Raw genomic sequence first — 60,948 nt, forward strand, 5'->3', positions numbered from 1 at the left:
TATTCCTATAACACAGGCTTCTTTCAAAGCTGCGTATTGGAGATCTACATAGCAAATGAAAGTGCACAAAAGTTAAGATTTATGGAATAATTGTATTTGCTGCACAGCCACTTTGGCTAAAATTAAGTATTTCCAGTACCTGTTCCTTTTTCATTTCCAGATAACACATGGTTTCTATGTTTCCATCTCTATTGGATTACCATTTTTTATTTTCTGTTCATTCATTTTTGAGAATGTACACCTATGGCCAAAGGTTTTGCATCACCCTATAAAATTAACACATTTTGCTTTAAAAAGTCTAATGGAATCTGCTGAATAATGTTACGTTAACATATTGAATTACATACTGCGTTTTAGTTTTACATTTACATAAGAAAAACTGACAAACATTGCAAATGTGACATTTTGAAATCTAACATGAAATACTGTACTAGTGTTATGTCTTCCGTTAGGCTTATGCAATATCATTGTGTAGTTTCTTTGATTACATCATGTTAAATAAAATATCTAAATTATGTTCATATAGTTTTTTTTTTTTTTAATTATTATTTTTCAATTCTAAAATTCTAGGAGATTCAAAACTTATGGCCATAGCTGTAGGTGCAGTGGAACCTGGGAAGCTTCATTTCATACCTGTTTTGAGTACATTCTACATTTTCTGAGGAACTGTATCATAATCTTGGTAATCTTTAATTCCTGTAGGCGTTTAAAAAGTGAACGTGCTTTCACCTAGAATACACTTATCAAGCAGTTACAAATGAATTACCAGTGAAACCAGAATCTGTTTGGGGTTTCGTTTTACCAGAGAACTTTAATTTTTCTAATTTAAAGTACCTAACAGACACAAAAATAGGTAATAGGAAGAAGTGAGTGTATAAAAAAAAACTTAAACAAGAAGAGCAATGTTATGTAAGGTTTTAACCAGCCCACATCCTGTTCTTTGAACTGCAAAGGAATTAGTACAAATATTCCCTTTGGTTTCCTTTTACTTGACCTTTTCTATAGAAGTTACTGTTTAAATAAATGACAGGAGGCAAAAAAGAATGTTTTCAACCTGTAAATTGTGTATGCTCGTGTCTGACACCTCTACTTAACTGTTGTTATGAGTACACAACCCACCCTGAAATGTGTTGCTCAGTTGCCTAAAAAACAACTATGCCAAGAAACTTCAAGAAACTAAATCAAGATAATTGTTTTGGCTGATGCTTTCTGCATAGTTTTACCGTTACCATGACTGCTTAGCGAATGATGACTTGCTCCAGTTAGTTTGCAACATTAATTTCGGCAGACCATTTCATTTGGAAATTAACTGGTATTCAGCCATTTAGGCCCACTCGAACCAAGTGGTAGAGAACCCATATAATGATAATTGGATATCCATATGCCTTAGTGAATTATGTGAAAAAAAAAGAAATTATCACTTTTTCCCTGAACCCAATTTGTTTTGCCATTCCATTTGTATTTCACATTACTTTTAGGATTTTACATTAGCATGCTTTCTAAACCTTTTCTGTTTTCAACAGTCTTGCATACTTTAGCAGTCGAGATCTTAATCTGTGGCTGTGATCCATCACATTGAGTACTCTGTAATATCAAATAAATTTAGTTTACAAAAACTAAAAATCTGACAAAATAATAGCACAGGACTGGAGAAAGGAAAATGTTTAATCAGCCTACACCATCTGCCCGGGACCCTGCATCTGAAAAAGCTTCATGAACGTACTTGTAATTGCAGTTATGTCCTCCAACTCCAAGATTGGTATTCATTTTAAACAATGACATTAAATAAAAAATACAGGCAGAGTAAGGGGAAACTTTTTTTGTTAAACTATCAGACCTATTAATATTCCCTTTCACCTCTAAATCAAAAAGAGCCATACTGTGGAGCTTATTGAGCCATATGTGGATCCCTCCGTTGGATTGTCCTGCTGTCTAGGTTTACATTATTGCTGATATGAAGGAAATAGCAGATGTAGTGTGGCATGCAGTGTGGGATGATTAAACTGGCCCAGGATCTCACCTTCTGGTCTAGCAGGAGCCACCTTCAACTGAGGTCCAATCTCCGACAGTCAGAGTTCATCCAAGGCTGGGCAATGGAGGACCATCGACCCCCCAAAAGAGAGATACAGTTGCAAAGGAGGAAAGACTTGCAGAACATTTAGTGAAAGGTGGGCTTGGTCTATATAGTATTAGTAGCTAATAGGTTTAGAGTAGCAGGTTGAGCCTCACACCTAGAATTACGACAAGCCTCCAATTACTTTTTATCACCACTACTGTGTGTAATACAAGTGTATATGCAATGCCTAAAGAAAAACACATTAGAATAGACTAAAGTTGTCAAAGAAAAAAAAAACACAGAAGCAAAATGTTTCTGTAACATCATTTATGTACACATATGGCTTCGTACAGTGACTGCAAAGATTGTTCTTGTCAATTTATAGTACAATATCACCAGGCACTTGCATGGAGAGAAGTATCCAAGTACTGCATTTTTCAGTCACCGTTAGTGAAGCAGTGAAGGTGTTGAGATGTCTGGTTTGTGCAAGACAGCCCAGAATATTACAACAAGTAATATTTACACAGCAATTGCAGCCATATTGCTGGTCTGCGGAGCATCCGGCAAAGGAAGGGCCTCTCATTTTTTCAGTTTTTTTTTTTTTTTTTTTTTTATAAACCACATTGCAAAAGTTTTTTTTTTTTTTTTTTTCACAGATTGCAAATCACATCATAGAAACTCTATTTAAATTATTTATATAAGTTAAGAAATGTAACAGTTTTATAATAACGGTCAATATAAGTAACGTTTCAATCCGTGAATAGTATTGATTAAAAAATGTATTTAAAGAAGTGTTTTTTTAATTTATTTATTCATTCATCTTTATAAAAATTGGTCCAATGATAAACCCCTCCCTCTTTCTAGGGATGCCCAGCTGACTTCTCAGCCTTTTTAAAACATTAAGCATATATATATATTTTCTTATAAACGTCAGCTAAATATAAGAATAACAGTGTCAGTTTACCAAAATGCAGAGCATTTAAATCATTATATCTATTAACTAAATATACTTCATTTCTCATATAGCTATCTGAAACAATACATCTGTTACTTAAAATATCTCAACAGCTCTATAATACAATATACTTCTTTAATAAGTACAAACCAAAAACAATAATAAAAGTACAAGACTGCATAGGTAAGATCATTTGCACATTCTCATACGAAAGCATCTTAAAACATTCAGTTTTATTAATGTAGGAAAAATGACCCATTTTTAAATGTTGGTGCTGAATCTTTTTTTGTTGCAGAAATAACTGTTAAGTGGATTTTATTTTTAATTGCACTAGCACAGTACAGTATATTCCACTTGCTTGGAGTAAACGTTTAACAGATTAGTTTAAAACAATTAAACTGTCACAAAAAGTCATCAGCCCGTGATAACTATTCAACCACAGAATTGTATTGCTATTTTAAGTTTCTTCGCCAGTAAATGCTTCAGATTTCCTTGTGGCGCCACATGAATGCACTGGATTGAGAACAAATTATTTTTGCTAACCAAAAAAAAAAACAACATGGCACCATTTGCGTTTATATCCTCATAGTTAATTAAAGAGTCAGGGATGGATATGTTCACTAAGATTACAGCTACACAAATTTGTAATCACAAAATGTCCTTTACTTTTGATAGTTATGAATAAATGTTACTGAGTTTTCTTAATTTGCTTATTCTCTTCATATACAGTATATTATACATATAAACATTATGCGTTCTTAAGTAATATAAAATGCACTATACAAGCTTCTATGAGGGGTTACTTAACACTTTTTGGTACTTAACCATGCTTGAATGAAGCTCTTTGAAAACACATGACGCAACTTTAGGTCAGTCTGCAAACTCGATATAAGAACACCTTGCAAAAACATAGGGCCTCGAATTTTATGGTGCTATATGAGCTGTAGAAGCAACTAGACATATCATTTTTGTAGATATAGTTGTTAACCCCTTTTTTCTTTAAAACTTTCTAAATAAAATCATTACAAAGACAAGCTTGTAGAAATTGCTGAGAATGCTAGAAGATGGATTACTAAAGAGGTTATTTGAACATGAAATGCAAAATGCAATGCAGTTGTACAGCTTTAAAACATACATTTATGCTATTGAGTATAATTTTAGATAACTCGTTTTTTTTTTTTCTTTTGAATTTATTTACAAAAAAACACAAAAAGCTATTGAACGGCCTGACTAAGTAGCACCTGAAATGTGCAAACCAAGTCCTCACCCCCCCCCCCCCAAAATAAAACATAATAAAGCCAGTAAAATCCAGTTAAAACAACCAAAATAATATTGCTGTGCTGATTCTGTAAACTTGCTGTACATATATATATATATATATATATATATATATATATATATATATATATATATATATATATATATATAGAAAAACAACCTTCTGTTATAGTACACCTCAATGAATTTCAAGAAAGTGGATTTAGTTTCAAAACTGGACTGGGGAGTCAGCAAATCCCCATGTACTTAGGACTCGTTGGTGTTTTCCCAAGCCTAATTTATTGGCACCCCAAACCCAGATATAGATGTGATTTTTCAATGTTATTAGCGATATAAGGTAGGCAATATGTTTGTGTATGTTGGTGTTGTATAAATAGACTAAGACATTTCTAAATTGCAGTTAATGATATTTCCAATGTTGATTCAAAGGGGGAGGGGGACGACAGGACGGGACACATTACAGAAAAAAAACTGTGGTTGCAGCTGTTCACTGGTAAAAAATAAGTTCATAAAAACATATTTTATGTTGTCATAGCTTAAATTGAGAATGCTAACTTTAATAGGCACATCAAGTGTACATATCGGCCATTTATAATGCTGAAAACAACATCATTTAAATAAACTCAGCTATAACATTGTGTAGTGAGTTTGGCACTTGGTTGCTATACAATTTCCAAAGGCAGAGGCCTTATCTGAAGCAGCACATAACCTGCACATACTGGGCAAACATCCTGTACAGGAAAAAGTTCACTGCTGCCAAGTCTGAACATTTTTTATTTATTTTTTGCCAGAGAAGCAAGAGACTCTTTGGACTGCTTTTTCCTCATTCCTGATGTAGATCCAGTCTGAGGTGTTTTAGCAGGACCTATTGAAAAACAAAAAAAAACAATGAGCAAGCAAGTCAGAAACAAACAAAAGACTCCAATCACTGAGATGAGAGCCAAGCAAGGCTTTTACATAACAGAAAAATGTAAGGGCTCCCTTTGCAAGTAAGTGCGCTAAAAAGGTTTTACTATACAGAATCAGACATGACAGGGGGCCTTTTGTCTCGCTGGTAAACTTTATTTCAGTTCCAAGTTATACAAAATATCTGTAACATTATAGTTACTCTGTTTAAACAACGTGAATGTCGATTTTCCGGCTGTACCGTACACATTTGGATTAATTTTTTTAACTTCAATGCATTTTGTTTTCTTTACCTTTTACAGTCCCTTTAGCTCTTTATAATGGGTGTTGTCATTCTGTATGGCTCTTACTGCAATTACTCAAACATTGCGTTGTTCTTTTCTTACTTTTTTTCTAGTTGCCTGCCATGAACATATAGAAGTAACAGCCATAACCATATAGTGAACAGGTGTTAAGGATAACATTTTTTTTAATTGCTGGCAATACACAGCTGTGCACTAGGAGGCGCTGGCTCTCACTTCTATAAAGACACTTTGGCTGGGTAACCTATGACTGGCAGACAACTGGAACAGAAGAGCTTGCTCCTGAACTCAGATTAAATTGCAAACACCATAAAGAAAATCTGTAATTTGAAGCCATCTTGTCAAAGAGCATTTTACAATAGCACTAAAAGACATCATTGAGAAAAAATGATTACTCATTGAAAGGATAGTAAAACCTACCGGTCAACAAATTAAGTTTCGTCTTTGTAAATTTACAGCCAGGCTACATCACAATTATGTGTGTAAAACAAACATATTTCAAAAAAAGTGAGAACAACATATAGGCGACTGGTACATTTTTTCAGGATTTAAATATTCCCACTAGTTCTGGATAAAAACATACTGCAGAACAAAAATCTCTACAAGCTGGTAGTATTAACCCTAACCAATAACACCCATGTCCTGTTAGCAGCAGAAACATCAGCAGGAGATCATTACAATCTAGCCCAAAAAAACATGTTTCATAAAAAATATTATGAAAACATACATTAGGCACTAATTAAAACAGTTCCATGACTTCATCCTTTATCCAACCATTCTCCAAGTCTACAATAACAAAAGTCACTAACTGAATCTTTATACAATGAAGGCAGAAGTTACAGATTTTGATCCAATAAAATATTTTTTAAAGATTATCCGTCAAATTAGATTGAAGAATGTGGTCATAAAATGTTAAGTAGCACTTTAAGAATCACTAACTCAAGTTAACCAACAGAATACAGTGTGACCCCATACATACCCATTTAAAAAATATAAACTCTCAGTAACAAATACAACACTGTATTCATGACTAAGGAGGTACCATTTCATAAAAAGCAGACTTTATTATTTCAAGCTAAAAGCGGGGATTATCTTGAGTTTATTTTACTGCTCAACAAATACTAAACTAAATATGAAATGATCTTCTACAGATGAAATATGGAAATTAAAAATGCAGCTGCACTTTTTAGGTCATAGTGATCTTTTTGTGGAAGTATATACTGTACACATTTGCCTTTTCCCCCACAGTGTTTTTGTGTTATTCAAGATTTTAAAATGCTTGGTATTTCTTTTATATTGTATAGTATTAACTTTTCTGCTAAATGTTGTCATGCGAGCTGCATACGGGTTTATATTCATAAAATAGCTTTCCTCTTCTACTATGACTTACCTGGCATAATTTATCCTGATACCCAGCTGTGGGTCGTTGTCTTTACACTATGTGAAAAACCTTGGTTGGGCACCATGGGGTCAAAGTTAAAGTCTAAAGAGTCTCCGTCCATCAAGGTGTCGTGAAGGACGGACTCCATGTCGCACTCAAGGCGCTCGATCGACATGCCATCCAAGTCACTAGGCAGCTTCTCCTGGTGTGCTGCGATCAGGCCCATCCTGCCGTAGCCATTGCTACTGTTGAGAACGTTGTAGGGGTGCATCATATTCATGTGCAGGGGCAGGTTGTGAGGCACTTGCATGGGAGTCTTTACCGTGGATAGGCGGCTCATCCCAACACTGTGAGCCATGGTCATGGGGTGTGATAAGGCACGGCCGTTCATGACAGACAACGGCTGGTTGTGCACCACATGTGGGTGAGTGCCGCCAGGGCTCATCATCTTGTTGTGGGGCTGCTGGGGAGCGTAGGAGGGCATTGCGGAGTTGGTAGGCATCATGACATTGGGGCCAGGCCCCCCTCTGCTGCTGGATTGGGACACCACAGCGTCTACTGAAGGCATAATGTCATTGTGAGGGTCCGAGTCGGACGTCAGTAGCTCTTTGAGGAGCCCAGTAGGGCAACCGTACTGGCCCATGGCAGCTCCATAGACCGGCTTGTTTTCTTGCAGTGATTGCATAGGCATGGGTGGCAGTGAATTCATGCCGCTCTGGCTATACAGGCATTTCCTGTAATCCTGGGGCTGTGCACCCAGGCTGGCAGTGTTGGGGGAGGAGTAAGAGGGATAGCCAGGGCTCGGCTGCATCATGGAGGAGGGAGAGGATTGGGTGGAACTGGACGACACTTGTGAGGATTTGGGAGAAAGGAGGTTCAGATTGTCCAGGAGGTCCTCCATGATGTTCTCTGGGTTGTGGTGGCTCATGGAACCGGCCATCTCCGAGAGGCTTGGCAGCGTGGAGGTCATCTTGCTGGAGGCGGTGGAGTAGACCAACGAGTGGACATCGGGGTCCCCTAAGTCATCCTGCTCGGGCATGAAGGGCGAGAGACGGCCGCTGAGTGTGCTGGCATTGGAGCTGGTGCGGGGTCTGAAAGTGGTCCAGGTGTCAAAGTCATCGTTGCTGTGGGAGTTGGGGCTCCCTGGCCACTTGGAGTACTGGGAGCCAGGGCTGTCGGCACCCCCATCCTGCCCAGCCTGGTGAGCCACCTTTTTCTTGGCTGCTCGCCCGCGGCTCTTGGCAAACTTGCTGTTGTTATCCATGGAGGCGGCCCTCCTCCGCGGAGACTTGCCACTCTTGCCCCCCTCTGGGTTTAGCATCCACCAGGAGCTCTTTCCAGTGCCCTCATTCTGGACCCGGATAAAGCGGCTGTGCAGAGACAGGTTGTGCCGGATGGAATTCTAGATAAAAGTAGAAGGAGAAGATTAAAAAACTGTGCTTGTTATTACATTTCTGTTTTTTTACAGTAAGTGTCTGGAATTCAAAGTAATATTTATTTTGAGGAATTCCATAATTGTTCACATGAACAGATGAAAATGACCTGCTATTTTTTTATTTTACACAGAAGCAGTTGAGACACAGATCTACAAATGATGTTGATATTAATCTTGTATTCGTCGGCACTCCAATGTATGTGTATGGAAAAAAAAAATACAAACAAAGCTGAGCTGCATAACAGAGTAGTAATCTTCTTTAACCATACCTCACTGTATGCTATCAGTCCATGGGTTTACTGTAGGAGCCTGAAGCACTCCTTAAGCTGCTAAATGGGAATGTGGTTTAGGGAGGTGTAAACATAGCCCAATGAGGACCTTCTCTGAAATTTGCTACGTTTCACTTTAACCGTGCTTAACCGATCATTAAAAAATAAGAAACAATACATCTTCTAAATTAAAAAGTACACTAAAAAAGAAGTAAACACACAGTACCTTCCAAAAGTAAGTACTGCATTAATTTCCAGCAGTTTTCCACTCCTCCCAAAAGCTATTACTGTACATAGAAATCTATTTTATTTTAACAGAAATGGGGAATTTAAGGTCACTCATACACATACAGCTGAAGTACTGTCTACCAGCAATGCCAACAATAAAAGCCATTTCTCCCAAACAGGAAAAGGTCTGCAAGCTTGTTAAATGAATTCCTGTTTTTCACACACACACAAACGACAAAACATTAAATGAAACAGTGATTTAGAAACCTGAAAACAAAACTGTCAAAAGGTAAAGCTTGTTAATAATGTAAAGTACAAACATGTTCACAACACACTGACTGATGAAAGCATATAGGTGATTAAACTTGGCAACAGCAGAGGAGGTGGTGTAGGGTTGGGGCTGTTGTATTAGTAATGCGGTTATCAGTTGTTTTGGGAGATGCTTTTTAATTTTCATCTGTAAGGCATACAGGGCTCATTCGACACAATGATGTTCCCTTAGTCATATTCATAAACACAGTTACTTTCCACTACAGTACTGCCAAGTAGTGCCAACAATAATAGTAGACTGTCTAGGCTTGCTGCGAGTACACAGAAATATGGGGTTGTAATGCTGGTTAGACTTCCCTAGTAAATACGTTTAAATGTTGCCTGCACTGTTTACTAACAACGCTGCATGATTTTTTAATGCAACCCCTTTCCCTCCAGAGATGCTGAGGAATGATCTTGGCAAACAATACCAAGCTTTCAGGACATAACAAGGGAGACAATGAACTTCCTGATTATTCCATTCCATTAGATTAGGCAGATGAACTCAAAAGGCTGGTTAAACAGTTGCCAGACCTGATAAGAGTCTTGGTCTTGTATTGCATGGCTAATGCTCCATCACTTAACACTGAAACTGCAAGCCAGACGAGCGATTACACAGTTACAGTAAAAGTATATGCTATGTGACACCGGCACCAATCCTACCACTGAAGCGTGCAATTAAGGATACACTCCTGTAATTTGTTACAATTGCGGAACCCGGTACTGTACAATATGTGTAGTGCTAATAAAAAAATAAAAACAAAAACTCCATACTGAAATGATGAACATAAACAGATTCTCTTTCTTTCATTTAGGGAACTATATTGTCCTAAAGGTTAAAATACAGTTTCCTACAGTATGCCTTAAACTGGAAGCTACCCTCATCATCGTGAAGTTGAACTTTTCATGTCTACGGCATACAAAGTTAACTTTGAAAAGTACAGAATCATGGAGGACCTCTATATTGAGTCTCTTTATTTCAGTTACTGTAGAACACCACATGCTGTGATATCCTGCTTTATTGAAGCATTGGGACAGGTGATTAACACACGGGGTACTGCAGCTGGGGCAGGACAATGAATAAACAGTGTTCATATAAAATTGGATCTATTCAATTGATCTAAACAGTAGCAGATATAAATCCCACCTATGCTTACAGTATTTCATTGATATATGGTGTTGGCTATTCACTTCTAACTGTAAGTGTCTTCAGTGTATTTAGATTTTTCTCAGTCCTATTATAAATAACAGGTTTAACAACAGCAGTATTAGATATTGCACGGTTTAGCTCAATTGAATAAACCCAAATGTCTCCTAATAAATTTGTTGGTTAAAGTACTGGCTCAAGAAACATTATTTTGCATATTGTGTAACAAATTACAGTAACAGTAACCTTTTTGAACACTATAGGCCATCTGTTACCAAGTCACACAGAACAAGGACCGAGAATTTTGGGGATTATTGGTGTGTCAGTAGTTTGGCTTTTTGCCACGCCTGTAGTAAGCATATTTCATCACATGATTTTTTTGGCATACTGTACATTTTTCTTTAACTCTATTCTGGTTAATGAGTATCAAATCAATTATTTACAATAAATGCGTAAAAAATAATACTTGCCAATATACTGTAAAATTAAAAAAAGAGACATGCTTTTCAATGGAATGGAAACATTTGAAGAGGTATTGTATGTTAGTTACAAAAATACATTTGCTTAATTATACATTAAGAACGGAACCAATGTTATTGCTTCCAGGCATGTATCGTTTAAAAGCAGGCAATGTTTTGTTACTTTGTAAACTGTGGCAGATGGATGGTAATTAAAGGTCTAGTGTCCGTAATACAGGCTATAAAATAATATAAAAACAGTAAAGGAGGTATTTTGGTCAAGTTAAAATTAATGTATTTTACTATTCCTTTAAAATATTGTCAGTAAAACAAAAAAAACACCATGTAAAAAAAAAAAAAAGTGAAAGTAGTAGCAAGAGCATGTCTGAGCAATATCGTTTCAATATGTTTCCATAGGAGTGTAAATCTGTGTCCCTACAGTCCATCTAAAACTGCCTTTGAGGAAATGTAAACAAACTAGACTGTAAACAGGCTGGACTTTGATTAGCTTAATCTTGGACTACCCAATGTTACCTTTGGTAAGGTACTGTAGTCCAGATCACTGTAATAGGGGTCTGTGAAACCAACCAATGCAATATTATATGTAAGTCTAAAAGTTGTCCATGATTGTACAGTGGGACCCAGCAGCTTTCAATAATATTGTTCATTTTAAGCAGGAATCTGAAGGTATTAGGACCTTCTCTTGCATATACTGTGCAAATCACTATAAAACCAAAGCCCTTCTGGTATCATTGCATAATCTTTCATTTGTTTAATTACACAAGAGAAAAAAAACTGAACAGGAAAGATGCTCTGTTGGGGTTTCCAGAGACATCCCTAAGCTATAACACTGCTCCACCCTCTGATAATGTATGAGTAAAAAACTGAGGTGTGGTTGTTTTTGTTACAACTGGGTCAACCATAAGTTACTATAATCCCGCTCACAATAACATTTCAATGACACACTTCCTGTTTAACTTGCAGCCCCGCTCACCTTCTCTGCCCTTTCATACTCATGCAGTTACACCCTGCGCTGAGATATCAAAAGCTGTGCTGAAAGAAGGTTTAATCGTTTCATCAGTTTATATTCAAAGACAAAAGACAAAACTTTGTTCCAAATTACACAACAAAAAAAACTGCCAAACAAACTGAAGACTTAACTGTGCTTTTTTAAAAAGGATATTTTTTAAACACAAATTATACACAAAGGGACCTAATCTCAAAAGTTTCACAGAAATTGATAGAAAATTAGAGTTGCATGTAGAAATGATGGAAGTACTGTAAGGAGACACAAACAGTTTCCCATTATATAGCCAGGTCTCTCAAGATAAAGACAGACAGACAGCCTTCTCTTTATATTCCCAAACAATGATGCTCCAAATAATTTATGGTAAGGAATGTCCTACTGTAGTTTCATTATTGTAGGTGGTCTCTATTTTATACAGACAGCTGGAATAAAAGGAGTTGCCCTCTTACTAGAGTGACCAGACATCCTGGTTTGACCGGGACAGTCCCCTCTCACATTAACTGCCCCTGTGTCCGGATTTGTTTCTCTAAAACTTAAAAAGTTCCAGTTTCTAATGGATAGCAAACAATCAGCAATCATATTAAAATATAGCTCCAGAATATAACTTACTATACTAAATTAAGTGTGCAAAATGATAGAAATGGAGGGTATAAAATTGCAATAAGTGCGATTATAATAGGTAGTTAAACTTGGCCACAAACTGCAAAGGCAAAGCAAAGTGGTTGTTTAAAAACAGTAATAGTGATAAAAGCACTATATTCAAATAAGAAACAAAAAAATTGTAGTTTTAAAACTATTTCAAATATGTGTGTCCCTGTTCTGAGCTTTGGAAATCTGGTGACCCTGCAGTACTTCTTACGAGTGAGGGAACAGTTCAGTCTCCATGCTAATCTGATTCTCTGCCTTTTAAATTACCTGTAACATAGCCCAGTGCCAAATGTTCAGAATTGCATGTTCAACTATAGTACTCTTTTCACAGGTGACAGCAATAAGCGGATTCAAACACAGACAAGGCTTGTGCAGTTATCCACTGCACCACCCAACCCCAAAAAAACAAACACCATAGAGTACCGTTAAAAGAGGACCAGTGTTGTCAGTTAAAAATCCCAAACCGCTCACTTTTGAACAATATTAGTAACAGCAACATTTTTGTATTTAATTATATTCTGATGTAACTATCACTGACTCTGTTATCTGCTCCGTTATTGAATGGTATTTTGCTATACTTGTACTTGCTAGAACCAAAGTCACTGTATTTTATCTTGCTCCTAATTGTATTGTACTGTGATTCTTGAAATGTATTTTTGTTTACGACTGTAAGTCGCCCTGGATAAGGGCGTCTGCTAAGAAATAAATAATAATAATAACATAAGTGAGTCACTTCCCACATGTGGTCCACTATACAGGAGTTTGATCCCTGTGTACACCACATTTCCCTTGTTCCAGCTGTGATGGTACAGTAATACCACTGTTTGGAAAGTAGTGTGACTACAGCACAAGCCGTGCCATCAGGGGAGATACTGATAAAGGGACTTGGTCTGCTTGACTTGTTGCTTAAATACCTATAATTTTGAAGTTACGGATGAAACCCAGATGTAACAACTAAAATAAATAGTGAAATTAGAGCCAGGCCTGTACTGCAGTAGATACAAAAAGAGGTGTATCCAGTTGGTCTTAAATGTTTGCCGCTCTTTTGTTGATGCACTTGTATTTAAACATCTGTGAGGTAACACATTTTCTACTTAAACAATTTCATGAACGTTTCTACAGACCCATATATTATAATATTATCATTATGTTTTTCAAAGAACAATTACTTTATCTTGCTACGTATACCCATGTTTTTTTTTTTTTTTTGCTTCCACCTTCACATTTAAAGCAGTCCTCAAATTGACACCAACCTTTACGTCATGAGACTAAACCGAGAATGGAAATGGAAAGACTTCCATTTCATAGCTGTTAGATCCAGGAACCTAATTAGCCCAGTTAACCTCTGAAATAAAATGTGGAATGGATCAAACTGCCATACTGGTCATAAAGGTATTTGAAAATAGAAACGGTATGCCACATGGCAACAGACAGATGAACTGAACTGCACACTACTGAGAACATCCAGTAAGAAGTGTCCACTCATTGGCCATTATGTAAGACAGTTTTGCAGCACAGGCTAGACCTTTAAGTGGATCCACCCATCTCACTATTGTACCACCTCTACAAAAACACACACACATTACTTTTGACTTTCCAAGCTGCTTCTGAAGGCCTTCTATGGTTGTGTAGTTTTTTACTAACAGACATAAATTCAGCTCACTTATATATAGGTGAGATAAAACCATTTTATAAGCAGTACATTTTTTGACTATTTCAATAAAGATTTAACAAAAAACAAAGAAACAGACCGATTTGTTTTGGGGAAAATTTAAATTACAATAATACAAAAACATATACAGCAGGTGTATACTACATACCCCCTCATACCTAAAAAAATATGTTACAGTACGAGAACTGCACTTGAAGAAAGCAGCCATTGGAAAAATCTTTCTGAAAAAGCTTCTACTGTAATTACAAAGCCTCAGGCTTCCTCTGGAGTGTGGGCTGAACTGCATTCCACAGGAACCCCCTACATCAGAGGGAAGCTGTCATCCTGTGAAAGGATGGGTAAAACACAGGATTTAGAGAATCTTTACAACAAATAAAGAGAAAACAGCCCATTGCACTGCACATTTAAAGTGGGTCTGGGTGCTCCTGTAATGGCAGATATTCAAAGATGTCACTTTTTGCAACCCTGTTGCCCTTTGCTGATGATGTCTTTCCCTCGGAGTTCCATGCTGACATCACCTTAGACACTGTTGCACGTGAAACATCAGCAAGTTGAGCTGTCTTGGTCACTGAAGCTCCTGCCAAACACGCCCCAACAATCACCCCTGTTTCAAAGTCACTGAGGTCTCCTCTTGCAGTCATGCTAGCCATAATTATAGGCAACCAGGCATGTCCAGCATTTTTTTTTTTAATGTGTTAAAATCCTTCCAAAAAAGGTAGGCAGTTTTCTCTTCGCCCAGCTTTCACCCACTCCCCCGATAACATAAATGCTGTTTCAGGTGTTCCATGGGATATAGATAATATTATAATTTGAAATTTGAGCTATAGAAAAAACTCAGATTTGAAAACCTGCCAAATCCTCTTGTGGAGGACCTGCCTCAGAGAAGATCTCTTTAACAGAGAAAGGGCATCCCGAACAATTCCTGTAGAGGTTGTGGGAAGTATTAGAGGCTGTGGGAGCTACTGGGAGCGCTCCAGTACATCTACAGTAAACCATCAGTGCCACCGACATCAGTTTTTACTGTACTAATTTCTGAAACTGTGACGCTACCTGGGACATCAGCATCCTCCGTTGACACTGTTGGGGCTGCATACATCTTAGACGGAATGTGTCAAGACACATGTATTCATTTATTTATATATATTTAAAAATGAAAATAATCTAATAATTTTGCGACAAAATATCTATCAGTGCGCGAACAACTACAGGTTTTATATATTTTTTTGTTTAAACATTGCATATTTCATAATTCCAGCACGGTGTTCAAAATACAAATCTCAAAATGGCATCTTGACTAATTACATACATTCACACACTCAAATCGTCCTTCATATAGTATTTTAGCTTGTTTTGCGAATTAGTTAAGTTAAATATGCAACAAATTAGTCCCCAAAGTTGTGTTTTGCAGAAAACATATTTTTTTCATTTCAATACAGTAGGTGGACTTGTGTAATTATTCACCGCTACTCCTCCAGAGTTTTTCCTGCAACTCCCATTTTAAATTTCACTTGCAGACATCTCTTTTTTCTCAGGGCAGAGCTGAGAGGGAAACAAAATCCCTGCAACTGCCCTTGTGAAATTTGCATCTATTTTGAGTATCAGGCCCTAAGTACTTAGTAGAAGAATGCCAGATAAAAAAAAACTAAAACCTTTTCGAGAATTCTAACCTACTGAGCCAACATTTAACCTACTCCAAAATCCTGTGGGAAATGGGTTTTCACTATGTACGTACAGCACCATGGTTACCACTGTGACACGCTTCCTCCTGAGTGACCCTGTAGTGCATACTGTTGAACTGTATGACAGCAACTACACACACTATCAACAGATAATTGGACATACTGAATAGAGAACTTAGTGCCACTGTACACACTAATGACAACTGCAGTACTTACAATATGGAAACATTTTGATCAATACAGTAACAGTGGAGTGTAAAGTATGTCAAGCATAATTGAAACTTGGGAAATGCTTCTCCAGTAAAATGTCAGTTCAGAAAAAAGGGGAACATATTATGTCTATATGTACAGATAGGCCTTTAATTTTACACTTATATGCAACACTTAGCAGCCAGGTTTGGAAGGCAAGTTAAGGTGGTAAACCTGAAACTCAGCAGGTATTTTCTCAGTCTTTGGAGTCCGGCTTGTATTTGCAAATGCAGAAATCAAAACTATTCCTTTGGCATACTTAATTAAACACCCCAAAGGCAAGCAAGGACTTGTCGCCGTGTGCTGGCAGGTAGACAGGCAGACAGAGCCACATGTATCAACCTTACAACTGTCCTGTCATGAAATACAGCTCTCGATATAGACCATCATACAGTAGTATTACTATAGCAACTACTAAAGTGGCGCTACCAAACTTGTTGATCTGAACTGGGTTTAATGAAAACTTTGCGTGTGGGCTCTTTTTCAGCCCAAAGTTAAATGATTTCATTGAACGCATGTCATGTTCTCATAAATGTAATCAATATTAAGATCAACTGTGACCTTTAATATAAGACAACAAATATTCTTCTTAATGTATGACACTATTTTCTTGGTAAATTAATTTAAATATAAATTTTAGTCACAGAACAGAACAGTGGCATGGGCCAAATAAAGTGGCGTTTATGACTGCTAATAGGATTGATGCTAATACAGATACTACCAGGAACTGAAACTAGGACTTTTCAGCTCAATCAAAAATGATTATGAGTCAACACTTCCCTTTGGGCAAATCTACAGTTAACCTGTTATCTGCAGTTGGTCAATTAGATCACAACAGTATCAACCGTTTAGCACATCAAACTGCTGAAACGCATCCTTAACTATATTTACACACCCTGAAACTACATTGTGAATGAAAAAAACAGAGTATGTTCAACCACAAAAGAAGATACAAGACAAAAAAGAAGATATGTACAGTGACAGTTGTTGTTATGGGGCAGCAGTGTGGAGTAGTGGTTAGGGCTCTGGACTCCTGACCGGAGGGTCGTGGGTTCAAATCCCGGTGGGGACACTGCTGCTGTACCCTTGAGCAAGGTACTTTACCTAGATTGCTCCAGTAAAAAAAAAAAACCCAACTGTATAAATGGGTAATTGTATGTAAAAAATAATGTGATATCTTGTAACAATTGTAAGTCGTCCTGGATAAGGGCGTCAACTAAGAAATAAATAATAATAATAATAATAATAATAATAATAATAATAATAATAATAATAATAATAATAATAATAATAATGGTGTTCTTTTGTGATAAGAACTGGTCTACTGTCCACTAAACTAGGCTTAGACCACCAGAGGTGGAGAGCGTGCATATCAGTTAATGAGATTTGTACTGATAATATCATGTTATATCATTCAATATAAGTGTGGTTGTGAAGCAGAAGTACAGTATGATACAATTCAATACAATACACATTGATAGCATGGAAACTGATGCAAGACACTTAAATTAAAAGCAGACTATTATAAAACAGGAATGTCTTAGATTGTGATTCAATAATAGTCTTCAGCAAAAAAATTCCATCAGTAAGGAGCTCTAAAGCTAAAGCTGCCACCTACAGAATTCAAACAGACTTTAATGTCAAAAGACCTGCACATATACAGTAGATCTAATCAGACATTTTGAGAATCTAATCTGTTAATGATTTTGTAAATAAAGATACATGTTTTAAGTACTGGGGTGATATGCTCAGTAGATTTGGTCCAAGCAAACACTAGGACAATAGAGTTAAAAAAACAACTGTAGTTTAGCTGACTTTGGTTAACCAGTAAGGGAATTGCAATAATCAAGGCAATACCGCTAGCAGATTACAGTATTTCAAATCTGTTGAGTGAATCATTATCATCCATCAATCATAATCTGATAGGATATGTTTAAATACAGTCTGCTGACATTCTCAGAATCTAATTATACGGCTACATGGCGAGTGGCACTGCTAAAACAATGTTGCCCGAGTGTTTGAATTATCCAGTGGAGTACACAGCATTTTACAGCATTAGGAAACACTACTGTATAATACTTATATTAAATAAAAGCATTTGATTTGAAAACCAATCTTTTAAAATCTGAAGCTCTTACAAAACAGAAGCACTGACCACAGAACACAGCTATTCATTATAGGCTGCATGTTTGTGAAGACATTGAGCTGCCCTTAGTATATTTATATTTGTTTCTAATGGTCCCCTCCCTTTACTGAGGGAGGCGAAGTAAAAACTCTTTGACCACTTTTCACTACTAATATTGTTATTTAACATTAACAACCATCTGTTATAAAACATGGCGTTGATGTACAGCGAGTTGCTAAACGACAAGCCTCTGTGATTTGTATATAAAGCTAGTCAGATTTAGTGTGTAACCTGGAAGTGGTAAAATACAGTAGTGTAGTGAAAAATATGTGGTTTATTGCTATATTGAAGAGTTATGGTTCCATCTTATTTAATGTATTCTTTTAAAAAAGAATGAAAAGGATCCCCAATAAAGGTACTGCCAGGCAGAATGAGTCAGATAAAAACAAAACATAAGAACATTTACAAACGAGAGGAGGCCATTCGGCTCATCTTGCTCGTTTGGTTGTTAGTAGCTTATTGATTGATTATTAAGGGTGGTTCAAGTTCTTGTCTGGGACTCACAGCGAGTGCTGCACTGGCCTTTTGAGCTACTGCAGGGTTAGGGTTAAAAATTGTATAGGTCTAGTTTTCCTTTTCATACTCCAGCGACCACTGCTGTTCAGGTGCCCACGGAGTTTAGGCAGAAACTTACCAAACTGGGCCCATGCCTCCAGGGTTTAGTAGCTTGGTAATGTCTGTTGCTTGGACTCTTGTTGAAAATACAGGGATGGAAATAAGACTCCTGTTGCATAGTGGTTTGATCCATTCCTAGTTTTACTGTGAGTTTAATAAGACACACATGAGCTTGTTACCTACAGTGGCTAATCTAGCTCTATTAAAACCTGGAATGGTTGAAACTACTATGCAAGTCTTATTTCCATCCCTGAAATAGGATTTGACACCAGTAATGGACATTAAAATGTAAAAAAACAGAACAAAAAGATTATTGAATAGTTTGAGTTTCCTATGGTACAAAGTACTGTATAGTTGTGAATAGAGGCAGGGTGCATACTCTTAGTGGCCATTTTTTTTTTTTCTTTTTGCAAGTTTGCAATGGTTAAAATTAGGAGAGCAGCTGCTTGACGTCTAGTCACCTTGTCATCATCAGCATGGCTTTAATTAGTACCCATCTGCATCCTGTTTCATGCTACACATCTTTTCAGCTTTCACCTGTCACAGCAAAACACGACAGCCACAAGACAAGCGCAGGTACAAATGCACAATAAATACTGTACACACCAAAATAGCCCCCCAGATGTCGTAAGCTATTCTAGTAAGGCATCACCCCCGCACGCCACACCACAGAATGTGCCTCACCCAAATCAAGCCTGGACAAAATCCCACTCAGTTACATGCCAACCAACAACAACTCACATTTAGGAACACAGCTGCCCAAGTAAACAGCTTAAAATAGTCTGGTTTGTGTCTTTATGGACTAATGCAGGGTTATGTATACCCTATCCTAGAAATCCCCCCTCCCCTCCATATTATAGAGACCATGGTAAGAAATAAGGTTGTTGTACAAAAATGATATTAGCCTGCAACACCTAAAATTATGAAGATAACTGCTTTTGGTGAACTCTATTTCGACTGGATACATCGTTATCAACACACTATTTTTTTTTTCACACTGTCCATTTGTATCTCCACACATCCCCATGCAGGTAATAACTTGCTGTTGTTGAAACATCGGCAGGCAGAGGACACACTTAAAAAGAAGCTCAGTGTGTAACATCTCTAAAACCTTTTTTTTTTTTTTTTTTATTTACTCACTGCTCAAAGTTGGGGCTCTTTCCTCAGACTCCCAGGAGGGCTAAGAGACTAACATAACCCAGATCAGTCAACACCAAACACAGAAGCATGTGAAGGATTAAGAACTTGAGCTAGTACAGCCAGGCATAATTTGCACAGAAGTTTGTCATGGCAACAGTACTCCTGCTTTGCCACTTCCTTACCAGACAAGAATATCCCTTTACTTTACATCAGGATTGACAATCCCTCACACTTCCTTTTCTTGTTAATGTGCTGTATTGCCCCAGAATCCAAATACGATCAGGGAATTCCCAACCATGTAGATGTATTTTCAACAAGGAAATCCCTTCTGTACTGAAGGGGTTCCGCACATTCATGTTGCTGATGGTGTAAATAAACATGCTACTGACAAATATTTGTAGCAGTTTCCTACACTGATGTGTGCTGACATGAACAGGTATCATAAAACCAGTGCTCTGTGTTTGACTACAACCTTAGGGAGGTTTACGTTGGCTCAGTCGGCTTTCATTTTCTTAAGGCCAGAAACAGCTCCATGTATCTTGTGATCATATGTGGGATTGCTATAGTATCTTAATTTATTATTATTTGCTTATTTAGCAAACGTCTTTTTCCAAGGCGACTTACAGAGACTAGGGTGTGTGAACTATGGCATCAGCTGAAGAGTAACTTACAACATCTCACCCTAAAGACAGAGCACAAGGAGGTTAAGTGACTTGCTCACGGTCACAGTGGCTGAGCCGGGATTTGAACTGGGGAACCTCTTGGTTACAAAATCATTTCTCTAACCACTAGACCACACAGACTCATTGATTGTTGTTTCAAATACGTATTACTGTATATCATTCATATCATTCATTCCTTAAGAGTTGTTAGAATGAATGCTAGACCAAAAATTGGTCTATAGCTTCTGTCCCCTGTGGCAGAAATTGGCCAATGCCTACATCAATGGCTTCTTGTTGTAACACAACAGCATAGTATCAGGCCACAGATAGCCAAGGAAGCACAGTTTCAACACAATGAGTATGTTTAATTGATGTTAAGAGAAACATCCATGGTGATTACCACTTCTAAACCTCTGCTAGCCTTACTGAATATTAGCGGCAGCCCACTACTGACAGGATCTAACTTCTGGACAATCACGCTACTTACTGTAAGTTTAGAAAAGCAGGTCTGGTTGTTTTTTTTATATCTTACAGTACAAAAGGGATAATTTATGTGTAGTGGAAGTTTACTTTATGCCCAATCCACATCTGTGCAATATAAAAGAAGATCAATTAATAAATGATGAATATATGATGCATATAGGCTTGTCCATCAAAGATGATCAATCACTTAAGATTCATAAATGAATCGATACACTGTCTAACTCTAACTTCCAATAACTATAGAACTGTAATATTGTTATTGTTGATTATGACATTCTAATCCAAGGATCCCCAAGGTAACAACGATTGTTACTTCCCCCGCCTACCAATGGGCTGTCCTACAAGAGATGAAAACAAAAAAAGGGCAAAACACTCTCTCTCTGGGTGATCAAGTGCATCAATGTGTTGAACAGCCGCCATTCCGGGGCAGATGAAAATATTTATCACTTAACGTGCCTCCACAGCTGTTGTGGCACAACATGTTAAGTGAAGCATGTAGCTATACAACTGCCAAGACTGGAGGCCCTAACAAGAGGGAACAAGACTTCAAGCAGGTGTTTCTGTTACTGTGTCAAGTGATGCAAGCGAGAGCACAGTACAACATGCACAGTGGACATTGCCGAGGGAGTTAAATACAGTCAGCTTCCTCTGACCTTTCTGTGCTGTTCAGCTGCATAGAGTATACATTCATTCTCTTAACAAACAAACAAGTTTTTAATGTAAAAAGCAAATGATATTCTAGGGACTAGAACACCATTGGCTTTTAACTTTCAAACTTCTCACTTTTGGCAATAGCACTCTTCCCCAAAAGTATCAATTTATTAGCCAAGTTTCTTCTAATCTGTGTCACATATTCTGAATGAAATTCTTGGATCGCCAAAGCATATTAAAATCTTCAAACTATGCACAACCACAGAGTTATGGCGCAACAACAGCTCCCCAGTGGATATGAAAGTTGCAGGAGCAGTACAATGAACCCCAAATATTCAGAATCAGTTTTCTTTGTGGATATATTGCTGAAAGGTCAGGAATATATTAGGGACTGAATTCAGGCATCCTAAGCAGAAAAAATACTTCTGTGACAATTTGAATGTGGAACACTAGGGTCTATTCAATTGATCTAAACGGTGGTCGGTCAAAATTCTGCCTTTGTCCAAACCAGCATAGCAGAGTGTGTGTGTCATTTACTGCAAGTGTATTTTTGTCTTTCAAAGTAAGTAAAATACCCGTTTTGGTCCTACTTTAACATACATTGGCAGTATTTCGATCAGCCACTCAATTGCTAAACCCCACTGTATGCATACCAGGAAAGGATTGCTCTTATGAATGTGGTCTAAGATTTTGATCCTGGAAATTAATGCTGCATGACACTCTTGATCAGTGGTTCCCAAACTGTGGGTCGCGACAAACTGGTGGGTCGCAAGAGGTATCGGGGTGGGTCGCGGAACCAAACAAAGTAAAACATAAACATATCTTTTGTTTGAAATTAATCAGAAAATAATTACCCTAAATATTTTTAATCTGAGAAAACAAAACAGTTAGGCTGGTAGTGTGTATTTACGCAAACAATTTGTTAGCATTGATACGTTTTTAAAACGAGGGAGTACTAGCGATCTAAGTACAAGTCCAATGCCTCCACCTGAAAAGAAAAGCAAACCTGTATCAAGGAAATATGAACACAGTTACACTGAGTTTGACTTCTTTGTGTGTGGGACTGAAAACGATCCAGCTCCAAAGTGTGTGTTGTGGATAGAAATGCTTGCAAAGGAAAGCATGAAGGCTTACAAATTTAAAAGGCATTTAATTAAGTGGTTTATTTCTTAGAAAAAAAGAAAACTAGCAAATGCTAGGTAAGGAAGCCGCACTAAGTCAAAAGATCAAATGTGTGCCACTGTCAAATAAAACTGTACAAAGTAAGTACTACTGTACAAAGTAAGTACTACTGTACAAAGTAAATACAACTACACAGGCGTATTGAAGACAGGGGTGGGAGTGTTCCGTCTAAAAAATATTTTGGGAACTGTGAAAAATGAGTGTGTGTTCGGAATGTGTACTGTAGCAATGGCGGGCATTGGCGAGCCGAGAGCTGATTTCGTAAGCAAAAACGAAAAGTTGTTTTTCAGCTTCTAGCAATTTAACATCCTTGCAGCATTTTACACTGTAAAGTCATACTTTTATCAGCACCGTGCATTTGGTTACTATGGCAATGGGGTCAAACAAATACCAACTAGTGTTCGAGTTATACTTAAACTAGCCTGTACATTGACCTAGAGAGTCAGTGGCATAATGTTACAATTTACTAATAATGTGAAGGTATCTGTGGTTTTAAAATGTCATAATTACTTATATGTAGTATTAGAAATGTAAAGAAAAATACAAAATCTTGGGTTTTGTCATTTAATGTTTGCCGTTAAACGTTTCTCCCGTGTATTTATTGATTTAAAGGCAGCAAAATATGGAAATTGCATGTTCCTTTTCAATAGTGTGTCAACATAATTTTAAAAGCTTTACAAAACTTGAAAATGTCGCTGAATGTGTCACTCAAGGTTGTTTTAATAAAATCTATTTTTGTCTGCTTGTTACGTTTTTTTGCAGCCAACACGTTCACAGAACATTGATACATTTTCAAAGATTGTTTCAATAGCGACTCAAGTGTCAATGTTTGAATGCAGTTTGACCTTTGATGTAACGCAAATACTTCCAAGGTTAGCTCAAAGATATTCTATTTAATAGAATAGAAATCTTACTGGGCATGGGTCCTAAAAAATTATCTGGCTACTCAGGTGGGAAAGTTTGATTTGGGTAAGTTTGGTAACTCCTGCTCTAGATTACCAAATCTGCTGAATATTTCATTGATTGTTGTTTCAAATACTGTTTCACACAGTCATTATAAGACACTCAGGGATTGGCATTACAGTATATGTGCTAATGTGATACTGTTTCAGTTGAAGCAGTGGAAAAGCAGAAGTGGAGTAAAGCAAAGGAAAATGTGTCCTGATTGGGTAGCTAGCCTTTTTTCAGATTCTCTGTTTGAGGTTTAGATCAATTGAATACAAAGTTCTGTAATTACTGGAACCCATGACCGTATATCTCAAAAGTAAACATGAGGTGTGGTTTTAGAGGATACCTTGCTGCTTCAATAAAAGGGAATTTAAATGATTTTATTGGGGTTTTTTTTTATCTCTAAAGAGAATTCTAATTATGCAGTATGTGGTTTAACTGGGGACTTAATTGGTTTCTTACTGTACTTCCTTCTTAAATCTAACAATGTGTGCATTGTTATATATATTCAATTACCAAGTAAATGAAGTATGAACTAGAATATGCAGAAACCACAAAAGATACAAAATTCTCTACATGAAATGAGTCATTCCATGTCAAGTGCTACATTTTCATGAAAATATTGTTCAACCCTACAAACACTGGAATAAACACAAAATCATGGAATTACAAATCATCTTGAATTATTACCTGAAAAAGGTCAGGACAGTTGTTAATTGTAAACTTCATCATCAAGTTCCCACTGTGGTATTCAAGGTAACTGCTTGAAACATGGCACATTTTCTAGATCTCACTCTGAATTAAAATATTAATTCTCTGAAAGATTTTTCCCACAAAACTTTTTTTCAGGAAAGTAGTAATGCACAGCAAATATAAATACAGTCTAACTTCACTATCACGAACCCTTCTTATAACTAACCCCCTTTTTTAATGATCCAAGCAGCAAGAATCGTTTTTTTTCAATGGAAATTAGCCCTATTAGAACAATCACTTTTATAAAATCTACCCGGATAAAACGATCTCGGTAGTGAATGGCGCTGAACTTTCTCCAGTGTGAATGTGTTATTCTCTCGGTGAAAACAAAGACCTTGCTAGGCTAATTCGAAGATAAGGCTGACTTATTGAATCACGTATGACGTATGCAACCGTTTCCATCTTCACACAAACTGCAACCATGGCAACAGCATACTTGCTAACATTTGGAAACTGTTCAGCGGGACGCTCGTCTCCAGGGGGGGTCATATGCATCACATACATGGGAGGAGTCATACGCAAAAAACACTCATTATCATATAATAGACGTATCCCCCCCCAAGTCAACACGACACGACCATCATGACAGTTACAACAGACATAATGAAGCGTTCTTACCTTTGTATAAGTTAGTGATCAGCAGATGTGTCAGCCGCACGAAGAGCACAGCATGTAGTTTTCACTAACTCTACTGTGCAGAATAAATGATTTTTTTTTCTATGGGTAAATATCAGGACTTTCTTCCTATGCATCGGGACACGGGACATTTGCTAGGAAATCGGGACTGTCCTGACCCATATACGGACTGTTGGCATGTATGCAACAGGCGGAAGTAACAAGACTGAAACAGCGTGCACGCTGGATATGTTTTTCAAGAGCAAGGGCACGTAATTACTGTATTCAGCATGTAAGTGTACTTTTTATTTTTTTAATTTCCTTATTGTTTTCTTTTAAATGTTGATCAATGTGAAGTTGTTTTGAAAGAACTACTGTATACTGTATGAAGATGTTCAATTCAATTTGGGCGTTTCTTCATTATTCTGAAACAGCAAATTGCCAAACCCTATTATTATTATTTATTTCTTAGCAGACACCCTTATACAGGGCGACTTACAATTGTTACAAGATATCACATTATTTTTACATACAATTACCCATTTATACAGTTGGGTTTTTATTGGAGAAATCTAGTTAAAGTACCTTGCTCAAGGGTACAGCAGCAGTATCCCCACCTGGGATTGAACCCACAACCCTCCGGTCAAGAATCCAGAGCCCTAACCACTACTCCACACTGCTGTCCTATTATAGTGAAAAACCTGATATAACAAACATTTCTCCAGGTCCCAGGGGGGGTTCATTATAATGAAGTCAGACTGTATTTTAAAACCAAAAATAATATTAAATAGGCTGCTGCCAGCAAATAACATATTGTAAGTTTTATCCTAACAACTGAGTTACAAAATAAATGTTTCTGCTAAAATACAAAATGGCAAAAGAGACAGTGGGCGAACATTTCAATTATTGATTGGCCTGAGAAAAACAAAATGTAAATTTTATACTTTTTTTTCATTTAATTATTTTTAAAAGCCAGTCCATTTATAGTAGATCTGATAAAACTACGTTTAATTTTTGCAGCAAAATTAAACATTGTTCCTCAGATTCATTTGGTACTGTACCACAGGAGGAAAAACCTGACCTTTAAGAAGTAAATTACAAATAAGATGCTGCTGAAAATGTGCATTAACTTGCAATGGCAGATTCAATGGGCTAACCACATCCTGCCACAGATTTCCTGTGTCATTTTTCTTTAAAGAGATGATGAATGAAAGAAAAACAAATGCATTTAACTGAAGATAACATGTGCAATCTGAAAAAATAAACATCATATCAGTGATTAAAAAAATACAGACTGTATGCCAAACAATTACAATGTTCTCCCATTCTTTTGATTTGACATATAAATAGCTTAGCGCCAATATGCCTGATCAATTAAGTAATTGATCGGATTAATTTTACATATTGTAAACTGGAAGATTTATTGCTGGTAAACAAAAAACATAAGAAAAAGCTTGCCATACACACTGAAGGCCTAAATCACAAGCCAGTGTTCATTTTCGAAATGTCACAATCCACACGAAACTTAAATTTGGTATAGTTTACTGATGTATACAGTTTTAAAACCAACATAGAGCATTTGTGTCAAATTATACAGTACCATGCATGGATGTGCAATTCTGCAGTTCAGCAAAACTACAGGCATGGGATGCAGTCCTTGATTTGATGCAGGACAACATTATGCATATTAATGTATGTCTTTTGACAGAGAGTATGTGGTATTGCTTTCTAGCTGAGATTTTTCAGCATAGACATTAAGTATGTTCTTTCTGAGACTCTGGGGCTGCCTGTTAGAGAGAAAAAGAACCTGCAATCGCCATGGGGACAGAAGTTAGCAGCAGAGGCAGTAAAAGCTCTCATGCTGGTAGGATAACAGGTGTCTACAGACGTACAACCCAGCATGCAGATGTTGTTGCTGGCCTGCGCTGCATCAAGCAGAGCTACCCTTTCCGAGACAAAAAAAAAAGTTTCTTTGCTACTGTAGATACAGGAGTTCACAACACAACAAAGGATGGGAAGGAAGGGTGGACACAGTACCTGTGTGCTCCTGCAGGTGATTAGGTCAGTCTGTGCTTGGCTCGGTTGATCTTCAATTGATTTGTATTTAATTCCTTGGTGTGGCACCCGCTTATGAAGTCAATACAAAACACACTATATCAGTGAAGATATAGCGGCTGGTACTGTGATATATGCAAATCTTTGTTTTTATTATTTCAGATAAGAGAGAAAGCCATAAGCAAATGAAACTGACTAATGACAATACCTAACCAGCTGTTACCTGAATCCCAGATACTTCCTCTATTTACTTTTTACGATGGGTAATCACACTCAGTGGTAGACCGATCTCACAGCCCTTTTATAATGCCAATATGAAAAGCTGATAAAAGCCAAAGGGAAATGGGGGTAGTGTGTGAGGACAGTACACTACCATGTTGAAGGTGTATATAGTTTTGAATTCTTCTTCTTTCCAGTTCTTACTTGTTCTTGGGTAGGTTTGGTACTCTAGACTGCTACTGATAATGGTTATGACAGGGTCATAAACCTATTCAAACCATTATCAAAGTTCTTCGTAAATGTTTTATATTATAACTGCAAGACACAATGTGGTATTATAGTTTATTTCATTCGGAAAACCTTGAATTTCAAGACACTTTACAAAGTGTAAGAGATGGATATATGGTTTTAATTATTTTTTAATGATAAAGATTTATAGTCTATAAAACAATGTTAAAGAAAATGTAGAATAAATGGGAACCTAAAGTATGATCTATTTTTTCACAATTTTTATTTTTTTCTCACAAAAAGGAAATAAGGTTCACTTAATGTATGTTAACCTATCATGGAGGAAAAAAAAATGGAAAAAAAATATGTGGGCATATGGTAAATCTGTAGAGTAGTAACACACTCAATCTTAAAAAGGTCATTAGTCTTAAAAGGTTACTATGGTGACACAGCTTCTAGAAGGGAAAAAAACAAGATAACAAAACTTCCACCCATTATCAAAGGAATCACAGCGCTGTTGGTCAAAGCTGCAGGAACTGAAATTCTACTAGAGAACATTATTCATTCTCTCTACATGTGCACATGCTAACTACTGCAAAAGTATTGAGCTATTTTAGAGATTGTAGATTTAAATCACATACAGTAGTCCATCGCTAAACTGAACATCTCACCCTTTTTCCAGTTAGTCTAATCTCTGTAGCATATGAATTCATACGGCCTCTTTTACTCAGGTTCTCATGTTTAGTGAGTTAGTGGCTACTTGCAGCAGTGTGGAGTAGTGGTTAGGGCTCTGGACTCTTGACCGGAGGGTCGTGGGTTCAATCCCAGGTGGGGGACACTGCTGCTGTACCCTTGAGCAAGGTACTTTACCTAGATTGCTCCAGTAAAAACCCAACTGTATAAATGGGTAATTGTATGAAAAAAATAATGTGATATCTAAGTCGCCCTGGATAAGGGCGTCTGCTAAGAAATAAATAATAATAATAATAATAATAAAGTATCTGTTCTTCCATTTATTTTCGTCCTGTCTTTGGTGTCAGTATAACAACCCTTTTTTTAAAGTGTGTCTCTTTGGATCATGCCATTCATAGTGACCTAGCGTCACACTTAATTGGTTATTATTGGAGGACATAAGTTGTGTCCTTCATGTCCAAATGTATGCCATAACGATGTCTGTATTTGCAAGGGACTACAGTAATTGAAGTATTATTATTATTATTATTATTATTATTATTATTATTATTTATTTCTTAGCAGACACCCTTATCCAGGGCGACTTACATTCGTAAACAAAAATACATTTCAAGAAAGTAGCAGATTATATCTTAAAAAATGCTGTTCCAAGGTTTTGAAAAAAAAAAAAAAAACACCGATCCCCCTTATCAGTGTAATATTTCGAATACTTTTTTCTGAAAAGTCTTGGATGAGAGGGCTGCTCTACAATGTTATTCATTCCAAAATTTAAAAAAAAAATAGTTATGGTTTAAGCTTGAAGCCATAAAAGACAGGAAATGCTGTACCACTCATAACTCAGCTGCATCCAGACTAAGCTTTTAGCCCAGATACAGAGATGTGATGGTCAGGGTAGCATGCAATGATAATGGGGAGATGTGAAATGGCACAGGTAAGAATTTTAAAACCTTAGCAACAACACCTGTAACAAGGAAATGTTAAATAACCCATAATGGTTTGCATTGACTGGAAATGTGATAGTTAATGAAAATAACTTATTTTGAAGTATTACTAAGCTGTAAAAAAAAAAAAAGAAGGCTGGGAAGTACACAGCCAAAATCAGTTCTATGAGGCCGGCCACAGAGAGCGTATATCCCCTGCCGAGCGGCGTGTGTTACGGGCCTCTCAAACATTCGAATGTACCCGCAAAAAAAACAACATTAAAAATAAAAATAACTTAAATGGAAATCCTATCAAATTCTAGCCACAGTAGGAAATTCAGCAGAGACCACTACTGTATCTCATTCTCCAGGTCTGCTGATTATTATTATTATTATTATTATTATTATTATTATTATTTACATTTTAACCTTTAGACCCCGCTTTCATCTTTTAAAATATTACATCTATGTTGCCTGCAATACAAATACTGTTTGGGCTCTGGCTTACACTGCAATCACTCAGGGGGGGCCTTTCTTTTCTGTAGTGGTGACAGAGTTCAAGCTTTAGTTATCCAGGGTGGGTTTAAGAATGGACCACGTAGTGCTTTCCAGCTTTTTCTTCAGGACTATGCAGTATGTCCTTCCCCTAGATTCCCACACCAGGCTCATATTACACACAGCGTTCTATGCAGAATCCCAAAAGGGCAGAGAGGCAAGGTGAGCCTATGGGGGCAAAGCTTTACACGCAGGAGGGAAAATGTGCCCCAAGCAAGTTAGCAATTTCTCGTGCACTGTGAAGAAACACACACAAGCAAGCCCCTATGGTATCAAGCTCAGCAGCGACCTTTTCAGCGCTGAATTGACACTGAGGCTGGAAGGCTAATCATTTCTCTAGCCTTCTCGGAATTCTGTGTATTAGCTCATAGTGCAAATCTGTGGTGAGCAGGGTTTTATTTTTAACTCCCAAGGTATTTATTGTTTATCGGCCTAGTGAAATTAACTGAATATTCTTCTAACATGAAAAATCCAGGTCCCAGTACTGACACATTTAAATTAACAAATATTGTTAATATTCTAAACAGGTTAGGGATCAGGAGTTTGCCAATCCCCAGCTGTTTTTCCCTGCAACCAAACACAGCAGATAGCATGTCCCAGATAGAGCGTCACAAAAATAAACAAAGACAAAGCGCCTGAATGAAAATAAACAAAATGAAAACATTTCTATTGCATGTGCACAGCCTCAGCTCTGCCACTCATTGAAATACAGTATCCAGTAGAAGTTAAACTATTAGAAATGGAAAAGAAAGCTTTAAAACACAATCTCAGTTTGAAGAATGTGAGTTTTAGAGTAAATGGGTTAGACTAATTTATACAGAGAATTTTTGGGGGGATTGGTTGGTTCTTGTGTATTGTAACTTTTAAAACAATGTATTCCTCCAATTCAAGCCTACTCATTTTAAAATCTAAAAATAAAGAAAGTGGGTTGTTTCTATTTCTATAACTGTATTATAGAAAAGTACCTTGAAGGAAGCAAGTGTCCATCACATGCTTTAGGAGAGGGTGAGGGGAGGGTTTGTTTATTCACAGATGAAAAAGAGAACTTTGTCCCTCTGATTATATAGATAACACTATGTAACACAATTTTTGTTCCTGGGTAGTAAGTGTTATTTCCTAATTGCTTATGCCTCAAAAGTATAGAAAATGGCTATTATTCCCCACAAACTTTGCTTTTGTGACCAGGAGTGATATTTTGAAATATTATTTCCAATGAGAAAACGGGCGAATTTGTGTCTTTTCGTTCACATAAAGTCAGAAAAAAACAACATATGAATCCAAATTAACATGTATTTATACTAAAGTAATACAAAAATGACTACACAAGATTTAGAAGTGAGTAGTTTTTCGAGATTTACGATTATACTGTAAATCACTTTCACGAATCAGCCCCCAAATGTAGTCTCCCATCATGTTCTCGTTATACTGTCCTTCATTGACAGCTCATCCAGAAGCCTCAAAGCCGTGCTGCTCCATAATGGTAACAAGTACCCGTCTCTTCCCCTGGCTCACTCGGTGCACCTCAAAGAGGATTACAACAGCATCAAGACCTTGCTGGACGCCTTGAAGTATGATGAGTACGACTGGGACCCCCGGAAGGTGCTGATGCCACCACTGCACATCAAATTGGGCCTTATGAAACAATTTGTCAGAGCTCTAGATAAGGAGTCAGCAGCCTTCAAGTACCTTCAAGACTTCTTCCCTAAGCTGTCTGAAGCAAAGGTCAAAGCCGGTGTCTTCGTCGGACCACAGATAAAGAAGATCCTGGAGTGCAATGAATTCCCCAAGAAGCTCACTAGTAAGGAGAAAGCGGCTTGGAACAGCTTTGTCGCAGTGGTTCGGGGCTTCCTGGGCAATCACAAGGCCAAAAACTATGTGGAGCTGGTTGAGACTCTGGTGAAGAACTACGGCACAATGGGCTGTAGGATGTCCATATCCTTGATGCTCATCTTAATAAATCCAAGGAGAACATGGGAGCGTACTCGGAGGAGCAAGGCGAGCGCTTCCACCAGGATATACTGGACTTTGAACGCCGCTACCAAGGGAAGTATAACGAGAACATGATGGGAGACTACATTTGGGGGCTGATTCGTGAAAGTGATTTACAGTATAATCGTAAATCTCGAAAAACTACTCACTTCTAAATCTTTTGTAGTCATTTTTGTATTACTTTAGTATAAATACATGTTAATTTGGATTCATATGTTGTTTTTTTCTGACTTTATGTGAACGAAAAGACACAAATTCACCCGTTTTCTCATTGGAAATAGGTAAATTTCAAAATATCACAGTCCTGGTCACAAAAGCAAAGTTTGTGGGGAATAATAGCCATTTTCTATACTTTTGAGGCATAAGCAATTAGGAAATAACACTTACTACCCAGGAACCAAAAAAAAAAAAAATTGTTACACGGTGTAATGCACAGCAAACAAGCTGGGATTTTAAACACACCATGATGTTGGAGACAGCACTCGAAACTCTAGGTCAGATACTTGCATCATTTAAAGTAATTTAATTTGGCTTGGTTGCTGGCTTCTTTAAAGACATAGTAGCCAACGGAAAATAAATGTACCCCCAAAACTAAAAAATAATTGAATTATCAGATATTTATAGAATTAAGGCGATGCGATTTTTCATTGGGCAGCAGCGACATGACCATAACACCAGAAGTGACACTGAGGCGATGTGACAGATTTGAAAACTGACAGAGCTATAAAACTATTAAAAATTGCTACTGACAAAACGATGATCAAGACTGGTACATATTCATCAACATGATGTAGCAATCTCTGACAGTATTTCAACATATGGCAATAAATCATACATACAAGGCTTATCCAGTATCTTCAAAATGGACTCCCATATATTACCTTTCAAATCTGCATCTTTATAATTGCGACGATCTTTGTTATAAAGCTCAGGGTATTTTTCCACGGAAATTATTTATTTATTTCTCTGTCTGGATACTGCTTCTATTCATTTTGCCGCATCGCTGCACATTTTCGCTTGCTGCATCGCATCTGGTGTGTAGTGGCCTTTAGGATATCCCTCAGAGCAGCCCTGCTTTCATGCAAACAGACCCTGTGTAAAAGCTGGCATTGTGCTTCAGTACATTTATTAAAGCTACAGTTACCTGTAGCTGGACTTGTTTAATGGCCCAGGTGAAAATTTACTTATACATTATTCAAAAGTGTAGTAAAGCACAGTGAAAGCACAATAAAACACAGGTAAGTATGGTAAAACTATATATATATATATATATATATATATATATATATATATATATATATATATATATATATATATATATATATATATATATATATATATTAAATACCCTATGGTAAAACAGTGAACTCATATGATCTTATACAATCTTATATGATCTTACACTATACAATATAATATTATAGAAGCAAAGAAAAGCATGGTAAACTAAACTTCAGAATTACCATGCAAAATTATTTTGGCCAACTTTTTAACAAAAATAACGCCTTTTTTGTTTACTACCAAGACTTCATACATAAGCATAGTTTCATCAGGCATATTCAGTGCTTGTGTTTCTGCCCATTGACTGTATTATGATCTGGACTGATAATTGAAAGTTTGGTTCACATTTGAGATTCCTCTTTATAGCAAGCAAACATCCTCATGTACAGCATATCTGAAGGCCTAACATCTGGCACGTCAGGACACACATAATCCCAGTATCTGCAGCAGATTGCAACCGGAAAATGGAAATCTGACTTTTTTTCTAATCCTCTGGATGTGACAAGAGGAAGTGCTGGTATTTTCATCCCTGCACGCCTGGAGGCAAGCTTTCCTCATCGTGTTTTAAGGATTATTTTAGGGGCTGCATGAATGAACCTGAACAGTCCATTCAAACTCCAGGGAGCTCCTCAAATTCCTGTGACAGCAGCTTTATTTTGGCAAATGTTCACTTTTGCTCACCTCAGTAAATAAATGAAAATGCGAACAAATGTACAGTAGCACAGCTAGCAATCTTGCTTGGTAACTTGAAGAAGAAGAAGAAGAAGCAGGGCTGGCAGTTTCGTGAAGGGTAATGAACTCTGTTCCTTTTAATTATCAGCTTATGTTAATTGCTCAATAAGATCGATATCCATTTCAATGCTTCTTCTTGAGTTAAGAACTGACAAACTGTGCAGCCATCACTGCACCATACGGTTGCTTTTTAAGTTTAACACAAGCTTGCATTACAACTACAGTAACAGGAAATCAAAAGCCATTCCCAAAATGATTTTAATAGAGAGCCAGCTCAAACAATATGCAGCCTCAACACGCTTCAGCCTCCTGCACAGCACTGCTGTTTTAGCGGCCTTTGGGTTTACTCATGTTTACCTGCGAGTTTTTGCCTCAAGGTCTTCAAAAGTTTGTTTATTAGTAGCTTTCTTATTAAGCTTCAGGCCTATAAGAAATACGGTATTAAATAAAATACTTTTTTTTTTAATTCACCCAAAATATCAAATGGCATTTTACTTCCAGGGTCAACCTAACACCACTGCGTCGGAGTCAAAGCTTTACATAACTGAAGCACAATGAGATGACGATCCCTCAGGATCACACAGATGGCTCGGCTGGGTCTGGAAACATGCCTCTGAGACCCAGTCCTATTCAGCAGTCACTGGTACACACATGGCTGATGTATCTATTGCCCAGCCTTAGACACTATTTTCTTTGTTTATTTCTTATCTTGTTCTACCATCTGACATAGTATTTTATATCAGAAAATAGGTCCATTTTTTAATATTATGTTCAGTGTGTGACAGGAAACAAGCATTTCAGCGAATGACTTCATTTTTCACAGTAATATTAAATACAGTATTTAGGAACTTTATCATGTGTATTAGTAGGTTCCAAAGTCTTCATAGCATCAAGGATTTTGTTTATCAAGTAGCTGATTTTGCATAGCTACTGTAGGCAATGCAGTAGTTACTTTTTCTCACTGACATGCAGTTGTGGAAAGTGTATTCAGAGAAACAATTTAAAGAAAAAGCTTTGCAACTACTGTAAACTACAAACAACCCCTGAATCTGCACATCCTAGCTGGAAAATTTTCATTAATAAACTAATTAAAATATCCAGATTTCTGTGTGGAGTTATTAAGGTATTTATTTAAAAGTTTGTTTGATTAATTACCCTAAATAAAGTTTTGTATGCTTGGAGTTTTATTACAGAAACCAACAGCAGTCGAGAACAGTTTCATGAATACCAGACTTTATTTTATTCATAAAAACTCAAGGAGTGCTTAAGCTTTGTGAACACTAACTTTAAGAAAGACCAACATTATAAATGTGTGACCGACCAATGGGCAACCAATCAATCCTATTCACCACACAAACCTAAGATACGGATGTTACCAAGCTACAGAGCTTGCCACATGTTGAACGCGACATGCTTTTAACCTACTGTAGCCTTAAGTCAGGGTCAAAGAGTAACTTAGTACAGGGCTAATGGCAGACTTCCTCTTCCATTGTATCTGAAAAGGAAGTCCTGTCTTCTACTGATACTAACCTGCTGAAACTGTAACAGATTACAGCAAAAGGGGGAGCACTGGGCCCCTGTGGAGCAGATTCATTCAGGATATTAAAAACATGTAGACCATATTCAGATATATTATTAAAACAGCACTGCACTTACAGTTAACGAAAACAAGTTATCTGAGAAAACAATGCAATTGAATGACATTGAGTAGTTCAGAAGTTTAGTCACTAACTCTATTGCTTCCTACTTATAGATGTCACAGTTGGAGGGAAGATCCTTCAAGAAAATGGAAAAATGGTGCTTGGTTTTTTAAATCTCTGTTGACAAAAATAAAGCCAAGCCACATTTGCTGTAGAGTTCAGTTGGCACAGGAAACATTACATAAAGTCTTGGTCCCTCTAGCTAGTAATGCAGGCCAATCCCTTAAACAGACAGGATCTGCCATACATTTATTTTTCCAAAAATAAATGAACCAGCCTCTCCTGATTAACCTAGATGGGGATTGTCAATTCTTCAGTTTTTACAGTAGTGGTGTTAATAGTTTATTGTTTAAACGTTTGAATGTTAGCCAATTGTTAAATGTTTAGAATATTGACTAAAGGTTTAACCACTGTCATAGAAGCAAGTGTAAAGTGTAAGGCAATGTATTTAATCATTTCATATTCAATATGTCTTCACTGTCATTTCCATATACACTACCGGTCAAAAGTTTTAGAACACCTCAATTTTTCCAGTTTTTATTGAAATTTACGCAGTTTAATGTCTCAATGTACTCTGAAATTAAAGCATAGAACAAATAAACAATTGGAGATAAAAAAAGAAATCATGGAATCGTTTTGTTTAACAAAATTTAATCTAAATTTTTGACTCATCAAAGTAGCCACCTTTTGCAGATATAACAGCCGAACACACTCGTGGCATTCTTTCTACAATGAAAATCAAATATTATTCGGAAAGTTCTTCCCAACACTGTTGCAGAAGTTCCCACAAATGTGTTGCACTTGTAGGTTGCTTTGCTTTCACCCTTCTGTCCAGTTCATCCCAAACCAGCTCGATGGGGTTTAAGTCTGGAGACTGTGCTGGCCATTCCATGATTTGAAGCCTACCGTCTTGTTCTTTTCTTCTAAGGTAGTTCTGACATAGCCTGGAGGTATGTTTTGGGTCATTATCTTGCTGTAGGATGAACCCCTGACCAACTAGGCATATACCAGAGGGTATTGCATGGCGCTGCAAAATGCTGTGGTAGAAGTTTTGGTTCAGGGTGCCACTCACTCTGTGCAAGTCGCCAACACTGGCTCCAGCAAAAGAGCCCCAGACCATCACGCTTCCTCCTCCATGTTTGACAGTTGGTGTCACACACCGAGGAACCATCCTTTCGCCTACTCGACGGCGTACAAAAACCCTGCGTGATGAACCGAAGATTTCAAATTTTGATTCATCGGTCCATAAGACCTTCTTCCAGTCTTCAGTAGTCCACTGGAGGTGCTTCATGGCCCAGGCAAGCCTCTTTTTCTTATTTTGCCATCTTAGCAATGGCTTTCTTACTGCCACTCGACCTGTCAAACCTGCAGCTCAAAGTCTTCTCTTCACAGTTGAAACTGAGACTTGCTTACTTCGACCAGTGTTAAGCTGTGCTTGAAGCTGTTGTCCTGTGAGCTGCCTATCACGCAAGCTGTTGACTCTCAGAAACTTGTCTTCTGATTCTGTTGTGGCTTTGGGTCTGCCAGACCTCTTCCTGTCAGAGTTTCCTCCAGTTTCCAAGTGCCTTTTGATGGTGTAGGAAACTGTACTCCCTGACACCTTGGCTTTCTTTGCAATTTCTCTAAAGGAAAGACCTACACTTTTAAGGGTTATAATGGTCTGTCTGTCTTCCTTTGTTAATTGCTTTTTTCTCGCCATTATGAGAGCAATATACTACTTCCTGCAGTACAATACTGTCCAAATAATGCTTAAGAGGGTGTAGTAACACAGTCTGTTCCAACACTGCTTTTATACAGACAGAGGGTTTGTAAGTAATCAACTAAATTTGGGACACCTGTAGGAATTGTTAGCATCAACTTTCAAGGCTTAATTTACTTCCATTGCTGCAGAACAGCTGTAAATTGTTAACCCATTACTTGTTCCCTGAAAAAGGCCTTTTTGTAAACTCTGAAATGTACATTATTTTTCAGTTTTTGGTAACCTAAACTTTTTTTTTTAACCTCTGGCAGTTTACCGCTTACCTTTGTACCATTTCAGGTTATTCACTGGACTTGAACTGCTTAAATTTCAATAAAAACTGGAAAAATGGGGGTGTTCTAAAACTTTTGACCGGTAGTGTACATATGGATACACATATAGTCTTATATAAAAAATCATGTTGCATTAGTTTACTAAAAGCAATGTAGGGTTAATGATGATTTTTCAGATTAGTTACAAGTAATAACATTATGTTAAAGGTTACATTTGTAAAAAAAAGTTTAATTATAACATTTAAACTTTTAGAAATTAAACAAAAACTAACAACCCTAATTTACCATACTAAAAAAAATAATTTAACTCCAAAAGCATCCCATGTCACTTAACACAGATTGGGTAATCTGTAGTATGATATTCTCACCTTTCTTGAAATAAACATTTTAAATACAGTATGTGAACAGATTTGTATTTTTGGAACACTGACTATTTTGAAGCAAATGAAAAGGCTTTTTTTCCCCCAGAGGAATACAAAAAATAATAATATAAAACCATTGAGAATAGACAATTATGTTCTAGTTTTATACCATTCAAATGGCCTGGGGCTTTAAAGGGGAAAATAGTTGAAATTCTACTGTATCACAGCATTTCAACAGCAAGAAAAAATTACTACAAAAAGAGGTTTACATGATTAATGTAATACACTTTTGCACTGTGCAATTGAGCATGAATTGGGAGTTATAGATGTTCATCCAAACACCACTATTCATCCTAGTGCCCCAAATACAGTAGTTTTCAATTTGATTATACTCAATGGTTTTGAGTGATGAAAGAGAAACAGGAAAGAGAAGTTACAGTATGCCTTGAAAGCAGCATAACTAGAAATAGCAGCCGTATCAGTTATTAAGAGGTAAGCAGATGCCTTCATTAAAGTAACATATTGACACATTTTACTTTAGAGAGGTAAGATGGCCTTTAACTTAAAGCAGTCACACACTGTATGAAGTACATAAACACAGTTGGATCATTCCACACCAAATGTACTACATTTTGGGATCTTCCCCACGTCTCAGATTCTTTCGATATCGCATTTGAATGCACCTGGAAGTGTTTTATGAAGAATCACAATTTATTAGCTCTCAATTCATTATTTTTGAAATTATAGGCCTATAACGTGGGGGTGACGGTGGCTGATGAAAACAAGCACTGAAAAGGGGCCACGTTTGAGAGATCTTTCAAAGAGATCTTCTTGATACTCTCTGCATGCACGGAAGTGCTGTGTCAGTTTAGTAATGTGTCAACATATTATCAGTTGGTGACCATAGATGTTAATGCAATGGAGCCAAACGCTGAGAACTAATATTATGGGATTGTTCTTAAAACACTTCCAGGTATATTCTTATGTTACATCAAAAGAATCTGAGATGGTGAGGTGGTGACCATTGGTCCATTTGACGTGGAATGACCTAGTTGCTCTCAGAAATGTGAGTCTGTCCATTTTCCCTATGAAACTGCTCTTGGCTCAAAATATTATTTTAATTGAACTGCACCGTCATGAAACTACTGCAACTGGAATTGTGTGGGTTACATTCTTCCAGAGATAATTTATTGATGGAAGCATCCAAATCAACTATTAAAACATCTATTTTGTTTTTATTCTTTGAGTGGACTGAGACCATTTGTGGGGTTTTACTGTACCGCACTGGTGATTCTCATAAAGGGTTGTGGTTGTGCCTCGAATATCAGCCTGGTATTTGACTTCCCTTCATCCATTCAGTTAAGCAGGTCATGATTTTCCAGGGTAGGTCATAGTAGGTGTTGTTATAAGCTCTACTCAAAACAACAATAGGTGGGCCGGTAAAGGTAGATTAATTGCTTTTTGATAGCTTTATGCAGTATATCATTATTAGACAGCTGTTTTTTTTATTATGAGCCCGATGGATGGGTTTGGTGTACAGTAGTGGAATAATGTTATGTGCTGGTTTTTCCACCTCTGAAACCCAGAACCCAGTTCATGCAGCTGATAAAGATGTGAGCCGCGAAGATGTGATCAGCAATTGTGCCTCTATAACAACCAGCTTTGTAAAACCAGATTAGCTGCAGTGTTCATGCACATTTATTCAAAAGTTTCAATCTGCAACAACAGCAGGGTACAAGCAAAACCATTTCCTGTCTGAAAGCTTCAAATAAACACTGTCTACTAAATGTGCTTTTGATTTTAAACACAGCACCAACAAAAAAAAGAAGGTCTCAATAGTACCCTGGATACAAAGAAAAGAAAGTATAACAAGAAATAAGCATAACAAAAATACATTTTGAAATAACTGACGATACACCCATTCATAAACTTCGCTACCACAGCTGCAGGTTTCTGATTTCTTGTCCCAAGTCTATATTTTATCACTGCACACTTGAAATGTTTTCTCTTAGGTTATATCAATAATTGGATGTTATGGTGTTAAAATGCTCAAACAAAGATCTGAATTGAAGAAAGTAAAATTGCCATTTTTTACAGAGGCACAGCAGGAGAGGTAGCTTTTTATTTCAATAGGCAGAGAAGCGGTTAAAACTTGAAATGGTAGGTTTCAAATTAAACCTTTGTACATGTTAAACCTTTAGTAAAATGTTTGCTGGTGCTGTAATGAAGATAACATACTCTGCTATGTTTCGGGTTTATTTATTAAAAACTGTAATGGCAGAAACTGGCTGTTCATGCAGTTTCTTTCATGGCAAAAAAAGCAAACCACATTTCAAGGTTTATCACTGCTGTATATGACTCTTTAAAAGTCAACCAGATGTAATGGGATAAAAAAAAAATACTGCATATGATCAGCAGTATCATTATAGATATACAGTACTGTAAAGTAATGTAAAAAGACAGAAGACTGGAGAAGCTTTGTGTAGTTCTTCCTGTGAGCTAGAGCAAGTGCAGTCCCACCAGAACACATCTGTCCTGACATGACCCAGAAGTAACCATTTTGTGACATGTTGCAAATGTGATATACAGTATATAGTGACATAATACATTTAAAGGGTAAATGCCCCACACAGTTCAATCTGTGGCAAACAAAGCCAGGTGAAAACACATGTAGTTTAATTCCTCCACAATTAGTCATTTCCTGCAGTGAGTATTTGATATCAAAGCTGGCTAACAAAAGCTTTTTTATGTGTGTGAGTCAGAAGGTAAGGACATAACTTTTGAATCCTTTCAGTTATTTTACAATACCCTCTCTCTGTTTTAAATATTATCCTTTACTAAAAAAGTCTTTAAATAAATAAACTTTCAGAGTACTTAATGAAGAGTTATTAATGAATAGCGTGTGAAATGGCGGGAAGTGTTTCTCCATTTTAAGATTATAAAACTAGCAAACAACTTGGGTTTAGATTACAGTGGTTAAATTAACTTTCCAAGTAGTTTTTTTCAAAAGAGGCAAACTATGCACTGGTGCAAACAGAACAAAAATTGGGCCCAATGTGTGCAAAAAAAAAAAGAAAATAGGAAGGAGAATAAAGAATGTTTCCTCCAGGGGTAGACATAACAAAGGCACGCACTTAGGAAGATACATAATCATACGACATTTAACATATTTAAATGTGACTTCCAAATGCTCTAAAAAAATTATCCAACCTAAGGCATGTCTTAACACCTCTTAGATGAAACAGATAAATGAGTGTTTACACTTTCAGGGCAGTAGACCCTTCCCCAGTTTGAAACCCGAGATAGACATGATAAAAAATCTTTTTGTTATTTCAATGCATGAGGCTGCCAGCCAAATTCAAGAAATGTGAGAATCTTCTTTCACCTCAAGTGCACTCTGGTGTTGTAATGCATTGTAATTTCCCTGAAAGGCCTCAAATATGCTTCTGTGTGTAGTTATGCATTTCCCTGGCCCAAGATCAAATGCACTGGACAGCCTTAAGCATGGTTCTCAATCCAAATCAATCGATTCCCTTTAATTCCAACAACCTCCAGTCTGGTTTAGCTGGTACTATAAACCTCCAATTACTGAACGTCTTTGAAGACAGCAACAATAGTAATCTGAAGTTATGGCAAAAATGTTTGCTGTTGAGAGAACTTGAGAAGTGCCATACAGCACTACAGTAATTTGTTCCATGAGCCATTGCAAACTAAAGGTCATACAAGCCACTTTGTTTCCACTTTATTAGACAATATGAAACAATATGAAATTTGCAAGTCATCTTAGTAATGCAAGTCCCTGCCATGCGAGGGGATTCCTGCTGTAGGAAAAAACCCTAATCTTTCAAGCATCAGCTCCGACTTTCAGTTTCATCTCCAACTGCAGCATCATTTGCACTGCGTTTGTGTTTTATTGGGGAATTAACAGCAATCTGTCTTCACTGCACAGTATGGCTCGGGCAATGACAGCCAACGCTGTTAAATCAAATACATTATGCAGTTTACAGTATTTACTTGTTCCTCCTTGCCATTAATTATTATATTATACAACCAAAACGGATTGTAGCTGTAGACTGTGTATTGCCTGTCAATGTAAGGCAACAAATATTATAGTGTTGTATGTTTTTCCGTATGTACTGTATAACCCCAGGCAATGTTCTGTACCGGGCTATAAAATGAATAATATACGGACCTACAGTACAGTAACTGTCATAACATCAATTTAACTATTTTCTTCTAAATATAGTGAGTTTTCTGTGTATTTACTATAGCAATCACACAGAAACCAGAGGCACTGTATACCATAGCTTACAAGATTACTTTTAACGCCGCAACATCAGGGTCAGGAAATTATGTCATCGCCCAATTCAGGTACTACACATAGTGTTGCTCAATTCCTAGTAGGTCACAAAACCATGCAGGTGTTGGTATGGTAGCCCAACAGAGGTCAAAAAAAGGGCATTTTCTAATCAGAGGTTTTAGGTGACCACAATGCTCCTAACTAGAGGTTAGTTAGTTATATTTTTTAAATTTCAAAAGTTTTCATTAATTAAGCACATTTCAAGTGGTATCACAGAGTCTTGTTTCTCATGAGTGGCTCATTTAATGCAGTCCAGGACCCAGTTCCAACTATGTCCTTAATTACTGAATTGAGCCTAAGTGAAGGTTTGGTTGGAACAAAGTCCCGGGTTGAAATGGACTGAAGAGACACAGGTGAGTATCACTAGTTAATAGTCCCATTTGCACATGTTGTATAATTGCACAACAGAAGAACCCTGCAGAGATCAAGTGACACACATATATATATATATATATATATATATATATATATATATATATATTTTGCATGGTGCTTTTGGTATACTGACAACATTTTATAGCCAAATACCTACAGTGCAGATCTGATATCACCATCATGGACCTGTACAGTAAAAACCCTTCTGATTAACATAAAAACTGTTTCCGAAACAGTATGGGACACTGCACTTTCAAGCCCGCCCTCTGAGTAAGAGTTGCAAAGATCTGTTTCACACACAAACATGCACACATAAGGTACTAGACACACAGATCTACAGTAACACTCCAAGGGCATTCCCCATTAACCCATCAACATGCAAAGGGAAAACCAGCTGTCTTCAATCGTGATCTGGAAAACTAGCCACACATTATACTGTACACAGTAGTTCAGTGCATGGCTCCAGCGAGGCACTGTTTTCTGTGGTGGTGGTACAGCGTGACGTGATACAAACTGTAAATTGTAGCTATACATGTTTAACTTGCTCGTCTTTGTGTTTTTTATTTCTTTGCCATTTAATTCTTTGCTCCTCCTTTTCATTTATCATAGCCATTTTATTCTCGCGTGTCTAAACCCACCCCCAGTGCTTGCAATCAAGAGTTCCCCACTGTGCTAGTTTGTTACAGCTAAATGCTCAACACAGAGGGACGTCATAAATCAACGTGCAACGTGTTACCAAGTGCAGATCAAGAATAGCAAGAAATGCATCACTTTATATAGGGTTGATGGATGAAAAAAAAAAAATGATGCATGCAAATATGAATTCTGGGCCACTTTAAGACGGCAGCAGAAGCTTTGTTTAAAAAGGGTACAATTTTTAATCAAACTGTGTAACCGTACTGAGTGGGCTGTGGAAGCAACATTATCCCAGCAAAAATGTATTACACCAAAAGAGAAACAAAAAAACTGATGGTGTTCAGGAAACCAATATAAACATAAACGGGTTGATACAGTGCAGTATTTTAAAGCATTGCAAAATCGAGGATTATAGCTCTCTGTGCCTAATGGAGATCAAAAGATGGACCTTCTTTGAACCCCTGACCTAGAGAACCATAGAATACAGTTGTGTACAGAATGTGAAGCATGGCCTTATGAAAAGCAAAAAGTCCCATGACCACAATTTGGTGGCATATAAGGTCACGAGTCACACTGACAATATCTGTTTCTCTATGACGCCTGTAATTGACAGATTAATCACTGATGTAAATGCCCAAAGGTATGGTTTCAACTCAATGCAAAAGAGCTAGACAAACATTTGGAAATGATCTCATACTGTAAACTGCTTACCATGAATGACCTTATTTTAAACCAGCAAATTAGCAAGCTGGATGAATATTACTTGTGAAAAAAGAGTAATAAAACTGTGTTTTAAAGTGCAATAAATGAGCACCCCATTGTAGTGTATAAATGTACACCAAGTAAATCTTTAAAACATTTAATCTACTGACATGCCATACACATGTTTTTCATCTTAGACTTGAAATTGCTGATTGCATTCCTGTCAAAGTGTACTTTGTAAATCTGTGTTGCATGAATGATTTGCTGCCCTGTCTTTATGATCTACCCTCTTTCACCTGGTTAAAGAAAATGTAAAGAAAATTAAAAGACCTGCATGCACATACCCTTTCCACATTTCTGGGTCCCTATGCAGCTCATCAGTGCTGGTGCTCATCAGTAATGCATGCAGAGTGAGAGAGAAAGTCTCTGTGGGTTTACTGTATACTGCTGCCAGTGACAGCCTGCTCCCTTGCAGGGGCTATGGGACTGAGCATCTGTTGCTGCTGGTCCCCATGACAACTTTTTCCTCACCTAATAGCTGGGTTTTTGTACTTGCCCTTGAGCATTGTCACAGTTGACTTGTAATCTCAGGTAAGTCACACAAAGCTCTTCCGCAGGCACCCGCACTACCATCAGTTGTACCATGCAACCAAACCAGCTACTCTTTATCACTGCATTCCATCTACTTGCAACAGCACCTCAGACAAGCATGCTAATTATCAGTTTACTGGAAATGTGGTCTGCACTATAAAGATGAAGATCTGCTTGCAGATTTTATTTATTTTTACGTGCAGAAAACCACAGACCAAACACCTAGGCCTACACTGTGAAAGGAGCATGATATGCAGAAGATTTAAAAAAAAAAAAAAAAATGTATTGAGTTATGTATACATGTACTGTAACCTTCCACTGGTCCTTTGTTTTGGAGTTTAAATTTATATAATCAAAATTTATAGTCTCATTTCCAACCATTTTTGTCGCAGTCTGGAGCCCGGTTGAACAGCCTTGTATTACTCTAAAACATTTTTTTTTTTATTTACATAAAATTTATCAAATGGAAAGCCATAGATTTTCTTGGTATAAACCTGTTTTTTCACATGCTTGTGACACAAAAATATTAGTGAAAGTCAGTAAAAAAAAAAAAAGTCAGTAAAAAAAAAAAAAAGTCAGTAAAAAAAAAAAAACAACTACAGCTATTGTAAAACCTGGGAATTATTCAGTAATAAAATTCAGAAAATGAAGGGCCTTGAGAGTATACAGCATTTCAGAGTAACATTATCAAAACACCTGGAACATCTCAGTACAGTACAGTAGACTTCGGTACAGTAGACTTCTCTGTCCAAACGAGTCTTTGAGAGCAACAAAGCTTATTAAGTGTGTGTTGATTTATATCTAAATCCCTTTAATTGTCATAAGTCTGCAGTGAGTTCTGAGCTTTAGCCAAGAAGTTAAATGCCTAATATACTCTCCAAATCCCTTGACTGTTACAGTAGGAGATGGGTTTAATTAATACCAGAGGAGGCATTAAAAGCATGTCTTCCTTTAAACACAAATGTTATAATATAGTTTACAAGTAGTGCAGTTTGGTAAAGTGCCTAAAAAGAAGCAAACTGTAAACACTAGTGTGAATTGTACAGGTGTTCAGTAGTACTCTGTAGAGCACACGGCCTGTAGCCAGCTTCACGCCTGAGCCCTCAAGGACTTCCTTGAGTTCTATCTAGGTACAGAATGACAGGTGGCTACAGTAGACTTACAGGAATTCAGTACAGTACAGTTAGAGACTTGAACCCATGACCTTCTACAATGTAGTTCAGTATTTCAACCATTCAACTATTGTACAGTGCAACTTTGATATTTCACTACACTGTGTCTGTCTTGCACATAAAAAAAGTTAATTAGGGAAGTATGCAGTACAATTTACAGTCAACCATGAATTAAACGAATCATTAACAAGGGAGAACTGTACTTACAAACTTAAATTAAATTAAATAAACTTCCAATATATTGTATAGAACTAGCTCCATATCTACTTTTGTTAGTCTAACCAATTTAGAATGCTAATAAGTATAGTTGTTTTAGCTATTTAGCTAAACATCTTCTTACAATTATAGGCCTATATTCGGTGGTTGAATTTATGTGTATATGCTGTACTCAATTTGCAAAACAAAAATATTATTTTAACATTACGAATCACATGCACTCGCCACAAAGAGATGCTACATAAGAGCAGGTTATTCTGTTTTTTTGTTCTTTTTTAAAGGATAGTTGTCTATTTAATCGTCAACAATGATATGCATCACCAGCCTGCTAGGCACCACCTAGAAACCCTTCGGGCCTGGAGTTGCACAATGATAATAAGGTAGTGCTAACGTGTTTGGGACACTGCCAAAATCCCATAAAGAAAGCAAATAGTAAAAAAGAAGGATTCCAATAATCCTTCACCTGGCATCCAAGTTTCTGCCTCAACCTGTTCATTTTGATCAGAGTGTCTGTAAAAGCCTGTGCCTGGAGTCAACAGGTTAACACTGTGACTCAGGGCTGCAATAATAAATGGTTTATTTTCCAACCTCACGGAGGAAATGCATCACAGCTCATTGTGGCTGCTGTTTTTACAGGAAAACGTAAAAATAACCAAAGCTGTTCCACTAGGCTGCTGCTCTTGATTTTGATTAACAAAAGCCCACTCTGCACAATCTGATGCAAGGAGTCTTTTTTTTTTTCAGAATGAACACAAAGTTAAGAGTGCACTCTTACACAAACAGCACAGAGGAAAAAAACACTCAGGGGAAAGATAACAAAGAGTTTCTAAAGTAATTCACTACAGTACAGTATCTTGCTCATTTGCCAAACACTTGTGTAACAGAATCCCAGACTTTCTAGATCTTCGCATGCTATTGTTCTTAGAGATTTCAGTCAACAGCACCAAAATGTAGTATTTTTGAACAACATATTTTCAGAAAAAAAGTACTATTGCAAGCACTTTGAGTGTAATTTTTATTTTTTGCTTTTTCAGAAAGGCACACAACTTAAAAAAAAAAAAAAAAAAAAATCAAATGTTGTCAGTGTGGGAGTTTTATTCCATGTCCATCAATATATGGAAGTGCTTTTTTTTTTTAAGCTGAATGCTTCTCTGAATGTTCTGATGCTCTGTATGTTCATAATGAAATTGAGCTGTCCTGTCATTATTTTGATGGCTTGCACGACATCACTACAGGAACCACTCATAGGAAGTAGAAGGCATTCAGCTTCCAGGAAGTGGATGTCTGACCGACTGACACAGGCTAGGCTATTACAGAGGTTTATCAGCATGTGAAGAAAATAATGAAAAGGAAAAACAAACATGCCAGTCTGCCTCCTTCACGAAAAAAATGGATTTAAAAGTACTGTATAGAGGAATACAGTGTTGTAAGACGTTACAGCGATTCCACCAAACACAAAACTGCAGTTTATAGGAATGACAGGATTTGGAATCCCATCAAAAATGAAAGGCAGATCTACTTAGCTGAGTGTACAGTATATTACGCATGTAATACAAGTGAGAAATAACCCACAACAGGGTGTGCAGACAATTAAAAAATACATATTGAAATAACAGTGTTTATTTCTTACTTATATAATATTGTAGCCTTGCAGATCGGTACATTAAATTATATTGTGTTTTAAAATATTTTTTGAAAGCTTGCAGGTGCAGGAAAGACTGTGAGGGGGTGAACATATCACTTTTCTGCACTATGACCAAAAGCTTAATCAGATGCAATACCAACATATAGTGATTTTGGAAGAAAAAAAGATAAGGGTCACGTTTTTTTCTAAGTGTGTGTGGAAATAGTGACACATTAACGAAAGTGACAAACAAGTCTGGTATAAGAACATAAGAAAATAAGCAGTAACCAACTGTACAGTACACCCCCGCCATCACTGTGAATACAAAATTACACAATCACCAAGAAAAAGTTAATCACCATGCGCTACATCTACTGAGTAAACGTGAAAATGTTAGCTGAAATATGGACAGACCCCTACAGCATACAGTATGTATATTACAAAATACCTAAAAAACAATTACCAGGTTTTATCAGACCACAAACGTTTAACTATTGAAGTGTAATATACCAAGCACATGTGCACCTCCACTAAAATATCCCTGTTGTCATGGATACAGTGCAGTATTCCCAGCTGTTGGGGAAAAATAAGAAATGTTGGGAACAAGAACAAATCAATCAGCCTATCGAAGCTCAAATCTCACTAAACCTAAGCAAAGTGAAGGTTACAGAATATTTACAAAATGCACCCCAAACAAAAGAGCAAGACGTGTTTTATTTGTACATTTTACAATTAGTTTTGCCATTTAGTCTGTGTTCAGTACTGACAAGTGCAGTGCATTCTTCATCCTGGTGCTCTTCCACGGTACAGCATTCCAGTGCTGTGTAAACACTTCAGTGCTCAAGCACAATTCTCTTGCATGTTTGTCATAGAGACTGACTGAAGGGGTTCTCTTTAACTCCATAGCTACAGTACTGTACTTTCAGTAAGACTAGAACAAATCCATTACACTGATTCCCACTGAGGAACTTAGGGAATTAATAATGCAATGTAAAGGTTCTACAGAGAGGTGCTCAAGCCATCAAATATACCCCTGTAAGTCATGATTTGTTTTTTGACCTGCCTGCTGACAAAATCCATGAGCCATAAATCCTTAGCTAAAGACTCCCACCCCAGCCCCCTCAGTGGTGATTTAATGATCCCCTTTACATCACTAAATTGAATTAGAACACAGTGAAAGAAGGTCTACTTAAGATTTAGGGCTCTAGGGGGCTCCCGAGTGGCGCATCCAGTAAAGGCGCTCCACGTGAGTGCAGGATGCGCTCTATAGCCTGCAAGTCGCGAGTTCGAGTCCAGGCTATTCCTTTGCCGATCGAGGACGGGAGCTCCCAAGGGGCGGCGCACAACTGGCCAAGCGTCGCCCGGGGGGAGGGAGGGTTAGGTCGGTCAGGGTGTCCTCGGCTCACCGCGCACCAGCGACCCCTGTAGTCTGGCCGGGCGCCTGCGGGCTTGCCTGTAGCTGCCCGAGAGCTGCGTTGTCCTCCGACGCTGACCCTTGGGTGGCTGCATGGTGAGTCTGCAGTGTGGAAAAAAGCGGTTGGCTTGACAGCACACGCTTCGGAGGACAGCGTGTGTTCGTCTTCGTCCTCCCGAGTCAGCGCAGGGGTGGTAGCGGTGAGCCGACTGTAATAAATAATTGGCCATTCCAAATTGGGAGAAAATAATAAAAATAATTGGCAACGACTAAATTAAAAAAAAAAAAAGATTTAGGGCACTGTTTAGTCTGCTGCTACAGGTATCATTAACTGAATACAAATTATTCTAATTAAATGCCCAATTAGTGTAGCTAGCGAGCTCATTTTCAATATCAGATATCAATTCAGCAGAAATACAGGCATTACTAAGAAAAAGTAATACAGTCCAGTTCTCTGATGGATACTGTGCTGCCTGGCATATATCCAGCAACTGGCACTGCAGTTAAGCAACCAGAAATCTTAGCCACCTGTTGATTCAAACCTATAGAGACTGAGCTGTGTGATTACAAACACACACGCAAACCCTGCTTGTCTGATAACTGGTATGTTGCCAAAGTATGTAACTGCATGTGACTAGATACTGTAGCTTTACCTTTAAGCATTTTGGTCCCAATAAATGTTGTCCGTTTCAAATAATCTTTTACTATTTGTAAACTTGTAAAAGTTACACAGACCCACAGACATTATACATTAAGCGTCAAGTACAAATATACACTGTATATTTGTCTAAGGTATTTTTCTGTAAGTCAATTATTATATATATATTTATTATTTAAACTGTATTTCTGTATATTGCAATTGTATATAATTACCAATAGGTTTTTTCTTGTTTTGTTTTTTTAAAGACAGTACATATTACAGCATGCATGCTGTTAAATATTTGAATAATCAAACTATAAATAATCACTGGGCAAAAATTACCTTCTTCGTGTTCTCAAGAAGTAACAATCAAAGCTCATTTGTATACATTAATAACTGACCTTTGGAATACAAATAAAACACATTCTGTTGAACAGCAGTGTTTTCTTTCTTTTTTCATTGCATGTTGGTGAGGTACCAGGTACACTATTTTATAAAGGGTTTCATTACAATTTTCCAGTTATAAACTAAACTAGAGATTATGAATATTCGAAAATACTAGCGACAACAAGCACTCCTGGAGATTGTTTAATAACTGCAGGAGCTGGTCCTCATCAAACAGAGAGAATCTCAACTTGTGTCCTGCATCACTACACCAGCGACACACTAATTCACTCTGTCTTTGCTTTAGCTTTTGCCAGTTGAAGAGTTCAAACTCCAGTTGCAACTGGAATGCACAAAGGGTTTTCTTTGTTTCTTTAACAAATATTAATCTCCAGAAGAGCTTTAAAAACCTTGCTGAGAATAGAACACACAGCTTTCCTCATTATAACCCCCACTGTCTTATCAGAGGCATGGATTTGGGCCAGGGGGTCAAATCAATTTCAAAGAGAACTGTAATAGAATTCTACAGAGCAGCATGAATAAGTGTGTTAATACATGAAAAAGTCCAACGAGGCTTCACACTGGTTTTTATGTGAAGACCACTGTTCTGTTGCATAACTACGCCCTGCCCCTGGTGTGAATGGAACATTAAAACATGTTATATAGAAATTGCACTGCCTCCTATGTGAATAGACTCTCATAAGACAATAGTAATTCCTCAACCGCATGTACAGTACACTCCTAAATCTGTTCTGCTCTACACAGGGACGTGTAGAGGATTCACCAGCACTACTGTGCTGTGGCACTTTAAATTTCAAAAATATTATACAGAACAAGAAACGCTTTAAGAGAATACAGGGAGGGCTCCTGAGTGGTGCATCCAGTAAAGGCGCTCCGCGTGGAGTGCAGGATGCGCCCTATAACCTGGAGATCGCAGATTCAAATCCAGGCTATGTCACTGCCAACCGTGACCGGGGGTTCCTAGGGGGCGATGCACAATTGGCCGAGCACCACCCGATGGGGGGTATTAGGTCGGCTGGGGAATCCATGGTTCACCGCGCACCAGTGACCCCTGTGGTCAATAGGGCGCCTGCAGTTCTGCAATGGAGCCATCAAATCTGTGTTTTCCTCCGGCACTATAGGTCTGGTGCCCTCGTTGTGGATCCGCAGTGCAAAAAATGACAGATTGGAGAGGTAGGGTTCAGAGGACATGTGTTCCAGCCTCCTTTTCCCGAGTTGCCAGAGGGTTGCAGCGGTGAATAGGGATACAAATAATAATTGGGCATTCCAAACTGGGGAGAAAACCGGGGTTAAAAACCATTGGCGACGACTAAATTTTAAAAATGAAAAGAAAAAAAGAAAAAAAAATAAGAGAACACAGATAATAAGTAAGTATTTTCAGGCCACTGCATGTTTTTCTTTATGTTATAAAACTAAATGGTTACACAATGTACACTAGGGATTTCAAACTGAAAAGGTAGTGTGGATTGAGAATGAATACTACATTAAGCCAGTAGGTCATGAGATGATTTTTCTTTTTTTTTTTTAATAGTAATCACAGGCAAGTCACTTTTCAAACTCCCTGTATATTGTACGTTTCCCAGCAGCTCAGAGTTGGATAGAGAAGTGATGACTGGAATTTGGACTGGAACAGTTCCATTAGTCACAAAAGAAACATTCAAGAGAGACCTCTGATGGTAAGCAACCATTTCACCATACCTCCCAACAGAGTTCTACACCGTGGTATATAATTAACATTTTCATAATATCTAATTTCTAACCAGTTTAATTTCCTAGTAAAGGTATGTGTGTTTTATGCTGCACATCCAATTTGAAAAATGATCTCTGTCATTTTCTATAAATGTGTACAGATTTCATATTTACAACTCAAAGGGGGCAGAAACAGCAGTCCTGGAGGTCATTTCTAAAACCACCTCACTTCAGGAACTGAACTTTTTGGAATCTTTGGGGTTGAGAAAGTGCATGTTAGTAAGCCTAGTAATAAATGATTTGAGTAATTCCACTGGGTGGGCACTAGCTTTAGTTTTTAACACCATTAATAAGAGTGCTTTTACCAAAACAAACAAGATACCAATGGATTGCGTTACAGTCCGGCACAAAACTCAGGGCCCCTGTTAGGACAGGTTCCATTGTTTTATAGTATCCACAATGGGAATATTGTTCTTAAAATCGTACAGTACACTACCCAGTCTATATCAAATGGCTACTACAATGGATGTATAGAACCCTTTTGTTTGAGATAGATTAAGAATAACCCCATTCGGAAATGTGCAAAGTACTGTACTTTCCCACAGTTGCTTTGAGCCAATACCAGTTCCATCAAATTCAACACCGTGGGTCGACTTAATCAACGTATAACCCACCAGGATAAATTACAGATGGATTGTATTACCCTTACAGTAACAATACTGGAGGTGGTTTATGAAATCCAGTGGGATTCCCCACTGCTGTAAACTGCTCTATTAAAAGTCAGCAGTGGCTTTTCCCAGCTGGTAGTCTGCATCTGATCTTCATGCAGATAAGTAACTGTCATACAGGACCTACTGTATTCAAGAGATCAGACAACAAGTGAATTGAAACGTTCTCAGCCCTTGGACATGAACACAAAATAGTGGGGGTGGTGTGTGCAGTTGCCAAATGCCTGTCTTGTTCAGTGGTGGCTCAATGTGCTTTAAAGTGCTTTGCGATACTATGTGGATGAAAGGTACTACAAATGCACGTTCCACTCCGTTTTATCTGTGGTAGCAGCATGCAGTATACACTAGGTAAACAGCTTACAATGCATCAGTCAATTACTATTCATGACTGGTGACATAATCAAGTAACTTCATTACCAAAAGTATTGATTAATCAATATTTGGAATAGTATGCTAGGGATTGATTAAACGTTGGTTATTTGGCCCACTACAGACCCTTAATACTTATGTCTAATTAATAAATAATAAAACGTCTAGACTTGAATATTTACCATTGCAAATGTGCAGTTTCCAATGGTTTAGAGTTTGTTTACCAATTTAGTGGTTGTTTGTTTGTTCTTCATTTGGGAATTTGGGAAAGGGACTATGGCACAGTGGCTACAGTCATGCAAGTAGAATATGAGTGCTTCCCTTCAATTCTGACCTAAGCATCCTTGCCATTCAGTCTTTGGTCTTTTTAAGGAACCTGAAAAAAACAACATGCTGTACCAAAACACCTTGGCCTAAAAAGGTTAATGACGCAATGCGGGAAAACATTGCCTAATGTTTGTCGGGTCTTCCAGGTCATCAGTGCATTAACCTGAGCACGTGGAAGTACTTCTGAGAAAACCTCCGCCTAGCAGATAGTAGAAACAATACTATCAATTGTATTGTGTGGGTTTTGCTATGAAGGAGAAGACTCATCAGACACCACTTACATAAAACATAACATTTTAAAAAGCTTATGTATTATGCCCCACATGGGGCAGCATGGTAAAAGCATAGTAAAATCCTTGCGAAGGCATGGTAAAGCACAGGCAAGCAAGGTACATTTACAGAGAAGTACTGTATGATAAAAAGAAATGTGGGTAACCATGCTAAACACAGTACTGAAATCCTAATAGCATGGGGAAAGTGTGGTAAACTGAAATATTACCACAGTAAACTTTTATAAGGGCCCCATCTACAGTACAGTAGAAAAAAAATGACATAACCCCAAAAAACAAGTGCAGCCAGTCCTCTTCATTGCATTACAAAGGAAGATGTGTCATCCTGTGTGACTAAAATACAGAATCTCCACACATTCTCGTAATGAGTTCATTAGACCCATGAAGACAGTGTGCCTTCCTGTACTTCAGTCTTTTCTTATCTGGTTTTCCTCTAGGTCTCTTGCATGTGACGATGTGATGGTTATTTTGTAATGAATGCCCAATTGAGATACCCACACAGCAAACTAAGGGAGAATTAGCACAGGTCAAGTGAACAAGGTGACAGACCCTTGCTTTGCAAGATGAAATGGGAAAACTACAGTAGTACTTATACTTCTCTAAGACTCTAACCGACTGTACACACTTGTACACTTGTACAGTATACAGGACTTACCTTCTCTTCTCAGGTTTTAATCCAGTTTTGTACACAACAGAATGTGTCCCAACATTCTGTTGCAATGCTAAAATGCTAAAAACCCAGTAATACTAAAAGAAATGTATAAAATTCAAATGACAAATGCTGAAATAATGGTGCATACTGACTCCCTAGGATTAGGTGATACATGTATATTTACTGCTCCACACACAGCCAAACAAAAAACAGTAAGAGTAAACTAGCAATGACATTCTAGTTGGGGTTCTGTTAAAAAAACAAATACAAAATAAAAAATACAAATAAAAAAAGGCAGTATAGGGTTGTCCTTAATACTGTTTTAAAAACTATAACACAATAAAATCAGCTACGTACAAATCTATTAATAAAAGTTTAAGTTTAATGTACATAAAAAGAAAGCTTAGTCACCACAACTTGACTATACTATTGTATCGGGCCTTTAGGGATTTACTGCACTATACAAGTCAAAACAACCACGAGCTTTCACAGTTGGCTTTTGCTGTTACTATAAATAACAATGGGTCACGTCTGAAACGCTAATGATGCTTTCTCTAAGGCGCACCGTGTCCGCATACATTAGCTCAGTATAATTGTAATATGCTTAACTGTAGTGCCAATTTAATAGAAATATCTTGCACTGACTAACATAGGGCCAGGTCTAGTTTACCGACATACAAAATGTGACTGAAAGTACTGTCTGAATTACTTTGGCAACAATTGAAACTGCTAGTCTAGGAGAAAAATAATACATTGCAATTTTTAAAAAAATGCCTGTATTCCATAAAGCTTTTGACACTCTTGTAAACAGTAAATTACAAACTCTTAAGGTAAAATCTGTAAGGAATAGACAAGTACTATGCTGTACTGGAGACAAACATTGGCCTAGCTTCTTGTAAGTTTTACTTTGCATACAGTAATATCTGTAAGAGGTTTGAGGGTAATAGTTTTTACAAAGTGAACTGCTTTTAAATAAAATGTAACTTTAGTTCATCTTTTAGAAGTTGAATTATTGTCTTTTATATGCACCTGATATCATGCAGTTTTTAACTTGGGACCCCACTGACAGCAAGCCTTTGTTCACAGTGGGTTGCATTCAAATATTTAAAAGTGATTTATTCCAATACATTTATACAAAGCTGCTGGCACCACAACCATCCCACAGAATGCAAACGCTGCATACTAAAAATGTTTGCTTTTAACACCAATTAAAATTGCAAAACAAATGCAAAAATGCTGAGTAAAAATGTGCAATTGCTTGCCACACAGAGGCATCTGTAGGAGTGGCCATCTTTATCTGCAATTCATTCTCAAGTGTTACTGAAGCTGAAATTACATAAATTAATAGACCTGGCGCCCACAATTGACACAGTTTAACCACTCATTAATTAGTGTTTAACAGGATACAGTGCAATTCTTCAATGGTTTTAATTCAAGCATTGTCTTATTTAAGATCCATAAGTTTAGGATCATTTTGATTTCTGTAAAAAAATACATGACAAGCTGGTTTGGCATTTTTTGTATGTGACCACAAAACTGTTATTAATAGTGGATCTTTAGACCACACAGTCACTGTCATTCCAATAAGACATAAACTCTGGTCTAGACCTTCTTATTTATGTTGTAGTCAATACACTTGCATTGCATTAATCCACTGTGCGTATAATGTAGGCTATATTCTTCTCCATTACACTGCAATTGCAAAGCAGTGTCTGTGCAAGCTGCTCATGGAAAGATCACTCTGCGGATGCTGCAGTTTCACTCTCGGGTTTACTGCTGCAGTGGGGTTTTCACTAAAGATAGGTGTTAGCGAATAAAATAATTTGGTTATTTTACCTGTTTTTTGTTCTCAAAAATCCCCTTTTACTCAAGATGAAAAACATTGAGGTTTTAAAAAGTCAGATCTGCAAATTGCTAGAACCTAACATTTTTAATGATCAACCTCAAAAAATGTAACAGGTTTTCATTGCTTCAAGTTTTTTCAAATAAAGAATCAAGACGCAAGCAAAAATGAAATATGTTGTATACAAGAACCATCTAATACAAAGCTCATGAATATTGTGGGATCCTTACATTGTGCCTTAGAATTCTACTTATATTGTGCTTTGACCCCCCAGGTTCAGTCAGAACATCCTAATACTGATCAGTAAAGCAGAACAACTTGTACTGGTGAACCCATTGAAAACACAGCAGACATTTTCAGAGAACTGCAGACAATGCAGCCGAATTACAAAACGATGTGCATCAATCACACAAACAACAACACACGGAGAAAAAATACTTCTAAAAAACATCTATATCTAACATTCATCTTTGGATTTATCAACAGGTACACATAATCTGATAATGCCAATCTCCAATGTCAATGCCAATGTCTGAGCTGCATCCGATTTTCCAGCCAATCTGATTCGTTACTGGAGTTGAATGTGGCAGAAAATGTGTGCCGGATCTAGCAAAATCCAAAGAAAACATTGATGGCAAGTTTCATGGATGCAACCCAGCTGACATTCTGACTTTTCAGATACAAGTTAAGGCAGTCAGTATTCAACATGAATGATTACAGGTATTCCCTTTATATGTGTCGATCATATACACTGATATTTTGACTCCCCAAATGTATATTATGACTCAAGAGGGTTATCATTCTTGCCTGCTTGTGCTTACACAGCAAGAAGCTTGCCAACTAGTTATTTACCTACCAAATGACAAACCAAGCTCTAGTTTTCTTACCTGTCAAAATGCATCTCTATCAGTATCAAATGACCTGCCAAGTGCAAATTCCCTTACAGCTATCAAAACCTGCATTTCAGCAGTTTTCTAGCTACTTACTGTACTATTCAGTCACCAGTGCCAACTACTCTCCATCTCCAAGGCATTACAAGTGCTACAGTTCATTCCAAATGACCTGCTTTGTACCAAATTTGCATAGCCACCAAAAGATCTGCCAAGCCTGCAGTAAATTAATTTACATATTCTGAGGCATGGCAAGATAGAAAATCAAGAAGACTGTAAAATATCAGTTGAAGAATTACCCATTCTGCCAATCAACTGTTAAATATAAATGTAGCCATTTCCCCTGTGAAACCACTCAGATTGACATTAAATCTTACAGTACAGTACCAGGTGCTTCATCTAACAAGCTAATATTGTATACTATTAGGATACCGCAGCATTATGTTGTAGTATATAGTACTTGCATGGAAATAACATAAAGTCTGAATAATAGAGAGTTAGATCAAATATCTCTTTATTGCCAGGTTTGTTTTTTTGTTTTGCTTTCTACCAGAAAGTGCTTTTTGCAAGACTACAGTATGTGGTGCTTCTTTTTTTTCAAATGACTGTGTTGTTGACCATGTACAGGCAACTCTATCAGGTAGAAACAACTCCAAAAACAACAATGTCTCCCTTTCAATCCGGGAATGCATTAATAAGTGATGGGTCTTTCCCCACTAATGAGTATAGTGAATGTCCATGTTATGCACTATGTACGTTGCACTATGCACTATGTACTTTGAATCCCTTTACTATAATTGTGGTACAGCATGTATTACTGAGATTATTTATCTGGCTTACATTCTAGGATGGACTGTTTAGTGATACTAAATAATTAATATAAAACGGCAATATAGTTGTATGTAAAAAAAAAAAAACCACGTTACCTTAAACAGACCTGTCATTTCTCTCTTATTTGCCGGGACACTCTCGTATTTTGCTCAAAACTCTACTAACCTCCTTTATGTCAGAAAGCCTTACATTTCTGCAAAAAGCATGTACGGTCTGTGGTTACTGCAATCCCTGTCTGTACTCAGCAGTGTTTAGGACCCAGGTGAGCCCTGTGGCGGGCATGCATTGAGTGCACCACGCAAGCTCACATCTACGATGGCAGCGATAAGTATTCCTCGTCCGGTTATATATATATATATATATATATATATATATATATATATATATATATATATATATATATATATATATATATATATAACGGTGGGTGCAAGAATGGTGATGTTGAGCACGAGGGATCACAACACCACCAAAAGCATATGACGCTCAGGAAACCAGCGCTTCAATAAAATATTTCGTTGCCAAAAGAAAACCAGAGATCGAGAAAGTTAAATATGCAGAGACCTTTACATGTTGCGACTACTTCAGCAAATCTGTACTAGACATGTTCCCAGACACATTGCAAAGTATTCTGCAGGAAAGTCAAAAAGTCACACAAACAGTGACAGATAAGCGTTTCTATTCCAATCTCAGCATCAACACTGCTTTAGAAATTCAGACTGATTGATAATGTGTTTACATACAGCAGTAGTATTCATTTAAAATAGAAAATAGTTGACAATGAAATGTTACTGGCAGTGGTATTTATCCGCCACAAACTGCGTGCAGTGTAATAATGAATAACGTTGCAATACCACGCTGTTGGTGGTAGGTGCATGGTTAGACCTTTGACGACGAGGTCAATGTGCACCACCAAACTCAGCCTTTTAGGTTTGTTGTGTGACGAAAGTAACAACGCCAACTGTGTATATTTTGCTGTCGTGCAAAATTAACTACAGTGGACCTGTTTACAAAGAATTAGTTGCTGCCAAAAGAGCCGCCTACAACTACAGTACAATAAGAACCACAGGTGCCAAGAGAGAATCTGATTGTGAAGCATGCCATGGTTGTTTTTCTGTTTGATATGTTTCATTTTTAAAAGCAATTAGAAGGAGCAGCATATCACAGTCTACCATTCTACCAAATAATAAAGTGAAATAGTTGTACGCCTGATTTCAGTTTACAAAAGCTCCCTTAAAGAAATCAAGCATTTTCTGCAGCGCGTTATTCAAAGGCCAGTCTACTTCGCGTCTAAACTTTTCCTGATTCCTGTGCTCACATGATTTGCCAATCATTTTGATTCCCAGTTGTTAAACGCGCCTCTACACTCACACGCACTCAGATTCGCTTTCTTTTTCTGTGAAAAGTCTATTTTGGAAGAGAGAACGAAATATAAAAGATGCCAACATATTTGGAGAGAGAGAGAGAGTATACCGTAGTATATGTACACCTGAAATCTGGCAGAGTTTACGCATGAAGAAAATGTTTAGTATATTTCCACAGTATCCTCTAAATATTGATGTATAATATTTTAATAGCATAAGTGTATTATAACCTACTGTAACTTATTTTCCCATCTAGACATTTAAAATACTGTACCTCTATCCCTTCCAAACGCCAGTAGATTTCATAAGTAGTAGGATCAAGAACTTTAAGTTTCTAAGGAGGTCGGACCAAAACATATAGCAAGTGCTTCTACAAATACTCTGAAATGGTACTTACTTTCCATCCAGCAGAGCTGTTGCTGTCCCCTTTGTCCTTGAAGTAAGGTACGCTCTTGACCATCCAATCATACACCTGTGATAAGGTGAGCCTCTTCTCCGGAGAGCTTTCGATGGCCTTGGTGATCAAGTCCGCGTAGGACAGATTTCCCCAGGCATTCCTGCGGGAGGAACTGCTCTTCCTCTGGGCTGCTACCGAAGAGGATGAGCCGGCCGGGGACAAGGCAGAAGAGCAAGGGACTACCTGTTGTTGATGCGGGAGCTGCTGGCTGGGGTGCTGATGTTGCTGTTGGTGGATGCAGTTCTCCTGGCACTGAAAATCATTGCACAAGACTAGCGGCTTCTGCTCGGGGAAGTCTTCGTTTTCTTCCAGCAAGCTGAGGTTGCTGATAAAATCGACATTGGTGCCCGGTTCTTGTTTGACAGAAGGAGCCGGAGAAGAAGTATTGGAGTTGGCAGGGTTAATAAATTCAGGTCTGGGAAGGGGCCAGGTGCAAGACCTGGGTCGGGAGAGCGGCTCGAAATCCGGGTCGATCTCAACGACCTGTTGCTGCGGAGCTTCTGCCATAATACAAGCAAGTAAATCAACTCTGAGTCTCACATAGACATAGGAAAGGACACAGCGCAGTCAAAGAAAACTTCGTCACTTCATAAGCTTCTACTCACTCAGTCTAAAGTCACAAAACCGGAGTTGAAGCAAGTCATATAAACCTGACAGCGCTGGAAAGTGTGTCTTGGAGCGGCGTCCCTCTGATTTAGTTTTTTTGTGTTGCTGTTTCAAAAATAAAGATTTAACATGAATATATTCGTACCATGTCTACCACCCTTAGCTGTTGCTTGTTGAATGTTGATCTGAGTGAGAGACTGGCGCAGTGGAGTTACTGGAACTACCCAGGGAGTCAGCTGACGAGTGACATCACGAGCTAGCGAATGGAGGCCGCGTATTAAGAGCAAAGCATTTGGTGCTGCCAAAATTTCCTATTTTTTTCCAACAACTTTGTTTTGCTAAAACACCAAGTCATAAAACACGGAAAATGCGGGGTTAGTTAGTAAGTCTAATGTTATTGTGTGCGGTTTCCCTACGTTTCCAGCACTTTGCAAAATATGCAGGAAGTATTAATTGGGGGTGGGGGCTTTTTCTTGACAGCTGTAGACAAAAGTATAGGATAGGCTGGGGTTTTCTTTTTAAAATACGAGGTATACGGTACGTATAAGAAACATTGGACATAGGGAAATAAATGCAGACCCAGATTCGCTGGACCTTATTTTTCATTTTAATTAATACAAATAGAAAAATGTATTGTCTTTAGAGAAAGTCAAATGATCTGAGCTGCTGTCCGGAATGAAGTAAATCTGGTGCGGTCTGGGTTTCATACCCACACAGTTAGTATGAGGACTGCACTGGTGACTTAACCTTTACTGTACCAAGTACGTTA

At 37.5% G+C, this 60,948-nt stretch overlaps 1 protein-coding gene across 1 annotated transcript; it reads right to left on the reverse strand.

Moving 5' to 3' along the window:
- Positions 1-2,368: 2,368 nt before the first annotated feature.
- LOC131737736 (forkhead box protein O1-A-like) lies at positions 2,369-60,494 on the reverse strand. The gene is made up of 3 exons (XM_059028625.1): positions 59,514-60,494; positions 6,888-8,280; positions 2,369-5,154 (listed from the first exon to the last, which is right to left on the reverse strand). Exons 1-2 carry the CDS (start codon positions 60,078-60,080, stop codon positions 6,898-6,900), a joined length of 1,950 nt encoding a protein of 649 aa, XP_058884608.1. The 5' UTR covers positions 60,081-60,494; the 3' UTR covers positions 2,369-5,154; positions 6,888-6,897.
- Positions 60,495-60,948: the final 454 nt, after the last annotated feature.

This window comes from Acipenser ruthenus, chromosome 8, assembly GCF_902713425.1.
Source record: "Acipenser ruthenus chromosome 8, fAciRut3.2 maternal haplotype, whole genome shotgun sequence".
Lineage (NCBI taxonomy): Eukaryota > Metazoa > Chordata > Actinopteri > Acipenseriformes > Acipenseridae > Acipenser > Acipenser ruthenus.

What these genes read in the sequence shown, in the direction of transcription:
- LOC131737736 (XM_059028625.1), bottom strand. Translation starts at nt 60,080, where the DNA reads ATGGCAGAAGCTCCGCAGCAACAGGTCGTTGAGATCGACCCGGATTTC. An exon ending in ACAGCTCTGCTGGATGGAAA is followed by an intron (nt 8,281 to 59,513) that starts GTAAGTACCATT and finishes ACTTTTATCTAG; the next exon opens with AATTCCATCCGGCACAACCT.